The sequence below is a fragment of the Lactuca sativa genome, chromosome 5 (assembly GCF_002870075.4).
Source record: "Lactuca sativa cultivar Salinas chromosome 5, Lsat_Salinas_v11, whole genome shotgun sequence".
Classification (NCBI taxonomy): domain Eukaryota; kingdom Viridiplantae; phylum Streptophyta; class Magnoliopsida; order Asterales; family Asteraceae; genus Lactuca; species Lactuca sativa.
In genome coordinates, this window is record NC_056627.2 from 222,318,080 (window position 1) to 222,370,361 (window position 52,282).

Genomic DNA, 52,282 nt, shown 5'->3' on the forward strand with positions numbered 1-52,282 from the left:
TGTGGTATTTTGTGATGCATTCATCCTTGGTTTGGGGGCGGTTCTGTAACACCCGATTCCTGGTACGTAAATCTTATTTGAAGTATTTCTTTTCTTTTAGCCTTGGACTCGAAGAGTCATAGGTCCGACTCGCCGAGTGGATGCGGGACCCGGGACACGTTTAAGTTGTCGACTCGACGAGTCCATATCCTGGACTCGGCGAGTCACAACTGTTGGATGAAACCCTAAGTTTCAGGGGTTTGCACCCTATTTAAGCGAGTTATCCGCCCCAGGCCAGCCCCCATTCTCTCCCCAGAGCTCCCCAACCCTCGTTTGTGCTTGTTCTTTGAAGATTTGAAGTTTTGTTGTGTGCTTTTGAAGGATTTGAAGGAGGAAGGAAGTAGATCCAGAAGAAAGGAAGCCATCCAGGCAATTATTGTGTTCTTCCAGCAGTTCCTTTGAGGTATAACCCGTTTTCCCCATGATTCTATGCTTAGTACTTCATTTGGGTCTTTCTTGGTCAAATCCCCAAGCTTGTATGTGCATTATATGTCGTAATAAGATGTTTGGCCTCTGGATCTAGGCAAGATTGAGCTCCAGGAGCTCAGATATGTTAGCTTTTTGGCCCCATGTTGCTTGTTAGCCCTAGATCTACCCTTTTGAGACATTTTGAGCCCTAAAATCCATATTGGTGAATATCCACACATAAAGTTGGAAACTTTACGTGTGATTCGTGTCCTAGAAGTCCAGATCTATGAATGGCATGGACTGGAATCGAGCAAATCGCTATATTTTAGGAGTGCATGGCAACGACTCGGCGAGTCGTTCATGTGACTCGGCGAGTCTGCTCGCGAGTCTCCGAGTTTGTCCCCTTTTCGTAGTGTCGAGTGAGCAGTGAGTCACAGGGTGTGACTCAGTGAGTCGGAAGCGTAACCCATCTATGGAGGTACTCGGCGAGTCAATGCCCTGACTCGGCGAGTTCAAGGCAATCTCCTTAGATCAAGAACAGACTCGACGAGTTGTTCATACAACTCGGCGAGTCTTAGCATGAGTATTCATCGGATGAAGATGAACTCGACGAGTTGTTCATACAACTCGGCGAGTAGGATGAAGGACTTGAATATTGGTCATGAAGGCGAACCCGTCGAGTCGTCGCCTAACTCGACGGGTAGGATCGGGATTTAGGGCAGTCGCTTGAGTAGGGACTCGGCGAGTTGGAAAGCCAACTCGGCGAGTCGGGTCAACTGAAAGTTGACTCTGACTTTGACTTAGGGCAAGGTCAGGGGTAAAATGGTCATTTTACCCAAAAGTCAGTGAGCAATGTGTTGATTGAATATATTGTAGGAATTGCAGCCAGAGGGTTTCCGGAGCAGCAGCAGCAGTAGTAGGTAATCAGTTCCCACACAGACCAGCAGCTATTTCGAGGTGAGTTTCCTTTCCAGTAGGAACGGGTCTAAGGCACCAAGGCCGACCCGCGTAGACGAGATGCTAGTACTAGAGTGTGGGCCGAGTCCGTATCTCTGGGCTTAGTTAAGTATGATATATGCGTTAATATGATAGAGTTGCTTATACTTGTTGTCTGTGTGATACTTGTATGTTATGGGTTAGCGGTTGAGTGTGGGCAGGGCCCGTATCTCTCCGAGGTTGGAGTGTGGGCTAGTCTCGTATCTCCCAGATAGCGAAGTGTGGGCAGGGCCCGTATCTTCACAAGTGTGGGCGAGGCCCGTATCTCCCAGCTAGCGAAGTGTGGGTAGAGCCCGTATCTTCCCGAGTGTGGGCAAGGCCCGTAACTCATAGTTGAACATTGGTTGATTATGTGTATGCATGGTATGGGGTATTATGGGGGAACTCACTAAGCTTTGTGCTTACAGTTTTCAGTTTTGGTTTCAGGTACCTCCTCAGCTAGGGGAAAGGAGCTGGCGCGGTAGCAGCATGTCACACACACACTCTCCGGTTTCCGCATTACGAGTTTCACTGGGATCGATACTCTCATACTCTGATTAGTTGTATGGTTTGGTTTTCAGACATGGTTCACTTTATGTTATGGTTGATCAAACGATGTTTTAGTTATTAATATTTTATAATGAAACGTTTTTAAACAAAAAAAATTTTGATGTGAAAATTGGGTCGTTACAGGTTCTTATGTAGCGGGGATGAGTGATTGTGTATGCTTCTCGGCAGCTGAAGCCGCATGAGGAACGATATCGTACTCATGACCTGGAGTTGGGTGTAGTGGTGTTTTCCCTCAACATTTGGATACATTACCTATATGGAGTCCGTTGTACCCATTACATAGATCAAAAGAGTATGTGATATCTTGTGGACCAGTCGAACCAGAACATGAGGTAGCTAAGGTGGCTTGACGTGATCACGGATTATGACTGCGGGATCCTTTACCATCCAGGTAAAGAGAATGTAGTTGGTAATGCTTTGAGCCGCAATTTGGTGGGATCTTCAGCTGGAGAGATGTGTATGAGCATATCCATTGATTCCCTACTTTTGGATTTTATCAAAGGCACACATGCAGAAGGAGTCAAGAAGGAGAACTAGAAACGGGAGACGATCAGGGGCGAGACCGGTAGGTTTGTCACCGATAGTCGGGGATTATTGACCTGGTGTAGTCAAGTTTAGATTCCAATTTCTGGTAGGATTAGGCAGATAGTTTTGTAGGAGGCTCATAAGTCTCGCTTTTTCATACACCCAGGAGCCACCAAGATGTATTGGGATTTGAGACTAAGTTACCGGTGGATGTGTATGAAGAGGGAGATAACCTGGTATGTTGAGAGGTTCCTGAGCTGTAGGATGGTCAAGGCCTGAGAAATAGAGGCCACATGGCAAGCTGCAGCCTTTGGAGTTTCCCATGTCGAAGTGGGAACAAATCACCATGGATTTTATCACCAAGATACCGAATACTGACAAGGGATTTGATGCTATATGGGTCACCGTGGATCGATTGACCAAGAGTTCCTACTTTTTGGCCATCTGTGAGAGCTCCTCGACCAAAAAGTTGGCTGATGTGTATGTTCCGGAGATTGTTGTTCGTCATGGGGTTTCACTCTCTGTTGTATCAGACCAAGATATTCGGTTCACTTCCCGTTTCTAGCAGATTTTCCACGAGGAACTAGGTATGAGACTACATTTCATCATTGCTTATCATCCATAGACCAGTGGCCAGAGTGAGCGGTCCATCCAGACACTTGAGGATAGGTTGAGAGCTTTTTTATAGATTTTGGTGGGAGTTTAGCTTCCTACCTACCTCTTGCGGAGTTTTCCTACAACAACAGTTATCACTCTAGCATTGGTGTCGCGCCTTTTGAGCTCCTGTATGGTCGGAGATATCGTACCCTAGTTTCTTGGGGGGAGGTTAGTCAAAGAGTCATGGGAAGCACTGAGGTAGTCCTTCATACCACAGAGCTTATACAGCAGATCAGACAGAGAATGTAGACAACTCAGAGTCGACAGAAGAGTTATGCCAACTGGTACCGATCATAATTGGAATTTCAGGTCGGTAATATGGTTCTACTGAAGGTCTCACCCTGTAAGGGTATGATACGCTTCAAGAAGAAGTAAAAATTGGGTCCCCGGTATATTAGATCGTTTAATATGATCGCCAGGGTAGGAAGGGTGGCCTACCGGTTGGATTTACTGAGTGATCTCAGCCATATCCACAACACTTTCCATGTTTCGCAGTTATAGAAGTATATGTTGGTTGATGAGACAGTGGTCCCCTTGGATGATATACAGGTCGATGAACACCTGAATTATCTTAAGATGCTGGCAGCGATAATGGAAAGAGGGATGAATGTTCTTCACAACAAGGAGATACCTTGGGTAAAGGTTCGGTGGCAACATCGGAAAGGCTCCGAGTGGCCCTAGGAGCCGGAGGCAGAGATGTGGGAGCATTATGCTGGGTTATTTGTGGCAGTCGACTTTGAGGCGAAGTCTAGCTCAAGTGGAGGAGAATTGTAACATCCCAATGTTGAGGTATTTTCAATTTTAACCCTATGTATGAATAAATATTGGTTTTAGTCCTTGAGTTTAATAAATAGTGCAAATGCCCAAAGTGGCATTTTTGTAATTTCAGCAAAGGATTAGTATGTTGAGCATACGTTGTGTACATTAGGCGTACTAGGACAGACCCTAGTATGTTGGGCGTACAACGCGTATGCAGGGCGTACGTGCTTAACCTTCAAACCCTAATTTTTAGGGTTTTACCCATATATAAGCATCATTATCTCTCATTTATTATTCCCTCACAAGCCTCCATCTGGGAAAAATGACCTCTAGAAAAATGCTAAGTAAGAAGAGTGCATTTTTAGCCCATTTGTGTGCTTTGGTGGTGTTCTTGAAGAAGATGAAGTTGGTACAAGGACTTAGAGCTTTGGAAGAAGCTTGGATCTGGTTTTCTTCACTGGTTAGCTACCTCCAAAAGGTAAAAAGCTCCCTGCTTGATCATCCTATCTTGTAGATCTATCCATTTATTCATTTAGGGCATTTTTTGTCCCAAATATGGTGAATCTTGAGCATGGCATGCTCTTCACCAAATAATTCGTCCTTTCAGACCTATTAGGGGTCTTGAGTCATAAAAATGTGGTTTTATTGATTTGTTTTGCTCCATGCATGCTATAGAAGGTCTTGAGGCATTAAGATGTTGAGATTTTGTGTATTAAGCCCTTAATGGACATGCAAAGTCATAAAATTGGAAACTTTATGACTCTTAGTGGTATTTTGGGCTTGGATCTGAAAGTTAGATGTGAGAAGTTAATGCATTAAGGTCTTTTTAAGGAAATGGAATTCTGAGAGTACGTCGGACGTACATGGTCAATTCCCCGACTCTGTTTGAGGCTCGAGTACGCCCAGTGTAGGAGCTGAGTATGCCCCACGTACTCGGTTGAGTGGACCAAGTTGACTCCTTAACCCGTTGACTTTGACTTTGACTTTGACCACGGTTGACCAATTTTGACTTAAGCATATTTTGGGTTTTTTGAGTTATAGTTGAGCCTTGGTCTTTATCTGTTGAATAGGTGACATGTTGAGTTGGTATTTGGAGCAATGTATAGTTCAGCTATTCTTCAGACTGTGAGGTGAGTCTTCCCCGCCGTACTTATGGGTCGAGTGCACCAAGGCTGACCCATTGGATTAGATATCCTTATTTTTATATGTTGTTATGTAGAGTTATGTGGTACTGGTGGTGTAATTATACTGTAGATCCGTAGGGTTACACGTACTATTTGTTATTGATAGATAATGTTATGTATTGATATGTCATGGTTTGTTGGTTGAGGCGGATGTAGCACCTGGTTCCTGGTACGTAAATCTTATTCGAGTATTCTCCTTCTTTTTGCCTTGGACTCAGCGAGTCATAGGTCCGACTCGCCGAGTAAGGACGGGACCCGGGACATGTTTAAGTTGGCGACTCGGCGAATCCATATTCTGGACTCGGCGAGTCACCGCTGTTGGATGAAACCCTAAGTTTCAGGGGTTTGCACCCTATTTAAACATCATATTCGCCCCAGGCCAGCCCCCATTCACCCCCAGAGCTCCCAACCCTCATTCTAAGCTTGTTCATTGAGAGTTTGAAGCATTTGTTGTGTGTTCTTGAAGGTTTTGAGGCAAAAAGGGAAGTAGATCAAGAGGAAAGGAAGGAATCCAGGCATCTTTGTACTCCCTCAGCAGTTCCTTGAAGGTATAATCCGTTTTCCCCCTGTTTCTATGCTCATTACTTCATTTAAGTCATTCTTGAGCCAATCCCCAAGTTTGTATGTGCAAATTATTTCGTAATAAGCTGATTGGCCCTTAGATCTAGGCATGGTTGAGCTCCAGGAGCTCAGATCTGTTGCCTTTATGGACCCTTATTGCATGAAGACCCTAGATCTACCCTTTTGGGTACATATTGAACCCTAAAACCCTTAAGGGTGAATATCTACACGTAAAGTTGGAAACTTTACGTGTGATTCATGTTCTAGGAGTCCAGATCTGTGAATGGCATGGACTGGAATTGAGCAAATCTATGTATTTAGCTGGTGCATGGCAACGACTCGGCGAGTCGTTCATGTGACTCGGCGAGTCTGCTCGCGAGTCTCCGAGTTTGTCCCCTTTTCGTAGTGTCGAGAGTGCAGTGAGTCACGGGGTATGACTCAGTGAGTTGGAAGTTGAACTCATCTATGGAGGAACTCGGCGAGTCGATGCCCTGACTCGGCGAGTTCGAGGCAATCTCCTTAGATCAAGAACAGACTCGTCGAGTTGTTCATGCAACTCGGCGAGTCTTAGCATAAGTGTTCATCGGATAAAGATGAACTCGACGAGTTGTTCATACAACTCAGCGAGTAGGATGAAGGACTTGAGTATCAGTTTAGAAGGAGAACTCGTCGAGTCGTCGCCTAACTCGACGAGTAGAAACGGGATTCAGGGCAAACGTTTGGGTAGGGACTCGGCGAGTTGGAAAGCCAACTCGGCGAGTCGGATCAACTGAAAGTTGACTCTGACTTTGACTTAGGTCATGATCAGGGGTAAAATGGTCATTTTACCCAAAGGTCAGTCAGCAGTATTTGATTGAGTATGTTGTGGGAATTGCAGCCGGAGGATTTCCGGAGCAGCAGCATCCGCAGTAGACAATTAGTTCCCGATCAGATCAGCAGCTACTTTGAGGTGAGTTACCTCCCAGTAGCGGTGGGTCTACAGCCACAATGTCGGCCCACCAGTAGGAGTCGTATGTTAGATGATTGTCTTTGTGATATCATCTAGGTTGCTACTATCTGATATGTTATATGCTAGCATGATATGTTATATGTGATAATAGTAGAGTTCGGTTGTTAGGACCGGAGGGTAGTCAGACACCCCAGAAATGTCTGACAGTACGTGATGATATGTTTGCATGTTGGCCTGTTATGTTATATGCGATAGAGGTAGTAGGAGGGGACTAGTCCCCGAGGATCGGTTGTTAGGACCGATGGGTAGTCAGCACCCCAGATTACTTGACATGGATAGTCAGCACCCCAGAATGGCTTGACACTGGCAGTCAGCACCCCAGAATGGCTTGACACGGGTAGTCGGCACCCCAGAATGGTCGTACCGGGTAGTCAGGCACCCAGAATAGCATGGCAGTATGCGTGTTATGTGTTTGTATGGTATGTGGTATGATGGGGAACTCACTAAGCTTTGTGCTTACAGTTTACAGTTTTGGTTTCAGGTACCTCTTCGTCAAAGGGGAAAGAGTCGGCGCGGTAGCGGCACATCATGCACACACACTGGTTTCCGCACTTACTAGATTCTCTGGGATTTATACTCTGATATTTTGATGGGTTGTATGATTTGACTTTTAAACATGGTCTACGTTGTGTTGTGGGTTGATCAAACAATGTTTTTAACTATTGATGTTTTCTAAAGTAATGTTTTTAAAACAAAATTTTTGGACGTGAAAATTGGGTCGTTACAAGTTGGTATCAGAGCCCTAGTTTGAGGGATTCGGACTCACCTTCGGGGGGTGTCTGAACTCAAATCGAGGGATTAAAAGATTTCTAAAAGAAAATGTTTTCTAAAATTGAGAAAAGAGTTTAAGAAAGAACGAAGTGTGTGATGTGCGCGACCGGCCGAGCTCAAGTAAGTATTCCCCAAAGTACCCATACAAGTTTATGTTATGTTTATCAGCTTTTGAAGAACAGCATGCTAGAATAGGACTAAGGATCTAGGGGTGATGCCTTATGTGCCTGCTTTATGTGTTCCAGCTGTATGAGAATTGCATGCTAGTATCGAGTAGACAACAGTAGGGTAGCCTGTTAGGGTTGTGCCCGATAGTATGAGTTAGCACTGTGTGCTAGTTCAGTTTCCCTCTATGAGAGCGGAATTGCTTGAGATTGTTTCCCTTGTCTAAATGCTGCTTGCTTCGTGCTATGTGGGACTCCGAATAATGGGAATTAGCCATTAGGCGAATACGTCATGTCACATGTGATCAGAGTTGAATAATCTTAGAGTACCGGATTTGATCCTACTGCGCAGCTCTTCTTTGAGTCCAACCGTTGTAGGGACGAGTCGGGTACTCGAAGGATTATCTGAGTCTCATCGCGTGTGATGGTATTCGGGTGATGGCTAATTGGCATTACAAGGAGGTCTGCAACAGCTAAGGACTGGATCGAGTAGAGTCGGAGATTTCCTAGGGCGAGCCTGGGATGAGTATAGTAGTGATCAGCAATAGTGAAAGGGATTTGGTGGAGTCGAGGCAGTCCTTGAAGAAGGTACGGATAGATGTGGAAGGTAGTATGGGCCCGTACTACTGAAAGTAGAGGATCCGTACCCGAACCAAGGAAGGCCAAGACAAGACCAGGGAACTTGTAAGTAGTGGTGAACCCTCAGGAAGTATCAGTATCTCTAATGATTGTTGTGATGTATTGCAGAATGGTGGTACTTTGATCGAGGCCGGTAGATGGCGGTTCAGGAGAGGGGTCAGGTTCGGGATCAGGTTCCGAGCCGGTAGATGAGGGACTACGCGATTTCATCGCGTCAGAGATCACCAGAGACATCCTTGAGTCGACCCCCATCCTCTTTGGGTCGATCAAGGAATGGATCATGGAGTTGATGGAGGATCGCCTGCGGGCATTCAGGAGTGATTTGGCATCTAGCCAGTCGGGATCTCGCACACTGTCCTTCAAGGAATTCAGGGGCAGTGGTGCGCCGGATTTCCATGGGGTGAAAGACCCCATTGCTTCCAGGCGATGGATTGCAGACATCGAGTCTGCACAATTGACTAGCTTCTACCCCGAGGGGTCGAAGGTGAGGTATGCAGCAGGGTGTTTACGGGACCGAGCCTGGGATTGGTGGCAGTCAGTGGGTGACTCGTTGGGAGCCTCAACTATCGAGGCTATGACCTGGTCGGAATTTGTGACCAGGTTCAGGGCAGAGTTTGTGCCGGCTGTCAAGCTTCAGCAGCTGGCCAGGAAGTTTCTAGACATTAGACAGACGACGGAGACTGTGGCGGAGATCACTGCCAAGTTCCGGGAGAGGGCTTTGTTGGTGCCCCAGTATGCTGGTGACGAGGATATGAGGAGGACTCGTTATCACGATATGCTACGAGCTGACATCCGGGAGCATGTTAGCTTTTCGGCTTGCCCTACCTTGGACTCTATGATCGCCAGGGCGAGGGAGAGGGAGATAGATTTGGAGCACATCCGGAAACGGAAATTAGAGGAGGGACAGGCAGGAGGGGCTTCGGGGAAGAAGCCCAAGGTATCAGATGGTAGGCCGAAAGGCCAATCAGGACCGAGCCGCTGCAGTAAATGCGGCACGCCGCACGACGGGGCGTGCAGGATGGGATCGTCAGGCAGCTACAAGTGCGGCAAGTCTGGGCACATCAGCAGGGATTGCACTGCTCCGGCAGCAGTTATTCAGACATCAGAGTTACTATGTTTCCACTGCAACCAGAGGGGCCACAAGAAGGCCAATTGCCCCCAGTTGACAGTTTCAGCACCGGTGAAGGCGCCAGCTCCAGCAACCCTGCGGATCACGGATGGCCGGCAGGGCAAGGCAGAGGCTCCAGTGGTGAGGAGCTGAGCATTCCAGTTGACTACCGAGGAGGCACGCGCCGCACCCGATGTGGTGACGGGTTTGATTCTTTCCCTCTATTTTTATTTTATGATGTTATGATATTGATATGTGCTCCGTATGTATATGTATGCATTAGGATTGTTCAATGTGAACGGCATCCCAGTTCAGGTATTGTTCGACCCGGGTGCATCCTGATCGTTTGTTTCTCTTGCGCTTAGCAAGAAGTTTCATGAGACTTCGGGCGAGTTAGATTTCCCTTTAGAGGTAGAGATTGTTGATGATCGATCGGTGCGAGCATCGATGGTGTTTCGAGATTGCATTCTGCGTTTGTTTGAGGAGCGTTACTTGGTAGACTTGGTTCCCATTCCGTTGCGCGGGAACAAGGTGATTATTGGCACGGATTGGTTGAGCCCTAATGGGGCGGTGATAGATTGCGCGCAGCAGCTAGTGCGGGTCAGGACCCCAAGCGGGGGGGAGTTAGTGATTCATGGCGAGAGGCCGCAGGGTGGACCCACTGTATGTTCAGCAGCGAGGGCTAGGCGCTATCTTCAGCAGGGATGTGCAGGATATGTCGCGTATGTGATGGATACCCGGGAGGCGGGTAAGGCGACAGTGAGCGAGGTTCCGATGGTTCGAGATTTTGCAGATGTTTTCCCGAAGGAGCTACCTGGGATACCTCCGGAGTGACAGGTGGAGTTCAGGATTGACCTTGTTCCTGGTGCGGCTCCGATAGCCAAAGCACCGTATCGGTTGGCTCCTCCCGATATGTAGGAGTTGTCTACGCAGCTACAGGAGATGTTAGACAAGGGATTTATTCGTCCGAGCAGTTCGCCTTGGGGAGCCCCGATCCTATTTGTGAAAAAGAAGGATGGATCGCATCGGATGTGTATAGATTACCGGGAGCTGAACAAGGTAACGGTGAAGAACCGTTACCCACTCCCGAGGATTGATGACCTCTTTGACCAGCTTCAGGGAGCATCTTGGTTCTCCAAGATTGACTTGCGTTCGGGTTATCATCAGATGAGGGTCAGGGAGGAGGATACGCAGAAGACCGCGTTTCGGACGTGTTATGGCCACTATGAGTTTGTGGTGATGTCGTTTGGGCTCACCAATGCTCCTCCCGCGTTCATGGACCTCATGAACCGCGTGTGCAGACCGATGCTGGATCGGTCTGTGATAGTCTTTATCGATGACATCTTGGTTTATTCCAAGACTCAGGAGGAGCATGAGGAACATCTTAGGGAGGTGTTGGAGACCCTGAGGAGGGAGAGCTTGTATGCCAAGTTCTCTAAGTGTGAGTTCTGGTTGCGCGAGTTGCAATTTCTTGGATACCTCGTCAACCAGAACGGGATTCTGGTCGATCCGGCCAAGGTCAAGGCCGTGATGAGATGGGAGGTTCCGAAGTCTCCATCTGAGATTCGGAGTTTCCTGGGATTAGCGGGTTACTATCGGAGATTTATTAAGGATTTCTCCAAGATAGTTGTACCCCTGACGCGGCTGACGAAGAAAGCCGTGGTCTTTCGGTGGGGACCTGAGCAGCAGGCTGCATTTGAGACGCTGAGACAGAGATTGTGCAAGGCGCCGATCTTAGCCCTGCCAGAGGGCGTAGAGGATTTTGTGGTTTATTGTGATGCGTCCAATTCAGGGTTGGGCGCGGTATTGATGCAGAGGGGGCATGTAATTGCCTACGCCTCGAGGCAGCTCAAGCCTCACGAGGCGAACTACCCGACGCATGATTTGGAGTTAGGGGCGGCGGTTTTTGCCCTCAAGATTTGGCGACATTACCTCTACGGGGTTCGATGTACTATTTACACGGACCACAAGAGTTTGAGGTACCTCATGGACCAGCCGAATCTGAACATGAGGCAGCATCGGCGGTTGGACGTGGTGAAGGATTATGATTGCGAGATCCTCTACCACCCGGGGAAGGCCAACGTGGTGGTCGATGCGCTTAGCCGCAAGGCGGCGCCGATCAGGGACGTTTGCATGAGGATGACCGTGGTGACTCCCTTGTTGGAGCAGATTCGGGAGGCTCAACAGGAAGCTATCAAGGAGGAACATCGGAAGAGCGAGTGTGTGGTGGGTCAGGTTTCCTCCTTTGATTATGATAGCCGAGGACTATTGACATTACACCGTAGGGTGTGGGTGCCGTATCACGGAGGTGTGCGCCAGATTTTGATGGAGGAGGCGCACAAGTCCCGATTCTCTATTCATCTCGGGGTGACGAAGATGTATAGGGATCTTCGTCTAGATTATTCGTGGCTCTGCATGAAGCGGGATGTGGCATGGTACGTTGAGCGGTGTTTGACCTGCAGGAAGGTCAAGGCCGAACATCAGAGACCGCATGGCAAGATGCGGCCGTTAGATATTCCACTGTGGAAATGGGAAGATATCACGATGGATTTTATCACAAAGCTTCCCAGGACCGCGCGTGGAGTGGATTCGATTTGGGTCATCGTGGATAGATTGACCAAGAGTGCTCATTTTATTCCAATTCAGGAGAGCATATCGGCCGAGAAATTGACCGACATCTATATCTGGGAGATCGTGGTGCGGCACGGGGTGCCGGTATCAGTGATCTTGGACAGGGATGTGCGTTTTACTTCCAGATTTTGGAAGAGATTTCATGCCGAGTTGAGCACTCGTTTGCATTTTAGCACCGCCTTTCACCCGCAGACGGATGGTCAGAGCGAGCGGACCATCCAAACTCTGGAGGATATGTTGCGGGTGTGCGTGCTAGACTTCGGTGGTAGCTGGGATACCTATCTTCCCCTGGCCGAGTTCTCATACAACAACAGCTACCAAGCGAGTATTGACCGTCCCCCAATTGAGATGTTGTACGGACGAAGGTGCAGGACCCCGATATGCTGGGATGAAGTTGGCCAGAGAGTCATGGGGAGCACCGAAGTGGTGTTCAAGACGACCAAGAGGATCCAGCAGGTCCGGAGCAGGCTTCAGATTGCTCAGAGTCGGCAGAAAAGTTACTCCGACAAGCGTCGATCCGACTTGGAGTTCCAAGTCGGGGATATGGTTCTCCTGAAAGTGTCGCCTTGGAAAGGCGTCATTCGATTCAGGAAGCGGGGCAAGTTGGGCCCGAGATTCATCAGACCGTTCAGGGTCGTAGCCTGGGTGGGCAAGGTGGCGTATAGGCTGGATCTGTCAGCCGAGCTCAGCCAGATCCACCGCACTTTCCATGTTTCTCAGCTGCGGAAGTGCCTAGTGGACGATTCATTTTATTCATTTTATCGTGGATAGATTGACCAAGAGTGCTCATTTTATTCCAATTCAGGAGAGCATATCGGCCGAGAAATTGGTCGACATCTATATCAGGGAGATCGTGGTGCGGCATGGGGTGCCGGTATCGGTGATCTCGGACAGGGATGTGCGTTTTACTTCCAGATTTTGGAAGAGATTTCACGACGAGTTGGGCACTCGTTTGCATTTTAGCACCGCCTTTCACCCGCAGACGGATGGTCAGAGCGAGCGGACCATCCAAACTCTGGAGAATATGTTGCGGGCGTGTGTGCTAGACTTCGGTGGTAGCTGGGATACCTATCTTCCCCTGACCGAGTTCTCATACAACAACAGCTACCACGCGAGTATTGACCGTCCCCCATTTGAGATGTTGTACGGACGAAGGTCCAGGACCCCGATATGTTGGGGTGAAGTTGGCCAGAGAGTCATGGGGAGCACCGAAGTGGTGCTCAAGATGACCGAGAGGATCCAGCAGGTCCGGAGCAGGCTTCAGATTGCTTAGAGTCGGCAGAAAAGTTACGCCGACAAGCGTCGATCCGACTTGGAGTTCCAAGTCGGGGATATGGTTCTCCTGAAAGTGTCGCCTTGGAAAGGCGTCATTCGATTCAGGAAGCGGGCCAAGTTGGGCCCGAGATTCATCGGACCGTTCAGGGTCGTAGCCCGGGTAGGCAAGGTGGCGTATAGGCTGGATTTGCCAGCCGAGCTCAGCCAGATCCACAGCACTTTCCATGTTTCTTAGCTGCGGAAGTGCCTAGTGGACGATTCATTTTATTCATTTTATTCATTTTATTCATTTTATTCATTTTATTCATTTTATCGTGGATAGATTGACCAAGAGTGCTCATTTTATTCCAATTCAGGAGAGAATATCGGCCGAGAAATTGGCCGACATCTATATCAGGGAGATCGTGGAGCGGCACGGGGTGCCGGTATCGGTGATCTCGGACAGGGATGTGCGTTTTACTTCCAGATTTTGGAAGAGATTTCAAGACGAGTTGGGCACTCGTTTGCATTTTAGCACTGCCTTTCACCCGCAGACGGATGGTCAGAGCGAGCGGACCATCCAAACTCTGGAGAATATGTTGCGGGCGTGCGTGCTAGACTTCGGTGGTAGCTGGGATACCTATCTTCCCCTGGCCGAGTTCTCATACAACAACAGCTACCACGCGAGTATTGACCGTCCCCCATTTGAGATGTTGTACGGACAAAGGTGCAGGACCCCGATATGCTAGGATGAAGTTGGCCAGAGAGTCATGGGGAGCACCGAAGTGGTGCTCAAGACGACCGAGTGGATCCAGCAGGTCCGGAGCAGGCTTCAGATTGCTCAGAGTCGGCAGAAAAGTTACGCCGACAAGTGTCGATCCGAATTGGAGTTCCAAGTCAGAGATATGGTTCTCCTGAAAGTGTCGCCTTGGAAAGGCGTCATTTGATTCAGGAAGCGGGGCAAGTTGGGCCCTAGATTCATCGGACCGTTCAGGGTCATAGCCCGGGTGGGCAAGGTGGCGTATAGGCTGGATTTGCCAGCCGAGCTCAGCCAGATCCATAGCACTTTCCATGTTTCTCAGTTACAGAAGTGCCTAGTGGACGATTCAGCGGTAGTGCCATTAGAGGATATTCAGGTTGATGACAGCCTGAATTACATTGAGCGCCCAGTCGCAATCCTCGACAGGAAGTCGAAGGATTTGCGAAACAAGAAAGTGGAGCTAGTGAAGGTGCAATGGCAGCACCGCAAGGGTTCGGAATGGACTTGGGAGCCGGTGGATGAGATGATGGAGCATTACCCCGAGCTGTTTCAGGATCGAGCAGTAGACTTCGAGGACGAAGTCTAAAATAAGTGGGGGAGATTTGTAGCACCTGGTTCCTGGTACGTAAATCTTATTCGAGTATTCTCCTTCTTTTTGCCTTGGACTCGACGAGTCATAGGTCCGACTCGCCGAGTAAGGACGGGACCCGGGACATGTTTAATTTGGCGACTCGGCAAGTCCATATTCTGGACTCGGCGAGTCACCGTTGTTGGATGAAACCCTAAGTTTCAGGGGTTTGCACCCTATTTAAACATCATATCTGCCCCAGGCCAGCCCCCATCCACCCCCAGAGCTCCCAACCCTCGTTCTAAGCTTGTTCATTGAGAGTTTGAAGCATTTGTTGTGTGTTCTTGATGGTTTTGAGGTAAAAGGGTAAGTAGATCAAGAGGAAGGGAAGGAATCCAGGCATCTTTGTACTCCCTCAGCAGTTCCTTGGAGGTATAATCCATTTTCCCCCTGTTTCTATGCTCATTACTTCATTTAAGTCATTCTTGAGCCAATCCCCAAGTTTGTATGTGCAAATTATTTCATAATAAGCCGATTGGCCCTTAGATCTAGGCATGGTTGAGCTCCAGGAGCTCGGATCTGTTGCCTTTATGGACCCTTATTGCATGAAGACCCTAGATCTACCCTTTTGGGTACATATTGAACCCTAAAACCCTTAAGGGTGAATATCTACACGTAAAGTTGGAAACTTTACGTGTGATTCATGTTCTAGGAGTCCAGATCTGTGAATGGCATGGACTGGAATCGAGCAAATCTGAGTATTTAGCGGGTGCGTGGAACCGACTCGGCAAGTCGTTCATGTGACTCGGCGAGTCTGCTCGCGAGCCTCCGATTTTGTCCCGTTTTCATAATGTCGAGAGTGCAGTGAGTCACGGGGTGTGACTCAGTGAGTTGGAAGCTAAACTCATCTATGGAGGAACTCGGCGAGTCGATGCCCTGACTCGGCGAGTTCGAGGCAATCTCCTTAGATCAACAACAGACTCGTCGAGTTGTTCATGCAACTCGGCGAGTCTTAGCATAAGTGTTCATCGGATGAAGATGAACTCGACGAGTTGTTCATACAACTCAGCGAGTAGGATGAAGGACTTGAGTATCAGTTTAGAAGGAGAACTCGTCGAGTCGTCGCCTAACTCGACGAGTAGAAACGGGATTCAGGGCAAAGGTTTGGGTAGGGACTCGGCGAGTTGGAAAGCCAACTCGACGAGTCGGATCAAATGGACTCTGACTTTGACTTAGGTCATGATCAGGGGTAAAATGGTCATTTTACCCAAAGGTCAGTCAGCAGTATTTGATTGAGTATGTTGTGGGAATTGCAGCCGGAGGATTTCCGGAGCAGTAGCATTCGCAGTAGACAATCAGTTCCCGATTAGATCAGCAGCTACTTTGAGGTGAGTTGCCTCCCAGTAGCGGTGGGTCTACGGCCACAATGTCGGCCCACCAGTAGGAGTCGTATGTTAGATGATTTTCTTTGTGATATCATCTAGGTTGCTACTATCTGATATGTTATATGCTAGCATGATATGTTATATGTGATAATAGTAGAGTTCGGTTGTTAGGACCGGAGGGTAGTCAGACACCCCAGAAATGTCTGACAGTACGTGATGATATGTTTGCATGCTGGCCTATTATGTTATATGCGATAGAGGTAGTAGGAGGGGACTAGTCCCCGAGGATCGGTTGTTAGGACCGATGGGTAGTCAGCACCCCAGATTGCTTGACATGGGTAGTCAGCACCCCAGAATGGCTTGACACGGGCAGTCAGCACCCCAGAATGGTTTGACACGGGTAGTCGGCACCCCAGAATGGCCGTACCGGGTAGTCAGGCACCCCAGAATAGCCTGGCAGTATGCGTGTTATGTGTTTGTATGGTATGTGGTACGATGGGGGAACTCACTAAGCTTTGTGCTTACAGTTTACAGTTTTGGTTTCAGGTACCTCTTCGTCAAAGGGGAAAGATTCAGCGCGGTAGCGGCACATCATGCACATACACTGGTTTCCGCACTTACGAGATTCTCTGGGATTTATACTCTGATATTTTGATGGGTTGTATGATTTGACTTTTAAACATGGTCTACGTTGTGTTGTGGGTTGATCAAACAATGTTTTTAACTATTGATGTTTTCTAAAGTAATGTTTTTAAAACAAAATTTTTGGACGTGAAAATTGGGTCGTTACAACGGACTAGTGGATAGACTGGAGGCCAAGATATCTAGGGCGGTTAGGATAGACTGAAGGCCTGTCAGGCGGACCAGTCATATCGAAGGCCCAAAGAGTGGTCCAGATATACTATAGGCCCGGTGAGGCGGTCTAGTCATGCTGAAAGCTCTGTATGCACATTGTTTGTAACAGCCTGTTGTGAATAGTTTCATATGCGGGGTGGTGACCCAAAGACCGAGAATCATCAGGCTTAGGGCCTTTGAGGAAAATATATTTAGACCCATCTGGGAGTGGGTAACGTAATTTGGATGATCTAGGTATTCAGCTTGTGTTTTAGAGCCAAGGGGTATTTCAGTAAAGTGTCAGTTCGTGCTTTGATGGAAATTAGATTTTTGATTTGGAAGTTTTAAGGAAAGTATGAGTTGGTAGAAGTGTAGGGCTTCTCGTTGCCTCTTCGTGGATATAAGGATCGTCGGAAATGGACTTATAACGAAGAAGTTATGGCCTTTGGAAGATTGATGGTTTTAGGGTTTAAGCAGGTACGCATGGCGTACACATATGTATGCATGGCGTACTAGTGAGGAGGCCAGTACATTGGGCGTATAACAGTGTACGTTATGTGTACTGAGTAATGTGATCGTGCATACCTTATGGAGTATGTTGGGCGTACTCCGATCAGACCCAAATCCTATTTTAGGGTCTTGGACCCTATTTAAGCTCCTTATCTTATCACCTAACCCTAATATCTTCAACCTCCATCACTCTAAACCCTAGAATCAAAACCTAGCACCCATTTGAGTGGTTTTTGAGCTTTTTGTGGTATTTCATGCTTTTTGGTTTTCATAGAAGAAGAAGGAGGAACTTCTTGGAGAAGTATGGGATTGTTTGAAGCTTTTGGATCCAGGATTGTTGCATCTTGATCTTCATTTTGGAGGTATAAAGTTTCTATCTTGATGATCTTATATGTTAGATCTAGTTCATTGAGTATTTTATGTATTTTGGAGTCTTGTGTTATTATCTACTATAAAAGCAATGGGTGCTAGCTCTTAGCTTCATTCAGTCCCAGGGTTCATAAAAATGCAAGCTTTGTGGTGTATTTTGGTCCATGCAAGCATTAAGACCTTTGGTAAGTCCTTATTGAGATTTTGAGCCCCTTCTTGTCATGCAAGCACGTAAAGCTGCCAATTTTACGTGATAAGTAGTCTTATGGAATCAGATCTGAGAGTTTGACACTTTGTCTTAACCGATTAAGGACTTATTAGAGTGAAAAGGTGGTCTGAGGAGTACATGGGACGTACTTAATAGTACGCTCAGTGTAATGTTGAGCTTGTGCATAATGGACTTGTATAGTATGCTTCGAGGGCGAGTACGTGGGGCATACCATTCGGGTACGTTGGCGTACTCCCCAGTGTATCATTTTGGGATTGGGTTTTCTTAGTTGGGCCTTGTTGGGCCATTAGACTTCGATGTTGGGCTTTTGGTTTGTATCTTTTAGGCTCCTTTGGATTTAGGCCCATGATAGATTTTGGGGGCCCAATTTGGAAGGTTGGGCTATATTAGGCTTTGGAGCATCATTTAGGATTTGGGCCTTTGAAGTAGTTGAGTTGGGCCTTGGCTTTAGGCCAAGAAAGTCAAAGGGTAGAATGGTCTTTTACCCTGGTTTTGGGCTATGTAGCTTATACTCTTGGTTATAGGTTGAAATTCAAATATTAATTGGATGTTATTTGATATTGATAGCACGAAGATTTTTCGGAACAACTGTCAGAGATTCATTCAACTGTTTATAAGCAGATTGAGGTGAGTTTCCTCACCATGTTTAGCAGGTCGAAGGCACCAACGTCGGCCCATGATTTTGTTATGATAGGATGCTAGATTTTTGTGTGACTATTTCATGGGTTATGTATTCGTATGCTTATCGGGCGGGGTTCGATGACCATTTTGTATGTTATGTATCTTCGTGATTATTGCATGTATTATGTGTTTATATGTTTATATGTTTATATGTATGCTTGGCGGGGCCTAGTATGGTATGATCGGGTTGAAATATACCCCAGGGAGAGGCCCCATGGCTGGGCCCATACTTGCTTATTGTCGGGTTGAAATATACCCTTGGGTGGGGCCCACTATCGTATGATCGGGTTGAAATATACCCCTGGGAGAGGCCCCAAGGCTGGGCCCATACTTGCTTATTGGGTTGGAATATATCCCAAGGCTAGGCCCAATTGTATGTTGGTATGTGGTATTTTGGGGAACTCACTAAGCTTTGTGCTTACGGTTTTCAGTTTATGTTTCAGGTACTTCTGTTTTCAAATGGAAGAGTCGGGGATGATTGCAAATCACACACCACTCGAGTCTGCATTTTGTGACTCACTCTAATTATTACGATGTATTGATAAAATTTGATTACCTTGATTTTATGACAACGATATGGTTTACTGTTTTATAAACTTAAAAATGAAAAAAAAAAATCGGGTCTTATTTTGGGACGTTACATTATTGTTTGTTATGTTTATGTGGTGGTACTTTGAGGGAACTCACTAAGCTTTGGATTACAGTTTTAGCTTTGTTTTAGATGTTTCTGAGGACCGTGGAAAGGTGAAGGCATGACCGTACACATCCTTGGTTTTATGTTGTTGATATTAGGAGACTCTAATTTTGAATAATGTTTTTGGGAACAATGGTTATGTAAACACTTCAGTTTAGTAAATGGGTTTTTTTGAAAAGTTTAAATTTGTTGTGATTTTTGAGATGTTACAAAACAGGAGGATAAAATCAGTCTTTGTGTGATGGCAGTGTTATGATTTTCAACAGGAGAAGTGGCGGCATCAGGAGTAGTGGCGGAGCCACGTTAGAACCAGAGTGAGCCCAGGCCCACCCTGAAATTATGATATATTTTTTTGTTACTAGCCCAGGCCCACCTTTTGATCCCAAATTAATTAATCGGAAACCCATAATCCCCTTTTCTTAAATCAACGCCAAATCAGAAGGGTGGAGAGTGGAAGAGTTGTAGCATCGTCCTCATTCTAATCGCTTAATTGAAGTTTGCACCGGTAGCAAGAGTTGGATATCGGAGCAAGGCAGCAAGCAATCAGGTTATTGATCTTAATAATTTGTATTATTAACAAAAATTAGGGACGTAGGTAGCAGGGTATATGTTTACCGATTATTATTATATTTTGTTTTATATAAGCCATGTGTGAAACTCGGTTAAATAGTTTTCTTCATTTAGGTAGACACAGGTAAGAGTAAATAGGATATGCAGTCATATGTTTCTTGTCTCCAAGTGGGCAACAAAATCCTTTTTCTTAGTTTATTTAGAATTCCAGGAAAAGATGCAGAAGCCCCACCTTTTCTTTGTTTTTTAATAGTAATAAAAGGAGAAAATGACATCCTTATTTTCTATTCAATATACATATTATTTATATCTTTCTTTTCATTCTGCAAGCATACAGAAGTAACAGAAATATCAAAAAGCAATGTTTATTATTTACTCTAGTATCTTTATTTTCTATCCAACCCTATCTTATCTTTTTATCTTCTCTTTTTGTTTTCTGTTTACTTTAAAGAGCAATGTTTATTATTTATTATTGTGTATATTATAAGAATCAATGCTAATTATTTATTGATTACTTATCATTTAACAGGCATGGAAAAATATTTAACAAAGAGAAAACTTACGGATTCATCGGAGACATCTAATGCTGATTTTTCTAAACATAGCCGTGTGGAAAGCAATTTAGAAGATCTTCCCTCAGACCCTGGAAAGAGGAATAGGATTTTAGATTATGATCCTAATGTCCGGGACGAGGTTCGAAGAGCATACCTCTTAAAAGGGCCTTGCCAACCTAAGTCCCACGAGTTTCCTTACATTCTTTTTGGAAAAAAAAACCACGAAGATTCAATGTTGTTTGGTTTAATGTTAAAGAATATTCAACATGGCTATAATATTGTATAAATCAAAATGTTGCATATTGCTTATGTTGTTATTGGTTCAAACCATACCATATGTTGGAGCACAAGGAGGCGGTGAAACGTTTGTTGGTGTGGGGTTCCAAAATTGGGCACATAAGGAAAAATTGACTAGTCATATTGGAGGTTTCAACAGTGTTCACAACCAAGCTTGCAGCTTTTGACAAAAACAAATTGATTCAACTAGCTCGTTTATATCCAAATGATTTTTCAGATATAGACTTGGAGATGCTTGATGATCAACTTGAAACTTATATTCTTGATATGTTGAATTCGTCAGAGTTTTTGAATCTAAATGGAATTGGTGATCTTGCACAGAAGATGGTTGAAACAAAAAGGGATAAAATGTACTCTATGGTTTACTTGCTCTTCAAATTAGCGTTGACGTTACCCGTTTCAACAGCAACAGTTGAGAGATCGTTTTCCGCTATGAAGATTGTGAAGAACAGAATACGCAATAAAATGGGAGATCAATGGATGAATGATAACTTGGTTACTTATATTGAAAAAGAGGTTTTTGCGGATGTTGCTAATCAAGATATCAGCAATATGTTTGATAAAATGAAAACTCGTCGACGACCTTAGTAAATTTGTAATTTATATATGTTTGTAGATGTTGCTAATCAAGATATATGTTTTTGTGGATGTTGTAATTTATATATGTTAGGATGTTTGATAATTTATGAGGAACGCCCTAAAAAAAAAATTTGGCTTCACCCCTGGTCAGGAGAGTTGTTTGCAGAGGGCTCTAATACCAAGTTAAACTTGATAATCATAATTGTATTGATGTATTGTATAATGTGTATTATTGTCTAATACGACACAATAAAAGAAAAGTAAGTGTTAAAATATCTTTTATAATTTACATACCTTGTATTATAAATTATTTAAATGATTTATTATCTTATGTTGAAATTTTGGTAGTTATTTTTGTGGTAAAAATGATGACTATAGACAAACAAGTGTCCTCGCAGGGACAATTCATTTTTGTTTCTGTAATCTAGAGATGTCTCGGAAAGTAAGCTAAAAATCAATTGTTACACATGTTTTTGTTTTCATGAGTTTTAATATAATAATGAAAATCTTTATTTTTTATATAAACAATGTATAGAAATATGGGATCTTGATGAAAAAGATCCATCTACGAAAGAAGAAAGTGGGGAATGTGTCACTGATTTTGCTTCTAAACTGACAACTATCCTGCTATAGATCGAGTTTAATAGCAACGTACTTTCATATTACTATATTGTATCATCCTACTTTCTACATTTATATTTTCGTGTAAATAACATATATTTCATTCCAAACATAGTTTACTATAGTAAATTAAATTTTAGTGATTATAGCATCCTACTTCCTAGTTTCATGTTTTACTGTAAAATGTTTATAGATGACAGTATTGTACTTTCAACTATTTTCTTATTTTAAAAGTACTATTCTAAGTATGATTTTGTGATAGGAAGAAATGAAAGTAGAATGCTATATCAAAAGCTTCAACCATGTTGCGAAGCATGGGCATATTTATTAGTTTACATGTAACATCCAGATTTTCAGGGTTATTAATTTATTATTGTGTAGGTTAATCTTTTGATTAAATGAGAGACTCGGCGAGTTGAGGATCCAACTCGCCGAGTCGAGTCGGGTTTCTCACGCGGATTTAATGAGTGGACTCAACGAGTCAGAGGAGGGACTTGTCGAGTAGGTGCTGGGCAGAGAAACCCTAATTTCTTGGGTTTAGGACCTATTTAAAGGTCCTTATGGCCTTCATTTGCGGCTACCACACCCTGAGAAACCATAGAGAGCAGAGAGGAAGCTTATAGTGCAAGAGGAGGGCTAATTCATCATCCTTTGGAGTGTCTTAGCAAAGGGAAGGAACGATTTCGAGTTGGGTTGTCTTGTGGGACTCAAATCTTCCATCATTTCGTTCAGAGCTGCTGTGAGAGGTAAGGATTCATGTCCATCTGCGTTTGTTTAGTAGATTTCATGAATCTAGGGTTTCTTCATGCTTTATTTAGCTTGAATCTAGAGTATGAGAGGTCCCATGGTGAAATGATTCCTAGATCCGGACCTTAAGAGGTCCAGAGAGTCCCTTCCATTCTGCTTTATTCCTTTTCCTAGGAGTTATGAGCTAGGGTTGTCATGATATGAAGGATTTCACCAAAATAAGCATAGAGAGCCTTGGATGTGTACCAAGATTCGACCTTTACGTGGTTATTGGTCGTAAGGAAGCAAGATCTATGGATTAGAGGAACAGATCTGACCTCAGAAGGTCAAATGAGTGTTGTCATGGGAGCAACTTGCCGAGTCCATGGGAAGACTCGACGAGTCGAGTCGGGTTGCCCTGCGATTCGAATGCAGTGGAAACCCGTCAAGTGAAAGGTTCACTCGACGAGCCGAGTGAGGCCTTAGAGGAGTCGGGTGACACGCATGGACTCGCCGAGTCACTCTTGTGCACTCGACGAGTCTAGTCAGAGTTGACCGTTGGCTTGAGTTGACTTCTGTTGACTTTGGGGTTTGGTCAACATAAGTAATAGAGATCATAGAGGGGTAAAATGGTCTTTTACTCACTACCCGATTAGAGAGGGAAAGAGAAATTGTCGGTTTAATTAGAGATATTTGCCTTATGTGTTAGGCGGTGGCGGGTTCGAGATTCAAGTGTAAGGATAACTGTTTTCTGCTTTCAGGTGAGTCTTCTCACTATACTTTACCTAGAGTGGTAAATAGAGTTATATGATAGAGTATCTTGTATGCAGAGTTATATGACAGAGTATCTTGTATGCTATTTATGTGATTGTGATGCACTGCATTATTTCTATGTGATTTATGTTGTGTATATTCCAGAGTTTACAGAGTTAGAACCAGAAGGTTTACAGAGTTAGGACCAGAGGGTCCACAGAGTTAGGATCAGATGGTCCACAGAGTTAGGACCATCAGGGTCCACAGAGTTATAGCCTCGAGTGGCTAGTATGTGTTATATGTGGTATTTTGGGGAACTCACTAAGCTTCGTGCTTACCGTGTATTGTGATATGTGTTTCAGGTATCTCAGAGGATCGCGGGAAGGCACCGACTTGATTGTACACACCAAAGAAAGAGTTATGTTTTGAGGATCCTGGATTATTAATAAGAGTTGTGTTTTGTAATTTGAGTAAACGAGATTTCCATATAAAATGTTATGAAAAGTATGCGATTTTAAAATGAAAAATGCTTGAAAAATTACGGTGTTACATTACATCAAAACCTATATTTATTTTAAGTCCACAAAAGGTAATTATGCGCAGATTATAGTATGCTTCACTCCATTGTACATCAGAACCTCCCATCATCCTATTTTTGTTATGGGTTTTCTGTATTCTGGTTGTTGTTGACTCTAGGAATAGCATTATTGTCGAGTAATCCACCTGACAGAAAATATTACAACATCATGATCTACCCACACTTCCAATGAAGAAAATAAGCAGTTGTCATCAGTGGTATGGTATGTGTGTATGTATGTGTTTAAGTGCATGTATCTTTGTCTATAAATTATACCATCAGGATGAAGAAATGTGCCAGTATAGTAGGATGCATCGTTGGATGCGAGGAACACATATGTTAAACCAACTTCAAAAGGTTGACCTGCCCTATTCATTGGCGCCTGAGACCCCAAACTTGCTATGTCTTCGTCATCAAGTGCTGCAGCTTCAAGTGGGGTCCAAATAGGGCCGGGGGCCACACCATTAACACGAATCTTCTTGTCAATCAGGAATATTGCTAGACTCTTGGTGAAGTTCACAATAGCCCCCTTTGTTGAAGCGTAGTCAATAAACTTTGGGCTGCCTGAGAATCCTAACACTGAAGTGGTGTTTATGATGCTGCTTCCTGGTTTCATGTGCTTCACAGCATGCCTACACATCCACATCATCACAACCCATCAAAACCAGAAGTGCAAAATAGACGTCCTTGATTGAGTTTTCTCAAATCATAATAATATATATATTCATTTAAGTTTCACCTCAAATCTGGCTTTTTCCAAACTACTCGTCTTTGGTGTACATAGCGAAATTGAAAGGGAACTAATATGACGTGTTAAATTGTTGCTATCTTTCTACTCTGCAACTCGGTGCAAAATAATCAAGTTATTTGACAAACAGGTGTCAAAGGGTCTCAGCCCCAACCGTATAGTTGTACTGGAAATGTGCCTCTTAAACAAAGGGTCAAGGTTTCCATGCTGATATAGAGAAGAGACTTGTTCATCAATTACTAAAGTCAATAACTACAGGTTGAATTGTCGATTTGTCAACAAATGTCGAACAAAGTATTACCCAGAAATAATCTTTTAAATAAAACATTAAAGCTATAAACACAAAATACTACAGTTGATTCAGAAGATATATAAAGATAAGAAGAAATTTATCAATAATTATTGTGTGAGTTGCAATGTATTCTCTGTTAAATGTATACAAAAATCCCATTTTCTACAAAGTCATTATGTAACTTCGTATAATCAATGAAAAGCAATTCTCACATGATCACATGGACTTCTATCCATTCATGCTCTACTTTAACAAATTTTAGTTTAAAAATCAATAGCTACTCATTAGGCTTTTACTTTTTAGACTCTTAGAATTCTCCTTATAGGGACGATGTAATAGAATTTCTCAAGAAAACATTAATTTGTCAAAGAAAAATAATTACTTTCACATTCAGAGGAGATAACAAACCTTGTCATGAAGAAATGGGAGAATATATTAGTTCTAAATATCCTTTCAAGCCTCTCTTCAGTGATATCGTCTAATGTATAGGCATTATACTGCACGGCTGCATTGTTCACCAGGACATCAATACGTCCATATTTAGCAACGACCTCATCCACAACTTTCTTACAACGCTTATCATACCTAACATCGGTAGGTATTGCAATTGGATCACCTGCGTCACTCATTTTTGCATCATTTATAATCTCTAAGGTGTACTTTGCATCTATGTCTTCGACACCTTTAACATAAGTGAATGCTACAGTTGCACCCTCCTTAGCAAAGAAGTAGCAAACAGACCTCCCAATACCCGAATCGCCTCCTGTCACCAAAGCAACCTTTCCCTTCACCAAGAAAAAAAATGATGGATTTTTCAGAGAAAATCCAAATTAGAATGTGGTATAATAACTACAAACTCAGAAATTTCATAAAGGAAGGGATCAAATTTCTTCTACTTTAGCAGCACTCTATCAGAAGGGTGACGAAATGACAAGAAGAATAAAAATTTAATGACCGAAGTGTACTTTGAGTTTGTTAGTGGGCTTGTAATCAGGATTGCTGAATATTGGCCGAGGATCCATGAGGTACTCTTTTCCGGGTTGACCATGCTGGTGCTGGGGTGGGAATCGTCGTTCGGGTTCTTCCCTAATCATGGCCTTCGCCTATAAAATAGTCACCAAACTCGGGTTAGGGGAATTGAACTCCATAAAGTCTAATTGATTGTTATGTAAGCATTATATTTTTTTCATTCAACTTTACCGATTAAATTTTACAAAGAATTGAAATATACAAAGTAATTGAACATATTTTAAAAATATTAAAAAAGAACTTTGTTTTTTCTTATTGAATAATTAGTGGGCATTGAACTTCGAATTCATCGAATGGAAACTTGTTGGCATGATGGCATCTCACTACGGGGAAATTTAATTCATTAATTAATTATCCGAATTAAAATAAACATTTTCAATAAAAGGTAAAGAATATGACCTTAAAGGTGTGAATAGAAGAGGAACCATGTCCGCAAATACTTTGTACCACTGGTGCAATATTGTTGTTCCTAATGCTTGTTGAAGCACGTGAACTCAACAACCGCTGTGACCATAGACATGGGTTCTTGGTTATTGGAATCGGCCTGCCGGATACTGATCCCACTAAATAGGCCATCATGCACTAAGGAGAATATTAGTTACGATTGATGAATGAATGAAACACCTCCTAAAGAAATATATAGTATTACATATATAGTGGGAAAACATCAATCATCTCAATGTCAAATATTTCACCGATCAATATAAATGTTTGGTCGAGTACTTTTCAACATTGCTTATTGTATCATATCACTACCTACCAAGTTGAAATATGTGTGAATACAAAACAAAAATGCATTATATGGAAAGTCTATCAGTAAGAAAGATTTCTATTTATACTCGTTTATATCGCTTGTGTTTGTAGATCTCTTTGCTGCAACCTAGCTCGGTTATCTTTTCATGTCTTTTCAAACTTATTATTAATCTTCTTATTGTATATTTTCTAGACGAATGCATGCACGTTGCGCAGGAGTTAAAAGGTTAATATTAATAGATATATATATTTTTTTTAAATAACTAGTTAATTGCTATTAACTATAATAATTATTTTTATACTAAAACAAAAAGTATATACAAATTAGATATTAATTAGACTATCTGATAAAAGAGATATCTATTATAAGAAGGCTGAAAATTGAAATTTAAAGTATTTATATTAACAAAATAATCTATACACGTGGGTTGCACCTTAATGATTTAAGAAACTATTACTTAACTATTTTATAACCGGTGAGAAGCACAGTTATAAAATTAATTAAACTTTCATATTAAAAAATAAACATTATTAATCAATTATTTTAAATAAATAATTACTTAAGAGATATTTTTTTAGTTATATAAAATTATAATTATTGATTTAAATCATTTGTAAAGTTATATCACCTTATAATCTGTATTAATTTTATTTTATTTTTTAACCTAATGTTATTACTTTAATATGATTAGAATAAAAAATTTAAAATGTAGAATCAATTATTAATTTAATGTAATTAGAGTAAAAATTTTAAAATGTAAAATTTAAAATTAATAGGTTGACAAGTGGTATGATAGGTTACATATAATTATTAATGAGGAGTTCTAATAGTATGACATTTGTCAATAAAAGAATAAACCTATTAATTTATTAGAATAGAAATATTAATTTTCAATTTTGATAATGATGCATTTTTCAAACGGTTATTTTCAATGTAACGTAATTTTCAGTTTTATATAGTTTTTAGTTAACGTTAAACTTTGATTTAATGTTTTCTTCAAGTATTCATGTTGTGATTTAAACAAAAAACAACATTTCGAAATAAAAAAAAAAACTACTTGTTTTATAAAATAATCTCTAAAACATTTTAATAGTTTGTTTGACATTTATCAATATATATATATATATATATATATATATATATATATATATATATATATATATATATATATATATATATATATATATATATATATATATATATATATATATATATATATATATATTAAAGTTGTGATAAATTTCAACAGTAAACTGTTGAAATTTATCCAACTTTCGTTTCTCTATTTTTGTTACTTATTATTTGCCTGGTGTGTTTAATTTGCGGGGGTTAGTTTGTAATTTATCCCACCGATGTCAACGTGGCTGTTGCTGCTTTTGTTCTTTATTTTATCGAACGGACGTGTCAATCTATTGATATCTCTCTTTCTTTACTCATCTTCTTTCTTCTCCGTAACATCTTCCTCTGTAGCTCTTTGCTTCTTTCTCTCCTCCCAAAATATCTTCCCTCCGCTTGCTCCGACGTTTCTTCTTCTTCTGAGAATCATCAACCTCCGCAAATTAAACACATCGGGCAAATAATAAGTAACAAAAAAAGAGGGACGAACCCTAAAGGGGTCGTCTTTTTCAATGTTGAGAACGACAGCTTGGGATACACACACAAATACAAGAAGTTTATGGCGCTTTAATTTCGTTTATGTGGGTTGGGCTGCCATTGATGAGGCTAACCGACAGGTATTTGTTTCTACTCAGATTTCTTGAACAATCTGGAAAAGCTATAAATCACAAGTCACTATTCAATTTTGATTCATCACAAATTACAATTATAATTTTTTTTCAACATAGGTTGTGCAAGAGGTTGCTCCCAGTTCATAAGTAATGGCCATGAAATCCGGGAAGAAAGTGGGAATGGTCACAACTGTTCTTGGGTCTCATGGGGTTGGGCTAATTACGCTTCAGGATGGTTTCAAATGGTCAGCGAATTTAGTGATCAAAGGAGAAAAAGAAGATGTGAGGGTTGTCAATGAAAGATTTCCATTATCTCTCCGCTTGCTCCGACGTTTCTTCTTCTATGTATATGTAAGATGTGAAAATTTTTAACAGTACTTTGTTTTTATTGGTCATTTCCACCGCTCACCTCCTTCGAGGAGCTTTTACATCCACTTTCTTCCTTTCCCAAACTGATTCTCAATGCTTTTATCGGGCCTTTCTCTCTCTCTCTCTCTCTCTCTCTCTGGCTTTGTTACCGGTGCAGAAGAACCCGACGGACCATCATATGTGATTCAATCGGCGTTGAGGTTGCTTCTGGTTCCATTTTTGTTTTTATTGGTCACTCCAGTTTGCTTTCTAAGGGCGTTGGTCTTGGTGGTGATCGACGAGTAGGGCTCTTTACCAGAACCGCCGTCATTGACTTCATTATAGTATTGAGTTACAATTTTGTTAGTTGTGCAGGTATTAGAAGGAGCTGGAAGGAATATCAACAGTGTTGCTGCCACCAGTCCCTTCTAACATGTGTATTTCATGTTTATTTTCCAGATCCTTCCACACTCTGAAATATTCGGCTGCCCTCTTTTGCTCTAACTTTGCTCATCGTTCTCCACATGAGTCGATTAATCGAGAAGACCTCCACCACCCATCTTCGTTCCACATTTGGGGATTTGATCTCGATTTACTGTTACGGCTCCTATATGCTTTCTACCTAATTACCTTCTCGGTCGATGAGTTTCGAAAGGGGTGGATTGGGTCATAATTTTTCTCCATAAACGTCTTCATGATTTCGTTTGTTCACTACCCACTGTTACCAGAAATTGGGAGGAAAGGCGAAAGACAAATAGAAAGATTGAGGGTTACACACGTACGATGAGAGTTTGAAAGGGTAGAGACGAGCTTTTCTTTTCCCCAAAGAAATTGTAAGAATTCTTTGCTTCATCCAATATTTCTTCTGTATCGTCATCAATATTTCTTTTTGTGATTAGTTGATCTTTCTTGGTTTTTCTTCTCAAGCTAATATGAATGATATCGATGTATTTTATCTATTGATTTAAATTTTTCAAAAGTCCTTGTTGTTGGTTGTTCTCATGGTTCATGTTTCTTGAAAGAGTTGACTTCTAAAAAAACCAGGGTGCCTTAATACGTCGATAGCTTTTACATAAATCCTATTATCCATCTCTACGTTTTTTCCTTCCGCTCCAGTTTAGCTCCAGCTCTGGTGACCGCCATAGAAGAAATTACCACCGCCTTCTCCTTCTCAGGTATTGAATCAATTTCCTATATATCATGTTTTGATTTTTAATTAATGTAAAATTCGTATTAGTACCCCATTGGCAACCACATTTGAATTAAAAGAAAACAAATCTTTTAAAACCCACAACCGGTTGCTCCTCCACTAAACCTTAGTTGGCATTTCTTTTCTTTTTTTTTATGTTCTATCTAATTCAATTCTTATTGGTATATAATTTGAATAAATAGTGTACAGAAAACAATGATAATCATATCAAGCCAATACGAAATTAACCAAACCAACATCAACTTCAATAAAATATAAACCATTTATTCTGGAATTGTAATATTCATCGTTATGAATCCTTGAAGAATTTATATTGGTTTTTATTAATGACCATTTACCTGTTATCACAATTTCCTTATTCTTGTATGTTGGTGTGGTTTTTGAATTCTAGAAACTGTTTGGTGTGGTTTTTCAAAGGTTCGCTTTTGCAGTTATTCGGCTTCTCCACTGGATGTGATAAAAGTTGTCAAGCTCACAAGTCATTCTAGGTAAGCTCAGAAAAAAAAAAAAAAAGCAATGTACTTTCCGATTATTTTAAAAAAATATTTGTTCATTGTAATTATTTTTTGGTTCGTCATTACTTAAGTACTACATATATATATATATATAAAACTTCACATTTAAATTTCAAAAAATGTCGATATTTTTTTTTGTCGAGTTTGGGTAATTTGGGTATCACCAGAAAATAAATGTAATGAAGATGAAAAATGTTGTGCAACAGATTTGCAGTAATTTGTGAGATGGAAAGAAACAAATGTTAGCTTACATCAAATTAGTAGATAAAAATAGAAATATCATTTGATATAAATTCATACTGATCCAACATTCTATGGGAAATGGAAATATCATTTCATATAAATTCATACCCCTCAAACATTCTATGGGTGTAAAAGGACATATAATAATAAAATGTCAAACACATATTATTCAACATAATTCCATGAATGTATATGATAGTTTGATTTGTTTCACTTTATCTATACTTCATGATATGAAGCTAGATTGATATAATCCTAGCTAGCATAACTGGAAAATTAAGGTATAAGAGAATAATCTATATGAGCTTGTGATCTATTCTTTGTGACTCAATTTTTGTTTGACATTTTGATCATGTTGATGGTTGCTGTTTTGTCTTGGGTTCTTGTACTAAAGTGCTGATATACATGCAAGTTGATTTTGTTTCCTTAAACTATTAAATTATATTCGATCTCTCACACTAACTAAACTAGAGTAAGTGATTGAGCAAGAAAGAAAACTCCACAGTGCACAGTGAAGAAGAAAGGAACAGGGAAAGAATTCCGAAAATGAGTTTACTTTTTGCATCTTTTCCTTGAAAGTAACAAATGCGTGTTCTGTGATGAAGGAGGCAGACAATGTGATTTGGAGGAGTCCAAATCTGACCAATTGGTATCACACTAATTTATTTTCCACATATACCATATTAATAAATGGATTGAAAATGGAATTTATGTGTGAATGCTTGCAACCAAGAAGTAATGGTCCCATATTTAATTGTCTATTTTGACACAGCTTCTCATAGACATTGTTGATCGAGGGGTAAAGCATGGAATGTTGATGCAAAAAAAAAATTGTTCGTTATCTCAATACAGTTGAAGCATTTCTAAGGTTTATGCCTAAAATCTAGAATGCTTTGATATATAAAAAACAATTGAACATGGAACACAAGAAAGAAATGCATGCACCATTCTTTCCAACCAGGAGAAATCTTCCCACATTAGTTGTAGAAATGAAGTTGATGTCAGACATCTTTCAGTTTCTACATAAATATGGAAATCTTGAGTTGAACATGGAACAAATCTTGAAAGATTTCCAAGGGCTCTTACAGCATTTGCTTTGATCTAATAAGTATAAAATCAATTCAATTTAAAATACAATAATTACATTTGAATAGATAAATCTTCAGAGAGGTTACACAAGTTTACCTTATCACCATCTCTTGTAAGCCGTAAAGAACAATCAATTAACAGAGACACCATTTTGGTGCAATCCTTTAAATCTATCACATCAAAGACGAGTGAATTTTTACAATGCATAGGGGTAGAATGGTCAAATTGAAGTTTGGTACTCACCTACAGAAGAGCTTGAGGGGGTAAATCGGTCAATACAGTGGCGAACAGAATCACATAAATTAGCTAAAGCCCAGGAGGCTGCAATGCGAACCTAAAAAAAAATAACTTATGAAATTAATTAGCTCACAGGATAAAAACAAATCAAATATAATTAAAGGAAAATATTTAAATATAAAATGAAAGAATGAATACCGAGACCAATGGATGATTGCTATTGACTTCAGCAGCATTAATAAACTTGCAAAGGGTCTCCACACTGTATAGTCAGTTGGTTGTTACAAAATTATGAATCTAGTTGTTGTGATTTTGTTGATTTTTATGGAAAATCTTTTGATGCTTCGTTTTTTTCTTTTTAGAATATTAAAATCTAGAATGCTTTGATATATAAAAAACAATTGATTTTTTAGGTTAAAATACATTTATGTATACATTTATAATGAATAAATATTTAACAAAATAAATCACAAATTGAAATAGAATTTTATAGAAATGATAAAAAAAAAACAACAAATTCGTCCAAAACTTAATTATCTTTTATATATGGTTTTAAGGAGTAAAGAGTTTGTAGGTTTTAGGAAAGAAAAAATTTTGTGGGTTTTGATGTTAAAAAGCCAAATTTTAACGGAACGATAGCATGTTATGTGTTTCTCTTTATATTCACATATATACATTGAAAGAAATAGAAGAACATAGACAGTGGCGGTCCTAGAGTGGGGGCAGTAGGGGCAGCTGACCACACAACAAAAAATAATAATAATAATAATAATAAGTTTTTTTTTAAAAAAATATTATATTTTAACCTTTCAAAATTATATGTTTTGACTCTTCAAAAATATTTGCCCCCATAAAACGTTATAAACAAATATTTGTCTCGTCTTTAGAAAATTCTTGGGCCCGCTCCTGAACATAGATAATCTTATATATTTCCACATTTATTTTAGATAACTAAAACAAAAAGAGAATAGATGAAAGTGTGAAAAAACAAACAAATAAAAAAAATTATAAATATATAAATTGAAAATGAGAAAATAATTTAGATAGATTTACCTATATACACATTGGTATCTATTTTTCATGCGGTGTAGATAGCTAAAATGACAAAAATAATAAAAGCTAAAACGACAGAAATAATAAAATCAGGTGTAAGTAACCAATCAAATCAAAAAACTTTTTATAAATATATATATTGAAAGAGAGAAAAAAACCCAAATACATTTACCTATTAGCACATTCTTTTCAATTTTCATTAACTCTAAATAAGTTCTTATATAGGCAAAAGAAAGTTCAATTAATTACTAATTAAATAAGATAAGTTGAAAAGGTTGGGGAGTTTCAAATGCATATGGTTCAAAATAAAATATTTTTCTTGAACCACATTAATTTGAATGACCTTCTTTATAAGAGTTATAAAGATAGAGATTATGCGTTTAAGTAGCATATATGCACCAACACAAGCAACACTTATTAGATGCACCAGCTATTTATTCTTTTATTCATATTATTATATTAAGAGTTAATGAAAGTTAATAAAGAGCAAGTTATATAAATCATGTAGTTTGGCTCAATTTACAGTCGCACCCGTGTTGAGTAATTCAACATCATCGGAAAAATAGGAAAGTTTCTTTTTCCAAATTTTTTTAAGTTTATTCGGTGCATATTTTAGAGTTCAATTAGGATTCTAATTGTTTCAGTATAAATAGATATAGACCATTTGTTTTTCAAATCAATTCAGTACCTTCTTTTGCTTGTTAATAAAATGACTTTAGCACCAAGCAATCTCATATCTTTATCTTTATGTCCATGTGTTCTTTTTACCCCTGTTTCTTCTTCCCTTAATCTAGGTTATATTTCCTCTATTCCAAGTTATATTTCCTTTGTTCATTCGTTTTCCTTAAGCATCAAGGTTGCTTTATTTACACTTGTTATCAGCTAACCAGGTTTCACCAACAATAATGTACAACCTATCATGGAAGGTCCAAAGATGCATTACCTTATATTTTCCAGGAGCAATTATATAGCCATGGTCATAAAGATGAAGGTCGTTACACAGGATCAAGTAGTGTGGGACATCATGGAGCCAAGGAATCCCCAAAACCTTGTCGGTGTGAAGAAAGACAAGATGACTCGTGTCACAATCTATCAAGGAATCCCATAAGACTTGTAATTGTCATCACGAAGAAGCAAACTTCAAAGGAAACATGGGAAAAATTGAAGGTGATGTACATGGGTGCAGCTATGGTCAGGACTGAGTGTTGGAAAGTGTGTTCAATGCCATTAACTATTGGTGATATTTCTAAGAATAATAGGGTCCCTTTGGGTTACCCTCAAGAACCAAATTAAGTAGAATAAATAAAGGAGAAATTTGTTTGTTAATTATTATGGTTAAAAATTAATTGGAAATATATTTTAGGAATTAATTAACAAATTAATTAATTAAAGGGTTGGTATTCAATTAATCAATACTTGGTTGATCAGGAATATTCCAGAACCCTTACGGAATTAGGTTTGGATGAAAATCACTCCATCCCACAAGAGAAAATGAGTGAATTTCATGGTTAGGCTCTTATCCCACATGGGAAGGAGTACAAAACCTAGGAAGGGATCCAATGCTATAAAGAGGTCCTTAGGAATTTCATTCTTCCTTGCACCTTGGCTTGAAGTTTCGCCAACCCTTCTTCCTCCCCCTCTTGGGGACGATTTTAACCCGGAGACGATTTCTAACCCTCTTAGGGTTTGTGAAATTGATCCTTCTCGTAGTTATTTTTATTCTACTCTTTGGTGTCATTGGGTGTGATAGCATTAGAGGGATTATGGTTTGGGTCCTCTCATCCAAGCAGCTTCATGGAGGATTAAGATCTCAAGCATGGAGATCAAGGCCATATAAGAGGTATGTTTTTCTTTATGTTTTTATGTTTCTAGGGTAGATGTAATTAGCATGAAACCATACATCCATAGGTTGCATGTACACTTAGATATATCGTAGTTTCGATTTTTCCGCTACCTAATTTAGAGTGTATTTGATGCGTAGAAAACCCAACATTGGTATTAGAGTCATTGGTTCATGATTACATTCACCCTAAATCCATATCATACCATATCATATCATATCATACTATACTATAAAGGAAGCATTTTTCCTTTAACCACATCAATTTGAAACTCCCAACTATTTTTCCTTTCACCACAGTCATTTGAAACTCCCATGACTTTTCAATTTCTTTCTAATAATAATTATAAGTTGGTTAATAAGGTTAATAAATATCAAACCTAAAGTGTAATCATAAATAAACTAAATTTCAATATTAAAATAATAACTTTACTTCTAGTTATAAAGTTATGTCTTTAACTTTTAAGATATTATACTTCATATATTAGATTTAATATGTTGTTGTATTTAACCATTACAACTTTTGAAAAGTTTGAATAAAATACTTAAATTGTTAATCTAAATATACATGGTCAACTTAAATATAAATTTCAGTTCCACTTACAAAACCCAAAGAATATTTTGTGAATAGTTAAAAGTGAGAAATTTTAGTGCTAAATGCAAAAACTAAATTGTAATCTCAATTTAACTAAAATATTTCTAGAAGATATTTCCATAGTCATTAAAAATTTTCAAATAAGTACCTTAGTATAACTTGCCATAAAATTAGTTAAAAATAACTCTATATAAATGATTATATTGTTACTTTTAAAAACAAAAAAAAATGTTTGATGTTTTAAATAATTACAATGATAGAAATTAAAACGTTAAACAAATAAATTTTAAAACGATTGAGATTATGCAATTTTAATAGTTGTATATATTATCATCTAATTCAAAATAATCAATATATTATATCAACTTAGTATATGAATTATTATATCAAATTTAACAATAATGTTATTATTATATTTAATATTTGTGAAGACTTCAACTGTATATGTGTTTCTGCGTAAGGCGCGGGCATTCGCCTAGTTTTCTATAAAAACTTGTTTGGAATTGAATGAAAGAAGAATGATTGAAAAACTCGTAATTGATAAAACCTTCATTCACAGGTCACAACGTGAGAGCTTGATGCTTACGTCATGAGCCCGCTGTGATTTATTAATTGTTACATTCCGTCCTCGCAATTAATTATAATTAATAATAGACAACAAAATGTAAATATTTTTAAATTTACCCCTTTTATATATATATATATATATATATATATATATTAAAATTGTGCCTATTATATGTATAAGAAAGTTACAACATGCGCCCTCGTATGTTTTAAATATTGACGTTGGCAGTCTTACCGTGACTAGGCTCACCCATTCTGATGTAGGGGTTTAAGGAGGTCTCTATGATTCCTAATGAGGTTGGTTTTTAATATGCTTCACGCTTACCACCATCACCGCCCTATTGCATTTTGAGAATGGAGTTACCAAAAGGGTTTGATAATGATAATGGTCAATCTAAAAGTATTCAAAATACAAGTATAAACAAAATCCCTTTTTATTAATAGAATGTGAATCTCATATTATCCATGAAAATTGCACATTCTCTTTACATTCTGTTGGTGGAGCTCATATGGTGAACTGGCACATCAATCTAGATTATAGTTGAGAATGATATGGAACTCGCGAATCTCAAGCGTAACTTGAGTCGGGGACCATGCGATTTTTCATGGTTAATCTGCAATCTATTTAATGTGAATCTTATGTTATCCATAAAAGTTGCACATTCTCTTTAAAACTTGTTGATGGAGCTCGTGTGGTTAATCATCACATCAATTTGAGAGTATAGGTAAAGAATGATGTGGAACTCGTGAATCTCAAGCGTAACTTGAGTCGGGGATCAAGCGATTTTGTATGGTCGCTTCACCATCTTTTCAGTGATCCGTGGCGACCCCGTAATTGAATCTAAGATCATGAACATAATCCAAGATTAACATGCCATTAGTAGTCAATGAATCTCAAAGATCTAGGAATTTCGTGATGATCGAAATTGGCAAAGGGCTTTTCTTGCCTAAATAACTTTATGGTGTATTTACGCCATCACTTTACACATCACGGAGCCAAATATGGATCCTAGCATTCTTAAATAATTTTATTTAGGGTGATTATTTTATAAGGATAAGTAAAACAAACCTTAATGGAAATTGATATTAAATGATGTCTATAACCTTATCCACTAAAATCTATTGCTATAAAAGCTTTGAAATGATTAGCTATGAGGATGAGCAATCTTATCAAATTCATAGTTTGGGAATAGTTCTCATAAATGAAAGGAAAGATTGATGTGTGTAAACTCAACTAGTTTTAAACCTACTTTAAATTATAAAATAAACACACAAAGGCAGTTGACCTATCAATTGTGGTATAGCTAAATAAGTAGGGTATCGAACACAGGGAACAGTAAATTAAAACTAAAAAGTAATTCTATCTAAATTAATTAGTAAGTATGGGTTTTCTCTAGTTTTACAAAACTAGAAAACTTAATAACTATCACTTAAACTAAAAGCTAGAAAAGCAAAGAATTAACTAGATTCAATAATGAGAAGAACTTCTGTTTAGTTCAACTCAATTGTTCCTATGGTTGATATTTTGATAATAGTGCAATGGATTAACTCTTTTGTTGGCTACCGATTCAAGTGATTAGCTTCGCGTTCGCTACACTAACCCTTAGTGAACAAACTATCTCAAACAGTGATCAGTTGTCTAATTTAATTAAATTCACTAGATTAATTATTCGGGTTAATTTAGACTTGCAATAGTTAACTAATTTGGTCCTTTAGTTAACTTCTTGTTGATGGTCATCACACAAGCTCACACATGAATTTACCTAATTTGCTTATTAATTCTAGTTTCATGTTCATTAATCCTAGAAATATGATAAAGTAGTCACGTAAACATATGAGGTTGATAATCAAAAGATGTCCATACTATTTAATTACCTTCCTATTAAAAGAAAATTAATTATCATTCACACACAAGGATCTTTAGCAAGCTAAAACTAACAAAAATCACCAACATTGAATTAATCCTACCAATAATCAAACCATAGTCTCAATTTTGTATCCCTAAACAGAAGTTTAAGAGTTTTAGCTCATGATTGAGGTAATAAACAGCAACAAAACGAATTTTAATTGTCTAACCATAATGGAAAACAAAAGATTAAGTAGAATGATGAAATTTGCCTCAAATCTCCTTCGGAATTGGATTCTAGGTTGTATCTTCGTTCTCTAGGGTTCTTCTGGCTCTTCAATCGCAGCTAATCTCTCCAGAAGGCTCCCAGAATTCTCCCCTATCGATCTGAGAAGTTATCTTTATATATGTGAAACGACTCGTCGAGTCAGGTGCCGACTCGCCGAGTCCATCTCTCAATCCCCGTATGCGATAAGTCTATGGGTCTTTGAGTCTTTATCTTCTCGAATATTCGATCAGACTCGCCGAGTAGACGACCCTACTCGCCGAGTAGGTGTTGTTTTTGGTGGTTTTTCTTCTTTGTTCAATTTCCGAGCTCCCAACTGCTTCTCCTGCTTCCTTTTGCTTCCGAGCTTCACTTTTGGACTGAAAACATAATTTAAACACTTTTAAGTACCTTTTGTCCATGATATGCGATAATTTAGCTAATAAATGATAAAAAAAAATCTATACTTAATATGAACTAAATATGCAAATATCAAAGATCATGCCTTTAATAAGTCTCTTCTTGGGTTACTTCAAACATCGCATTCTAAACTGTTAGAAAGAGCATTTATCAAGAGTACGTTGTAAACTGACATATTGAAGTAAAATGGAACTTCCTTGAATTAGGAGTTGACTAGCTAACATGTACATATGATTAGTTCACTCTGATTTTGATATGAACAACTTGGAATGTCCATTAACGAGTTGTGTAGTATGTTGAGGCTTCCTTTTGGAACTAACATGCGCAATTATAGAAACTCAAACTTCAAAACACTCCCATATTTTACTATCATGAATAGAAGTCTCGAGAATAAGAAAGTAAATTGTCCATGGGTTAAAAGGTGATTAGTGTTGGTATACCTAATCTAGGCCCAAATGTTAATGACAAAGAAAGGCTTATTCTGAGACATGTTCTGATAGCAATTCGTTTTCATAACAAGAAAGGACTAGGAAAGCATACAGGCCCTATATATATATATATATATATATATATATATATATATATATATATATATATATATATTGAGGTGAAAGGACCGAAACATGAAGAAGTTAAATTTGATCATGGATCACCATCCCTTGCTACTTTCCATAGGATCAAAACATAACTAGTTCTCACATGTTTGTTGTTCAATCAATTATATGAATCCATAATACCATTTAAAACTACTTCTAAACCTTGAGTATTTTACTAAGGATTATGTACTGACATTTGCAAGAATGTGCAATGACTAAAATGAAGTAAGAAGACTGAAACATGGAGAAGATAATTTGATCGTGAATACCTAGCCCTTGCTACTATTCATAGGATCAAAAGACACACTCTTTTCCCAAATGTTTAGTCTATGGTCTTATAATTGAAATTATTTATACTTTGTTTCATGCGATAATTCTGACTTATTTAAATGTAGAGCATTCTAACATGTTAAAAGAAAGTCATGAAATCTATGAAACTAGTATAGTAGCAATAGTTCAAAGTTGATTCAAATATTTGAATAAAGTGTATTATTGTGTGAATATCTGTGGAAATTAGTTTAACTAATGGATCGTTCAGATTTACCATAATACGTACTTATTCAAATACATCCAAATGGTTTGGGTGACATGTATTTATGGAATCATAGTCTTGGATACATAAATGAGAAATGCATTACCAAGTATTCATTTGGATCGGATTTTGGATATCATTTGACCTCGAGTCTCATGATAAATGAAAATCTTGTTTATCAAGATAGATGATGAATACATCACTAGGTGATGAGAATATTTGTTGGAATTAGTTTGCACTAATGGACCGTTCAGATTAAACACGATACATGGTAAGACCAACTTCATATGAACATTAGTCTGGAACCTTTCAGGTATTCAGATCTCTTATAAAACGAAGTTGTGAATCGACTAGGCAATAGGATGAGATAGGATAGCGACCATCTCATTTAAAACTTTATCGATCATCTCAGTAAATGTGAAAGAGTTTCACGAGCTATCTTCACCCATAACACTACCACTGGAAGTGTTAGTTGGATAGAGAAACGAATCATTCATTGATTTTGTACTAGATGAGTCGCATTATGCATACTAACAATTCGTGGATTGTACCATGAATAATGTTACGAGTAGTCTTTTGTTCTTGTACCAACTAAGTAGGTTCATGAAACACTCTATGATATGTGAAGTGGGATTCAATCCTCACTGGCACATATGGAATTCTACGATTATGAGGCTTACGCTCGTCGTGACGCGCTCGATAATCGAGAACTTAGAATAGAGATGTGTTATCTCGTTGAAGAACCCATCAAGCATTTTGGATAATTATTCAACAATCCTTTTGAGAACAAAGTGTATGTTGCTTGAAGGGCAGTCTTCCAAGAGAGGGAGTTGATTTCCAAAAGGGATAGTGGGAGCCATATTGATCTTGATAAGATTCGAGAGTTAACCAACGAAGAGCCTAAAGTTAGACCTAATATCCAATTCAATATTGAAAGAGCTATTAAGGAAACTGAAATATTTCCACCTCTTCCTTATAGATATGATAAAGGATGTGATACGCCTAGTTATATAAGAGTTTATATGACTGAGGTAAATGAGTCACTGGTATGGAGCAATCAGACTATATCAACTATCGAAAGTTACGGTAGGGCCTAAAGGATACAACATGGAAGGAGGAAATGGCGAGCGAGATTCAGTACATGTATATGAAAACTTGGTAGATCAATCACGTGGCCTTAACCATTAAGTATAAGTGGATCTTCAAGAAGAGATAAGCATGGATAGGAACAAACACAAAATCAAATCAAGATAGGTTGTAAAGAATGTGTAAGCTTGAGAAGTTCCTTATGGACCGAAACAAGAATCTTGCAATTGGAATTTTTGTTTCAATGAGAAAAGTTCAAGGAGATTGAATTTCAAGAAATAAAGATGAGCCATACATATGTCAAAGCTAGTGAGAGTAATTGGAATCTTTTTTTAATGAGAAAGTTGAAGGAGTTTGAATTTCGAGAAACATAGATAAACCATATATATATATATATATATATATATATATATATATATATATATATATATATATATATGTCAATGCTAGTAGGAGCATTCTAGTCACCCTTGTATTGTACATAGATAATGTAAGATTTATAGGAAACTATATTCTAACTTAGCAAGTGTAAAAACTTGGCTTGGTATGAGAATTGGTTTGCTATGATCTACATGGGAGATACAAAATACATACATAATAAGGATCTACAGAGATAGATCAAATTAATTCATTGGATTAATCCAAAGTACATGGACTCTTGAGGAAACTTAACATGCAGAACTTGGAAAGGTTCGTGTTTAATAGGGCATGGCATTAAGCAATGCTAATGTCCTAGTTTTACTATTGAACTAGAGGTTATTATTTGTGTCCCACATACTTCTATTATAGGACCAAACATATATGCCATGAGATGTACCAGATCTGATGCCTCATATGCCTTAAGCATGGCAATTTGGGTTAGATCATTTTGGCATGATTCAATGAATCAAGATCAAGAACTTTCTTAAGTTTCCTAGGAGGACAAAGGAAATGATCTTGACAGTACGGAAGACGTCATTTTGAAGATTACATTGATGCTAAGTTCTCTACTGATAAAGATGATAATGTTCGCAGTTGGAATTCGTGCTTTTACTGAATGGTGAAGTATTAGCTTGGAAGAGTACCAACTAATACACCATGGTGGATTTGACAAACTTAGAGTACATTGCAGTTAGTTAAATTGTAAAGAAAACAATGTGACTAAAAGAGATTAATTAGTGACATCTTTGTTGAAATTCAATCATTGATGGTCCTTTTGGAGGCTCTTTGTGAATTTAAGGGTGAACTTACCTCGAGTATGGATCCCAAGTCACACAAGCTCACAAGACACACACTTAGTAAGTACCATCACATTTGATAGTGAGTCAAATGTGAAGGCATCATATCCAATAAGTCATATCAAAAGATAATCTTCTCGATCCATTCCACAAGCCAATGTCACTGACCAAGTCTCACAGTCAGAAAAAGTCAAGAGGCATTAGATTTGCAAATGAGTTAGCTTGAACACTCTTAGTTTAGTTGGTTATAAACCTGAGAACTTAAAGCGGTATAAGTGTTAATTTGTTTTGGCTATTATTAAGCGGAGATCTTAATATATGATGGAGTTCAGTCATTTCAATTAGCTTATCACTGTGTTCTCCTTTTGCATTTTTGGAACCCACTTCCTGAGTATTAATTTACTCAAACCATCCACAATCGGTCATACTCTTGGAAGTAAGTAGTGATTCAAGGCTGTCATGAGCATTAGTAGATTGTCTATAGTGATTGGACATAGCATAAAGATTACGCTAACACTCATGAGTACTTAATAGAGATTTATGTATTGGACCAACCCATGCATAGATATTACTTCATAGATACAGTCACGAGTAATTCTAAGACGATAATATCTTCTTTCTTCAAACCTAGATACATGTGGAGTTTTGCTTTATGATTTTGTTATGCATTGGTCTACTCCAACGCTATTCGTAACTGGTATTTATAAAGGGTATGTGTAACACTCCAAATCAGGTAAACCGTTCTAATCCCTTGAAATGATTTGATTTGGCAAAAATGGTCCCTTTTGTACGTTGAGTGTACCTAAGTATATGCTTAGCGTACTATGGAGGAAGGATCTCAAAGGAATATTAGGTACATAGGGCATACATGTAGGTATGCGGGGTGTACGTGACAGAGGACCAAAACCCTAAAACCCGGACTTGAGACATATGTATTCATCCTTAAGCCACTTGGGCCAAACCCTAATCAATCTCTAGAGTCTTATTTCATCCCTTTACCTCGGTTTTCCTTTGAGAGTGGATTTTGGATCATAGAATGGTTTTTGTGGCCATTTTAGAGCTTATTCAATAAGAAGAAGTTAGTGAGAAAGCTTATGTGGCATTTGGCTTCAAGAACCTGCATCTAGTTCACCTTGAGGAGCTTCTGGAGGTATAAAGTCTTAATCTTGCCATCTTATTCATTAGAATGGGTTAGGGTTTTCTATATTGTCCCTTTTGTTGGTTCTTGGATCTTCACTTGAGAGTTAAGCAACTCTAGAGACTAAAATGGTTAGATATGAGCCTTGTGAGCATGCTAGATGCATAAGGGTGCTATATTGAAGGTTATCTAGACTCTATGGATGAGTTTGAAGCTTTATATGAAGTCCTAATGTGAAGAGTTAATTTTTGAAGTCCCTTATAGCATGCAAGGGCATAAAGTTGCCAACTTTATGCCCTGGGACATCTTAATGAGCTCAGAATTGATATTGGACTTTAGAATATCATGTATTAGGCACTTAATGGAAGTGGTGCTTAATCTACTTGTACGTTGGGCGTAATATAGTGTACATAGTGTGTACAGCCAAGGACTCAGTACGCTAAGCGTACTGAAGTGGTACGCTTAGTGAGTTTCCCAAAATACCACATATCATACATACAATAGAGAATGGTATGTGCCAACCATAGTTTTTCCATTATGCCATGAGTCGTATCATCATCTTTCCTTGTCAGGCATGGTCCAAAACCTTGGGTCTTACAGACAAGTGTCAAGAGCCACCTCCTAGTCTTCCATGCAAGTATCACATAGACAACTAACATAGTACATAGAATTGCCAGGGTCTGTTCCCTGATCTTTCATACAATTTGTTAGGAGCCACCTCTGGGTCATTCATACAAATGCCAAGGGCCACCCCATGGTCTTCCAGTATAACATAAGCCAATGTGCCAGCATTGGTGCCTTCGAACCCATAGTATAGTGAGGAGACTCACCTGAATCACAAAGCCGACTAACACTCAGCTCAAAATCATGCTGACCACAGCTAACTGCTCTCCTGACAATAATGGGTGATTAACACCACCTGATAATCCACACAAGGTAAACCTTAAGTCTACCTTCTAAAAGTAGAATTTAACCAAAAGTCAAACCAAACCAAAATTCAATTGTGAAAGTCAAAGTCAACGACCCAATGTCAACTTATCCATCCTCACCTCATGACCAGTCCTTGCTTACATCGTGAGATCTCACTCGGTCCGATTCCAACTCATCCTGAATCAACTCAGTCAACTCAGACATGGAAATTCATTCAAGCTGACCTCGCATCATGTGAAGCCTTTCCTCACGTCGTGAGCTCCAAGAAGCTCATCAGAAACGGGTCACTCACTCCTCGTGAGACCTCCATGTCTCACATTGTGAGAACAGTCTGTATCCAAAAGTCCAACTTTTAAGTCCTTAATCCATTAAGCCTTGAATCCACACTTTCCAGAAGGTCTTATAACTTGATAATACACTGGATAGTTAATGCTTTGAATACATATATGTCTAATACATGTTTAGATCTCATTTGGGTCAAAAGTAAAAGAAAATGCATCCAACTTTCATGCAAGGTTCCGAAACTCAACCATTCTCTAGATCTGAACTCCAATACACCCCTAAGGCCCTCAAAACCATAAATTGTCAACTTTATGGTTTCCATTCATTCAACTTGCACATCCAAGAAGAAAAGTGGGACAAAACTTAGATCTAGCCTCATATGACAATAAAGGTGGAAGCTTTGGCACTTACAATGGTCCATAAACAATGTAAGGTGATGATGATGATAATGATTCCTTTCAAGCCTCAACAAAATATCACCTTCTTCTTCTTCTTCCAAACCAAGAAAGGCTCCAAAATGACCAAGAATCAATCAATAATGAAGACTAGGGTTTTTCTAAGGTGAAAGATGGTTTGAGGCTGATAAGAAACCCTAAAATGAGTTTAGATGTGCTTAAATACGAAGGAAACCCTAAAAGATCATGGGCTTGTCTTGCAGCAGCTCTCACGCCGTTAGCCTCTATGTGTCACATCATGAGACCAATCCCAGACAAAAGTTCCCATACGACCCACCTCACATCGTGAGTTTCTAATGCTCACATCGTGAGACTTCTTTTCTTCAAAAATTCAACCTTCTGACTTCTTGAAACCCTAATTCGAATCATCATGGAAATCGTGTGTTACCACTCTCCCCTAATTAAGTTAGATTTTGTTCTCAAAATCACTCCTTACTACCTTCCAAAAATGCCAGAATACATGGGCGATACTTCCACAACCTCAATACGGACAGAGAATTCGACTCCTACATACAACGACCTTCTAAAACTATAACCGAACCTAGCCTTAGCAGGGCTCTCAAATCCTAACGACGAATGGATCCTTACCCCAGTAGCGTTAACATTGAATAATAACCATTACTACTCTACCCGAAATCTGAAATCCTAAAACCTTGTCTAATTCCCCGACAGACAACCATTTTGAATTACTGCTAATTCGACTCCACTTTGTAATCCAAACTAAGCAATAACCCTTCCAACCCTTGATTATTTTGTTGTTTCAACTAGGAAACAGAATCCCTGACCATTTATTGCTTCTGAAAACCTTTCAGTTGATAAGAAGACAACTCTTAACATGAGTTTCCCATGTTAGTACCATCTCAGGCTCATCTTGTTGTCCCATAATCATATTTCGGATGCAACCGAGACCTCCCTGGTCTCGTACTTACCTACCAATTAACTGATATACTGGATTCCTAACCAGTTGTTGAGGTTGATATTCTCACACAATCACACCATGTAACTCCTAAACGAATGTCTATCTAGAAAGATTTGTCCTAGCTTGCATACCATAATGGCTCTTACAGACCTCCTGATCCAGCCGAGGATAACATAACCAACCATCACACCGATGTAACATAATTTACTTTGCTATAATGAACGCTATGTGACTAACTGTAGTCTTATATCACAACCGGCCTCACACGGCCTACAACCTTCCTTAATTTCAAGAATGTTGCGGCATTCTTTTAGTCTCACGACCTGTCCTTGTTATGGTCTAATTCCACCTAAAGAAAACTAAAAGCTAAATCATAGATTCACCATGCTCTCACATCTGTTCAAGGACCAGGTGAACGCTACGGGCCACCCCACAGTCTTACCACACCTTTATATTTCTTACCAAACTAGTGAATGTTACGGCCACCCCACAGTCTTACAACACTTCTACACTGTCATGGTTCCAACCCATGGTCTTTCCGTCTATCAACCATACCAACAATAATCATCATGAGTCAAACCTGCATCCGACTATACCCCCAATCAGATGTTCAGTTCATGCTTCAAACCCCAAAGCCTTAATCAGACAAGAACAAACATAGAGGCTCTAAAACAACCCCTAACATGTTCCTGATCACATATCCACCACAAGTCACTACTAATGTGCAATGAAACATGAATATCCATTTTTACGTGACCCTTAGACTAAATGATTCTCCCCCACTTGGATTTTACTGAGTTCTTTCCAATCCACAAAATTTGATGGATTTCCAATCCATCCCACAACCTTACAATTCAAAATTTTGACCATCTGAACTTACAAGAACTAGCCTTCCATTACTAGCCAATCTTCACCATCACACACATTCCAAAACTGGATGAAATTTTACTAAAATCTCAATGAGCTCTACAATCCCAAGTACTTCCTATTAACTTCACTACAAGTCCTTTACGACTTATCGGATGACAAAGAACAACATCTCAGCTATCGAAACAGGTTCCCAACCTATTCCACGACCTACTTGCACTTAGATCAACTCCCATGCGATCGTGGAACTAACCATAATATAAAGGTATGAACTTGGCAACTACTGATCTTACACCCACGATCAAAACAATCCTCATTGCCTTGAAACCAGGAAAAACCCTTACATATCCTGCATTCAAACCCAACATGCCATTCCTTGAATTCCTGCCAATACCACCAAATGTCAAATCGATTGTTGATCTTTTCTCACTTTAAGCTTGTTCTGATGATGACCGATGCTTCCCACCATCAAATCCAAGACTAGCTCACCTAATATCCCCTAAACACGACTCTCAGTATGCTAAATGGCATAAAAGGATTCTCAAGATAAAATGTCTAGACCATCATGAAGAAAACTATAATTCCTAGGTGGAGACTTAGATACACCCCACATGGCATCTTACACATAAACATACAATCATAAAAACAATTATTAAGAGCATGAAGGAAGTGAATACAACACATACTTGTGATGTCAATTGATGGAACTCAGATCCCCTCGGCTTATGACTGCAATTCTCAGCTCATCACCACAGGAACCTCCACTTTACCCTCATGACCATCAGTAATCCTTAGAATGGCTGGAGCAGGTGCCCTTACCACTCCTCTCATCAACTTCGGATAGTCGGCCTTCTTGGGTCCTAATTGGTTGCAGTGAAAACATAACACGCTCGTACCCTAAAGACAATCTCTGCTGACATGACCAACCCTACCGTACTTGTAGCAACCCATACCCCTATATCAACAAACCCCATCATGTTGCTTCCTTCACGTGCTACACTAACCTCAACCTTCTTGGCCCCTCAACCATTGATCTAAAGTCTTGGGTCTCTTCGCAAGACCCCCAACTGTCTGCACCTGCTTTGGCTTCCTCTTCCCCAGGTGCTCCAAATCAATCTCCTGCTCTCGGGCTCTAGCAATCATATCATTCAGGGTCTTGCACCTTGAAAAACTCATAAACTCCCTAATGTCATCCCTCGGTATATCATGATACCTTACCATCTTTATATCCTCGTCCGTTGCATACTACGGAACCAACAAATCCCTCTCTCAAAACTTGGTAGTGATCTCTACCATAGTCTCAGTAGTCTGGCGAAGGTCCTGAAACTCCATTTCCAGTTGCTACACCTCAATATCTGGTGCAAACTCCTCCCTAAACCGAACCACAAAACTCATCCCATGTCATCTTCTCAAGGGCTTCGCCTCCCAAAGCGAAGTCTACCTCCTCCTACCAATATCGATCTCTGTCTTTCAAAAGATAGGAAGAAAATCTAACCTTCGACCCCTCGGGGCAAAAACTCGTCCAAAAAGTCTTCACCATATCCACTAACCACATCCTACTAGCAATGGGGTCCTTCTCCCCAAATAACTCGGGAGCTCCGCAAGCACGAACTCCTGAAAAGACAGAGTTTAAACTCCCACAATAGCCATAATCTCAGTGCGGAATGTACCCAAACGCTCATCTAAAATCTCTATAATCCCCTCCTTGAACATTCCAAAGATCACAGGAGTCTTCTCTAAAATACCGTAGGGATCTCCGACGAGATGAACTCCCACATCCGCTCATCAATCGGCTCAACACCTTACTTGAGCTTAAACCAGAACTTGAACCTCCTCCAAGTGTGATCATCACCATTCTGAAAAAAAAAATCATACAAATGATCAAAACATACCCAAAGAATCCTCATCCAACAAGCTTCCAACATTCTCCGTGACTCTCCTCGATTCGAGTATGGATAATGTGCTTTTAGTAGTATGGGTCGAATACTACCTTCCACACCTATCTATACTTTCCTAGAGAATCATACTGAATCCTCTAAGTCACCTTCTCAATTGGTACTCCAAGTATTCGCTAAACATCGCATCCGAATCCGCTAAAAACACACTTCCTTGGCTCTCCTAGGTTCCAACCCCACCCTATCATCAGCTGCTGAAGAACTTTCACTAATGTCAGCTAACTATTTCATGAATATAATCACATGCCACAAATCTTAAATAATCTTTCGAGTAAAAGACTCAACCCTACAACGGTTAGACTCAAACGAGAGTTGTGCAATAGAGTCTAATATGTGCATATCTAATCATATATTTCATATAATATCTTAATACTTTTTGGTTGTTTTTGTCTTGATTTATGAACAAAAGGTACTTAATCATGTTAAAATTACATTTTCAGCTTTAAAGACATGCTCGATTGAAAAAGGAAGCGGAACTAGCAATTGGAAGCATGGAAATTGAAGTTTGAAGAAAGAAGGCTTAAAAAGACGATAAACTCGACGAGTTGGTCAGAATATTCGTGATTCAACAATGCATTTATTTACACACGTATTAAGTGAAAAACTCATCGAGTTGGGTCTAAAAACTCGACGATTTGGTGCGCAATATTGGAATCTTTATATAAATCGGTTATTCTCGAAACCCTAACACATTCTGGAGACTTTTTGGCGACTATTGAAGATCAGAAGGGTTCTTGGAGCTCTAGTTATCGAGAATTCAACCTAAAAGTCAAGTTAGAAGAGATCAAAGGCAACAAACATTACTCTTTTCTTAATCTTTTGCATAACCATGTTTGAATCATTAGATTTCGATTGTAGGATGCTATTTACTATAGATATGAGCTAAAAGCTTTTTACTTCTGTTTAGACTAGATAATCTTATGAATATGGTGTGATTTAATGGCTTGAATTAATTTTATTTGGTGAATTATCTTGTTAAGCTTGTTAAAGACCTTTATGTGTTAATAATAATTATTTTCTCTTAATAATCAAGTTATTTAGTTACATGAACATCTTCTTAATTGCTTAAATCATATAGTTTTGTGAAAACAATATTGTATGCCTAGTATTAGTGAATATGAACCTAGGGTTAACTAGAAAATAAGTAAATTAATGTGTAAGCATGTGTGATGAACAACCACACATGAGTTGATTGAATTGACAAATTTAGTTAACTAATATTACAAGTCTTACTTAATCTAAATTGAACACTAGGAAACTTGTTAGTTTAATCAATTGGTCACTGTTTGAATTAACTTGTTTGCTAAAGGAGTAATAATAGTGAACATGAACCTAATCACATTAGAAATCGGTAGCCAATGATATATTAATCCATTGCACTTGCCATGAAATCAACCATAGGAATAAGTGGATCGAATCTGAACAGAAGTCTTTTTATCATTGAATCTAGTTGCCTTTTAGTCTCTTTAGTTGTTAAATGTCTTTGTTTGAGTGTTATTTACTTACGTAAGTTTCTAGTCTTGCAAAACTAGAGAAATCCCCTTTTTTACTTGTTTTTATTTAGGTAATTCTATTAGTTATTTTAATTGTTACTGTTCCATGTGTTCAATACCCTACTTGCTTGAACTATATTGCTAATCGATAGGTACACTGTCTTTCGTGTGTTTATTTTGTGTTTAAATTAGTAGGATTAAAGCTAGTACTATTTGACACGTATCAGAGTCAAATCCATCACTCTAAGAATATTTTACATTTGCAACATGTAACTTAACATATTCACTCAATAGTTAACTAACATCACTAAGAGTTCCACAAAGCAGAAAGCAAGCAACATTCGTGTAGTAGCACTCCAAGCCACAGAACAATAAAGAACATCCAAAGCTCACTTACTACAACCTATGTTAGGAACTTCCATTCTCATTTTCGATTGCCTTATGCATGCAAATTATACACAATACATGATCAAATAGACTATCAAATAAAAGACTCTACCCTAGGACCATAACCAAATGAGAAACATGAAATAAGGCCAAATCAGTCATTTTAAGGCTATATGATCCTAACCGTATACAATTTTTAAAACATACACTTAGCAATTACTTCAACCAATACAAATTTCCAAATCTACCATAGCATTCGATCCTCCTAGGCTATGAGGGATCACATATCAGGCCAATCCATCCAATCCCCTAAAATACATACTAGCATGCAATTCCAAAATCTCAAACAATTAGGAGTATAAAGGCATCTCACCAAGCTTGACATCTTGAGCAGACCCTTAGCCTTAATCTAGTATGAAATTCTCATAACATAACAAACATGTATGGGTATTCTGAGAATCACTTACTTGAGCTCGGTTGATTGCACACATCACACCCCTTTCTTTTATTAGAAAATACTTTAATAAAACATTTCTTCTTATGAAAAATCTACCAAACCCTCAGTTTAAGTTTAGACACAACCAAGAGCATGCCTGAATCCCTCAAACCAAGGCTCTGATACCAACTTGTAATATCCCAAAATTCATTGTAAACTTTTCATTTTTAAAATAGTAAATCATACAAAAGATTTGTTCCAAAACTAATTAAATATCATAATTTACCAATGTGGAAAACTATGGGGGATGTTGTACAGTCACGTCGGGCCCTTCCCTTTCGTACCAGAAGTACTTGAAACCATAAACATTAAACCGTAAGCACAAAGCTTAGTGAGTTCCCTAAAATACCACATACCATACATACAATAGAGAATGCTATGTGCCAACCATAGTATTTCCATTATGCCATGAGTTGTATCATTGTTTTTCCTTGCCAGTCCGGGGGCCAAAACCTTAGGTCTTACAAACAAGTGTCAAGAGCCACCTCCTAGTCTTCCATGCAAGTATCACATAAACAACTAGCATACTACATATAATTGCCAGGGGCCATTCCCTGATCTTGCATACAATTTGTCGGGAGCCACCCCCGGGTCTTTCCTACAAACGCCAAGGGCTACCCCCTGGACTTCCTATATAACATAAGCTAAGGGGCCAACATTGGTGTCTTCGACCCCATAGTATATTGAGGAGACTGGCCTGAATCACAAAGTCGGCCAACACTCAGCTCAAAATCTTGCCGACCACAGCTAACTGCTCTCCTGACAATGATTGGTGCTTAACACCTCCTGAAAATTCACACAAGGTAAACCTTAACTCTACCTTCTAAAAGTAGAATTTGAACAAAAGTCAAAACAAGCCAAAAGTCAACAGTCAAAGTCAAAATCAACATCCCAGTGTCAACCTATCCATCCTCACCATGACCAGTCCTTGGTCACGTCGTGAGATCTCACTCGATCCGATTCCAACTCATCCCAACTCAACTTAGTCAAATCATACATGAAAATTCATTGGATCTGACCTCACATCATGATAAGTCATACCTCACGTCGTAAGCTCCAAAAAGCTTATCAAAAATGGGATCACTCACTCCTCACTTCATGAGACCTCCATGTCTCATGTCGTGAGAACAATCTGAAGTTAAAAGTCCAACTTTTAAGTCCTTAATCCATTAAGCCTTAAATATAAACTT

The 52,282-nt window shown here is 39.3% G+C and overlaps 2 protein-coding genes and 1 long non-coding RNA gene across 4 annotated transcripts; 1 reads left to right on the top strand and 2 right to left on the bottom strand.

Annotated features, from left to right (window-relative positions):
• Positions 1-23,982: 23,982 nt before the first annotated feature.
• LOC122194378 (glucose and ribitol dehydrogenase) lies at positions 23,983-26,635 on the bottom strand. The gene is made up of 5 exons (XM_023874659.3): positions 26,430-26,635; positions 25,967-26,104; positions 25,410-25,786; positions 24,238-24,593; positions 23,983-24,107 (listed from the first exon to the last, which is right to left on the bottom strand). Exons 1-5 carry the CDS (start codon positions 26,607-26,609, stop codon positions 24,043-24,045), a joined length of 1,116 nt encoding a protein of 371 aa, XP_023730427.1. The 5' UTR covers positions 26,610-26,635; the 3' UTR covers positions 23,983-24,042.
• A 1,558-nt stretch (positions 26,636-28,193) lies between these two features.
• Positions 28,194-30,478, top strand: LOC111878192 (uncharacterized). Of its 2 annotated transcripts, none has more exons than XR_002845651.3 (3): positions 28,194-28,517; positions 28,629-29,692; positions 29,976-30,478. It is a non-coding gene; the product is annotated as an uncharacterized LOC111878192 (long non-coding RNA). The 2 variants fall into 2 exon arrangements; XR_008232401.1 differs by having other exon boundaries at positions 28,629-28,862; positions 29,038-30,478.
• A 1,163-nt stretch (positions 30,479-31,641) lies between these two features.
• Positions 31,642-49,168, bottom strand: LOC128125951 (uncharacterized). The gene is made up of 6 exons (XM_052763591.1): positions 49,149-49,168; positions 48,507-48,617; positions 32,352-32,415; positions 32,160-32,250; positions 32,013-32,086; positions 31,642-31,928 (listed from the first exon to the last, which is right to left on the bottom strand). The coding sequence occupies exons 1-6, from the start codon at positions 49,166-49,168 to the stop codon at positions 31,704-31,706; spliced, it is 585 nt and encodes a 194-aa protein (XP_052619551.1). The 3' UTR covers positions 31,642-31,703.
• Positions 49,169-52,282: the final 3,114 nt, after the last annotated feature.

Excerpts from the sequence above, each read along its gene's own strand:
- LOC128125951 (XM_052763591.1), bottom strand. The coding sequence starts at position 49,168 with ATGTCTTTAAAGCTGAAAAT. Across the intron at positions 32,087-32,159 it reads CCCCTCAAGCTCTTCTGTAG|ATTTAAAGGATTGCACCAAA; the intron begins GTGAGTACCAAA and ends TTGATGTGATAG. Across the intron at positions 31,929-32,012 it reads TTACAAGAGATGGTGATAAG|ATCAAAGCAAATGCTGTAAG; the intron begins GTAAACTTGTGT and ends TATACTTATTAG.
- LOC122194378 (XM_023874659.3), bottom strand. The coding sequence starts at position 26,609 with ATGATGGCCTATTTAGTGGGATCAGTATCCGGCAGGCCGATTCCAATA. Across the intron at positions 25,787-25,966 it reads AGCCCACTAACAAACTCAAA|GGAAAGGTTGCTTTGGTGAC; the intron begins GTACACTTCGGT and ends TTCTTGGTGAAG. Across the intron at positions 24,594-25,409 it reads TCCCATTTCTTCATGACAAG|GCATGCTGTGAAGCACATGA; the intron begins GTTTGTTATCTC and ends GTGGATGTGTAG.